The sequence below is a fragment of the Petromyzon marinus genome, unplaced genomic scaffold (genome assembly GCF_048934315.1).
Source record: "Petromyzon marinus isolate PM22_M1 ecotype Great Lakes invasive population unplaced genomic scaffold, UKy_Petmar_22M1.pri1.0 PM_G_Scaffold_1, whole genome shotgun sequence".
Lineage (NCBI taxonomy): Eukaryota > Metazoa > Chordata > Hyperoartia > Petromyzontiformes > Petromyzontidae > Petromyzon > Petromyzon marinus.
In genome coordinates this window covers 1,301,973-1,374,061 of record NW_027422650.1, presented here as the reverse complement: position 1 = coordinate 1,374,061, position 72,089 = coordinate 1,301,973, and positions in this window count along the sequence as shown.

Below are 72,089 nucleotides of genomic sequence, written 5' to 3'. Positions count from 1 at the left end.
TGCATGGGGGACATTGTGCTGGTTGCCATGTTGTATAGGTGACTTCCAAGTCAGCCATATTGCATGGGGGACATTGTGCTGGTGGCCATGTTCTATAGGTGACTTCCAAGTCAGCCATATTGCATTTGGGACATTGTGCTGGTTGTATTGTATAGGTGACTTCCAAGTCAGCCATATTGCATGGGGGACATTGTGCTGGTTGTATTGTATAGGTGACTTCCAAGTGAGCCATATTGCTTGGGGGACATTGTGCTGGTGGTCATGTTCTATAGGTGACTTCCAAGTCAGCCATATTGCATGGGGGACATTGTGCTGGTTGCCATGTCCTATAGGTGACTTCCAAGTCAGCCATATTGCATGGGGGACATTGTGCTGGTTGCCATGTTCTATAGGTGACTTCCAAGTCAGCCATATTGCTTGGGGGGCATTGTGCTGGTGGCCATGTTCTATAGGTGACTTCCAAGTCAGCCATATTGCTTGGGGGACATTGTGTTGGTTGCCATGTTGTATAGGTGACTTCCAAGTCAGCCATATTGCATGGGGGACATTGTGCTGGTGGCCATGTTCTATAGGTGACTTCCAAGTCAGCCATATTGCATGGGGGACATTGTGCTGGTTGCCATGTTGTATAGGTGACTTCCAAGTCAGCCATATTGCATGGGGGACATTGTGCTGGTGGCCATGTTCTATAGGTGACTTCCAAGTCAGCCATATTGCATGGGGGACATTGTGCTGGTTGTCTTGTATAGGTGACTTCCAAGTCAGCCATATTGCATGGGGGACATTGTGCTGGTTGTGTTGTATAGGTGACTTCCAAATCAGCCATATTGCATGGGGGACATTGTGCTGGTTGTATTGTATAGGTGACTTACAAGTCAGCCATATTGCATGGGGGACATTGTGCTGGTTGTATTGTATAGGTGACTTCCAAGTCAGCCATATTGCATGGGGGACATTGTGCTGGTGGCCATGTCCTATAGGTGACTTCCAAGTCAGCCATATTGCATGGGGGACATTGTGCTGGTTGTCTTGTATAGGTGACTTCCAAGTCAGCCATATTGCATGGGGGAAATTGTGCTGGTTGCCATGTTGTATAGGTGACTTCCAAGTCAGCCATATTGCATGGGGGACATTGTGCTGGTGGCCATGTTCTATAGGTGACTTCCAAGTCAGCCATATTGCATTTGGGACATTGTGCTGGTTGTATTGTATAGGTGACTTCCAAGTCAGCCATATTGCATGGGGGACATTGTGCTGGTTGTATTGTATAGGTGACTTCCAAGTGAGCCATATTGCTTGGGGGACATTGTGCTGGTGGCCATGTTCTATAGGTGACTTCCAAGTCAGCCATATTGCATGGGGGACATTGTGCTGGTTGCCATGTCCTATAGGTGACTTCCAAGTCAGCCATATTGCATGGGGGACATTGTGCTGGTTGTCTTGTATAGGTGACTTCCAAGTCAGCCATATTGCTTGGGGGACATTGTGCTGGTTGCCATGTTCTATAGGTGACTTCCAAGTCAGCCATATTGCTTGGGGGACATTGTGATGGTGGCCATGTTCTATAGGTGACTTCCAAGTCAGCCATATTGCTTGGGGGACATTGTGCTGGTTGCCATGTTGTATAGGTGACTTCCAAGTCAGCCATATTGCATGGGGGACATTGTGCTGGTGGCCATGTTCTATAGGTGACTTCCAAGTCAGCCATATTGCATGGGGGACATTGTGCTGGTTGCCATGTTGTATAGGTGACTTCCAAGTCAGCCATATTGCATGGGGGACATTGTGCTGGTTGTATTGTATAGGTGACTTCCAAGTCAGCCATATTGCATGGGGGACATTGTGCTGGTTGTATTGTATAGGTGACTTCCAAGTCATCCATATTGCATGGGGGACATTGTGCTGGTGGCCATGTCCTATAGGTGACTTCCAAGTCAGCCATATTGCATGGGGGACATTGTGCTGGTTGTCTTGTATAGGTGACTTCCAAGTCAGCCATTTTGCTTGGGGGACATTGTGCTGGTTGTATTGTATAGCTGACTTCCAAGTCAGCCATATTGCATAGGGGACATTGTGCTGGTTGCCATGTTGTATAGGTGACTTCCAAGTCAGCCATATTGCATGTGGGACATTGTGCTGGTGGCCATGTTCTATAGGTGACTTCCAAGTCAGCCACATTGCATGGGGGACATTGTGCTGGTTTCTTGTATAGGTGACTTCGAAGTCAGCCATATTGCATGGGGGACATTGTGCTGGTTGCCATGTTGTATAGGTGACTTCCAAGTCAGCCATATTGCATGGGGGACATTGTGTTGGTTGCCATGTTGTATAGGTGACTTCCAAGTCAGCCATATTGCATGGGGGACATTGTGCTGGATGCCATGTTGTATAGGTGACTTCCAAGTGAGCCATATTGCATGGGGGACATTGTGCTGGTTGTGTTGTATAGGTGACTTCCAAGTCAGCCATATTGCATGGGGGACATTGTGCAGGTTGTGTTGTATATGTGACTTCCAAGTCAGCCATATTGCATGGGGGACATTGTGCTGGTTGTATTGTATAGGTGACTTCCAAGTCAGCCATATTGCATGGGGGACATTGTGCTGGTTGTATTGTATAGGTGACTTCCAAGTGAGCCATATTGCTTGGGGGACATTGTGCTGGTGGCCATGTTCTATAGATGACTTCCAAGTCAGCCATATTGCATGGGGGACATTGTGCTGGTTGCCATGTCCTATAGGTGACTTCCAAGTCAGCCATATTGCATGGGGGACATTGTGCTGGTGGCCATGTTGTAAAGGTGACTTCCAAGTCAGCCATATTGCATGGGGGACATTGTGCTGGTTGCCATGTTGTATAGGTGACTTACAAGTCAGCCATATTGCATGGGGGACATTGTGCTTGTTGCCATGTCCTATAGGTGACGTCCAAGTCAGCCATATTGCATGGGGGACATTGTGCTGGTTGTATTGTATAGGTGACTTCCAAGTCAGCCATATTGCATGGGGGACATTGTGCTGGTTGTATTGTATAGGTGACTTCCAAGTGAGCCATATTGCTTGGGGGACATTGTGCTGGTGGCCATGTTCTATAGGTGACTTCCAAGTCAGCCATATTGCATGGGGGACATTGTGCTGGTTGCCATGTCCTATAGGTGACTTCCAAGTCAGCCATATTGCATGGGGGACATTGTGCTGGTGGCCATGTTGTAAAGGTGACTTCCAAGTCAGCCATATTGCATGAGGGACATTGTGCTGGTTGCCATGTTGTATAGGTGACTTCCAAGTCAGCCATATTGCATGGGGGACATTGTGCTGGTTGCCATGTTGTATAGGTGACTTACAAGTCAGCCATATTGCATGGGGGACATTGTGCTTGTTGCCATGTCCTATAGGTGACGTCCAAGTCAGCCATATTGCATGGGGGAAATTGTGCTGGTTGTCTTGTATAGGTGACTTTTAAGTCAGCCATATTGCTTGGGGGACATTGTGCTGGTTGCCATGTTCTATAGGTGACTTCCAAGTCAGCCATATTGCTTGGAGGACATTGTGCTGGTTGCCATGTTGTATAGGTGACTTCCAAGTCAGCCATATTGCTTGGGGGACATTGTGTTGGTTGCCATGTTGTATAGGTGACTTCCAAGTCAGCCATATTGCATGGGGGACATTGTGCTGGTGGCCATGTTCTATAGGTGACTTCCAAGTCAGCCATATTGCATGGGGGACATTGTGCTGGTTGTCTTGTATAGGTGACTTCCAAGTCAGCCATATTGCATGGGGGACATTGTGCTGGTTGTGTTATATAGGTGACTTCCAAATCAGCCATATTGCATGGGGGACATTGTGCTGGTTGTATTGTAGAGGTGACTTTCAAGTCAGCCATATTGCATGGGGGACATTGTGCTGGTTGTATTGTATAGGTGAATTCCAAGTCAGCCATATTGCATGGGGGACATTGTGCTGGTGGCCATGTCCTATAGGTGACTTCCAAGTCAGCCATATTGCATGGGGGACATTGTGCTGGTTGTCTTGTATAGGTGACTTCCAAGTCAGCCATATTGCTTGGGGGACATTGTGCTGGTTGTATTGTATAGGTGACTTCCAAGTCAGCCATATTGCATGGGGGACATTGTGCTGGTTACCATGTTGTATAGGTGACTTCCAAGTCAGTCATATTGCATTGGGGACATTGTGCTGGTGGCCATGTTCTATAGGTGACTTCCAAGTCAGCCATATTGCATTTGGGACATTGTGATGGTTGTCTTGTATAGGTGATTTCCAAGTCAGCCATATTGCATGGGGGACATTGTGCTGGTTGTGTTGTATAGGTGACTTCCAAATCAGCCATATTGCTTGGGGGACATTGTGCTGGTGGCCATGTTCTATAGGTGACTTCCAAGTCAGCCATATTGCATGGGGGACATTGTGCTGGTTGCCATGTCCTATAGGTGACTTCCAAGTCAGCCATATTGCATGGGGGACATTGTGCTGGTTGTCTTGTATAGGTAACTTCCAAGTCAGCCATATTGCTTGGGGGACATTGTGCTGGTTGCCATGTTCTATAGGTGACTTCCAAGTCAGCCATATTGCATGGGGGACATTGTGCTGGTTGCCATGTCCTATAGGTGACTTCCAAGTCAGCCATATTGCATGGGGGACATTGTGCTGGTTGTCTTGTATAGGTGACTTCCAAGTCAGCCATATTGCATGGGGGACATTGTGCTGGTGGCCATGTCCTATAGGTGACTTCCAAGTCAGCCATATTGCATGGGGGACATTGTGCTGGTTGTCTTGTATAGGTGACTTCCAAGTCAGCCATATTGCTTGGGGGACATTGTGCTGGTTGTATTGTATAGCTGACTTCCAAGTCAGCCATATTGCATGGGGGACATTGTGCTGGTTGCCATGTTGTATAGGTGACTTCCAAGTCAGCCATATTGCATGGGGGACATTGTGCTGGTTTCTTGTATAGGTGACTTCGAAGTCAGCCATATTGCATGGGGGACATTGTGCTGGTTGCCATGTTGTATAGGTGACTTCCAAGTCAGCCATATTGCATGGGGGACATTGTGCTGGTTGCCATGTTGTATAGGTGACTTCCAAGTCAGCCATATTGCATGGGGGACATTGTGTTGGTTGCCATGTTGTATAGGTGACTTCCAAGTCAGCCATATTGCATGGGGGACATTGTGCTGGATGCCATGTTGTATAGGTGACTTCCAAGTGAGCCATATTGCATGGGGGACATTGTGCTGGTTGTGTTGTATAGGTGACTTCCAAGTCAGCCATATTGCATGGGGGACATTGTGCAGGTTGTGTTGTATATGTGACTTCCAAGTCAGCCATATTGCATGGGGGACATTGTGCTGGTTGTATTGTATAGGTGACTTCCAAGTCAGCCATATTGCATGGGGGACATTGTGCTGGTTGTATTGTATAGGTGACTTCCAAGTGAGCCATATTGCTTGGGGGACATTGTGCTGGTGGCCATGTTCTATAGATGACTTCCAAGTCAGCCATATTGCATGGGGGACATTGTGCTGGTTGCCATGTCCTATAGGTGACTTCCAAGTCAGCCATATTGCATGGGGGACATTGTGCTGGTGGCCATGTTGTAAAGGTGACTTCCAAGTCAGCCATATTGCATGGGGGACATTGTGCTGGTTGCCATGTTGTATAGGTGACTTACAAGTCAGCCATATTGCATGGGGGACATTGTGCTTGTTGCCATGTCCTATAGGTGACGTCCAAGTCAGCCATATTGCATGGGGGACATTGTGCTGGTTGTATTGTATAGGTGACTTCCAAGTCAGCCATATTGCATGGGGGACATTGTGCTGGTTGTATTGTATAGGTGACTTCCAAGTGAGCCATATTGCTTGGGGGACATTGTGCTGGTGGCCATGTTCTATAGGTGACTTCCAAGTCAGCCATATTGCATGGGGGACATTGTGCTGGTTGCCATGTCCTATAGGTGACTTCCAAGTCAGCCATATTGCATGGGGGACATTGTGCTGGTGGCCATGTTGTAAAGGTGACTTCCAAGTCAGCCATATTGCATGAGGGACATTGTGCTGGTTGCCATGTTGTATAGGTGACTTCCAAGTCAGCCATATTGCATGGGGGACATTGTGCTGGTTGCCATGTTGTATAGGTGACTTACAAGTCAGCCATATTGCATGGGGGACATTGTGCTTGTTGCCATGTCCTATAGGTGACGTCCAAGTCAGCCATATTGCATGGGGGAAATTGTGCTGGTTGTCTTGTATAGGTGACTTTTAAGTCAGCCATATTGCTTGGGGGACATTGTGCTGGTTGCCATGTTGTATAGGTGACTTCCAAGTCAGCCATATTGCATGGGGGACATTGTGCTGGTTGCCATGTTGTATAGGTGACTTACAAGTCAGCCATATTGCATGGGGGACATTGTGCTTGTTGCCATGTCCTATAGGTGACGTCCAAGTCAGCCATATTGCATGGGGGAAATTGTGCTGGTTGTCTTGTATAGGTGACTTTTAAGTCAGCCATATTGCTTGGGGGACATTGTGCTGGTTGCCATGTTCTATAGGTGACTTCCAAGTCAGCCATATTGCTTGGAGGACAATGTGCTGGTTGCCATGTTGTATAGGTGACTTCCAAGTCAGCCATATTGCTTGGGGGACATTGTGTTGGTTGCCATGTTGTATAGGTGACTTCCAAGTCAGCCATATTGCATGGGGGACATTGTGCTGGTGGCCATGTTCTATAGGTGACTTCCAAGTCAGCCATATTGCATGGGGGACATTGTGCTGGTTGTCTTGTATAGGTGACTTCCAAGTCAGCCATATTGCATGGGGGACATTGTGCTGGTTGTGTTATATAGGTGACTTCCAAATCAGCCATATTGCATGGGGGACATTGTGCTGGTTGTATTGTAGAGGTGACTTTCAAGTCAGCCATATTGCATGGGGGACATTGTGCTGGTTGTATTGTATAGGTGAATTCCAAGTCAGCCATATTGCATGGGGGACATTGTGCTGGTGGCCATGTCCTATAGGTGACTTCCAAGTCAGCCATATTGCATGGGGGACATTGTGCTGGTTGTCTTGTATAGGTGACTTCCAAGTCAGCCATATTGCTTGGGGGACATTGTGCTGGTTGTATTGTATAGGTGACTTCCAAGTCAGCCATATTGCATGGGGGACATTGTGCTGGTTACCATGTTGTATAGGTGACTTCCAAGTCAGTCATATTGCATTGGGGACATTGTGCTGGTGGCCATGTTCTATAGGTGACTTCCAAGTCAGCCATATTGCATTTGGGACATTGTGATGGTTGTCTTGTATAGGTGATTTCCAAGTCAGCCATATTGCATGGGGGACATTGTGCTGGTTGTGTTGTATAGGTGACTTCCAAATCAGCCATATTGCTTGGGGGACATTGTGCTGGTGGCCATGTTCTATAGGTGACTTCCAAGTCAGCCATATTGCATGGGGGACATTGTGCTGGTTGCCATGTCCTATAGGTGACTTCCAAGTCAGCCATATTGCATGGGGGACATTGTGCTGGTTGTCTTGTATAGGTAACTTCCAAGTCAGCCATATTGCTTGGGGGACATTGTGCTGGTTGCCATGTTCTATAGGTGACTTCCAAGTCAGCCATATTGCATGGGGGACATTGTGCTGGTTGCCATGTCCTATAGGTGACTTCCAAGTCAGCCATATTGCATGGGGGACATTGTGCTGGTTGTCTTGTATAGGTGACTTCCAAGTCAGCCATATTGCATGGGGGACATTGTGCTGGTGGCCATGTCCTATAGGTGACTTCCAAGTCAGCCATATTGCATGGGGGACATTGTGCTGGTTGTCTTGTATAGGTGACTTCCAAGTCAGCCATATTGCTTGGGGGACATTGTGCTGGTTGTATTGTATAGCTGACTTCCAAGTCAGCCATATTGCATGGGGGACATTGTGCTGGTTGCCATGTTGTATAGGTGACTTCCAAGTCAGCCATATTGCATGGGGGACATTGTGCTGGTGGCCATGTTCTATAGGTGACTTCCAAGTCAGCCACATTGCATGGGGGACATTGTGCTGGTTTCTTGTATAGGTGACTTCGAAGTCAGCCATATTGCATGGGGGACATTGTGCTGGTTGCCATGTTGTATAGGTGACTTCCAAGTCAGCCATATTGCATGGGGGACATTGTGTTGGTTGCCATGTTGTATAGGTGACTTCCAAGTCAGCCATATTGCATGGGGGACATTGTGCTGGATGCCATGTTGTATAGGTGACTTCCAAGTGAGCCATATTGCATGGGGGACATTGTGCTGGTTGTCTTGTATAGGTGACTTCCAAGTCAGCCATATTGCATGGGGGACATTGTGCAGGTTGTGTTGTATAGGTGACTTCCAAGTCAGCCATATTGCATGGGGGACATTGTGCTGGTTGTATTGTATAGGTGACTTCCAAGTCAGCCATATTGCATGGGGGACATTGTGCTGGTGGCCATGTCCTATAGGTGACTTCCAAGTCAGCCATATTGCATGGGGGACATTGTGCTGGTTGTCTTGTATAGGTGACTTCCAAGTCAGCCATATTGCTTGGGGGACATTGTGCTGGTTGTATTGTATAGGTGACTTCCAAGTCAGCCATATTGCATGGGGGACATTGTGCTGGTTACCATGTTGTATAGGTGACTTCCAAGTCAGCCATATTGCATTGGGGACATTGTGCTGGTGGCCATGTTCTATTGGTGACTTCCAAGTCAGCCATATTGCATTTGGGACATTGTGATGGTTGTCTTGTATAGGTGATTTCCAAGTCAGCCATATTGCATGGGGGACATTGTGCTGGTTGTGTTGTATAGGTGACTTCCAAATCAGCCATATTGCTTGGGGGACATTGTGCTGGTGGCCATGTTCTATAGGTGACTTCCAAGTCAGCCATATTGCATGGGGGACATTGTGCTGGTTGCCATGTCCTATAGGTGACTTCCAAGTCAGCCATATTGCATGGGGGACATTGTGCTGGTTGTCTTGCATAGGTAACTTCCAAGTCAGCCATATTGCTTGGGGGACATTGTGCTGGTTGCCATGTTCTATAAGTGACTTCCAAGTCAGCCATATTGCATGGGGGACATTGTGCTGGTTGCCATGTCCTATAGGTGACTTCCAAGTCAGCCATATTGCATGGGGGACATTGTGCTGGTTGTCTTGTATAGGTGACTTCCAAGTCAGCCATATTGCATGGGGGACATTGTGCTGGTGGCCATGTCCTATAGGTGACTTCCAAGTCAGCCATATTGCATGGGGGACATTGTGCTGGTTGTCTTGTATAGGTGACTTCCAAGTCAGCCATATTGCTTGGGGGACATTGTGCTGGTTGTATTGTATAGCTGACTTCCAAGTCAGCCATATTGCATGGGGGACATTGTGCTGGTTGCCATGTTGTATAGGTGGCTTCCAAGTCAGCCATATTGCATGGGGGACATTGTGCTGGTGGCCATGTTCTATAGGTGACTTCCAAGTCAGCCACATTGCATGGGGGACATTGTGCTGGTTTCTTGTATAGGTGACTTCGAAGTCAGCCATATTGCATGGGGGACATTGTGCTGGTTGCCATGTTGTATAGGTGACTTCCAAGTCAGCCATATTGCATGGGGGACATTGTGTTGGTTGCCATGTTGTATAGGTGACTTCCAAGTCAGCCATATTGCATGGGGGACATTGTGCTGGATGCCATGTTGTATAGGTGACTTCCAAGTGAGCCATATTGCATGGGGGACATTGTGCTGGTTGCCATGTTGTATAGGTGACTTCCAAGTCAGCCATATTGCATGGGGGACATTGTGCTGGTGGCCATGTTCTATAGGTGACTTCCAAGTCAGCCACATTGCATGGGGGACATTGTGCTGGTTTCTTGTATAGGTGACTTCGAAGTCAGCCATATTGCATGGGGGACATTGTGCTGGTTGCCATGTTGTATAGGTGACTTCCAAGTCAGCCATATTGCATGGGGGACATTGTGTTGGTTGCCATGTTGTATAGGTGACTTCCAAGTCAGCCATATTGCATGGGGGACATTGTGCTGGATGCCATGTTGTATAGGTGACTTCCAAGTGAGCCATATTGCATGGGGGACATTGTGCTGGTTGTCTTGTATAGGTGACTTCCAAGTCAGCCATATTGCATGGGGGACATTGTGCAGGTTGTGTTGTATAGGTGACTTCCAAGTCAGCCATATTGCATGGGGGACATTGTGCTGGTTGTATTGTATAGGTGACTTCCAAGTCAGCCATATTGCATGGGGGACATTGTGCTGGTTGTATTGTATAGGTGACTTCCAAGTGAGCCATATTGCTTGGGGGACATTGTGCTGGTGGCCATGTTCTATAGATGACTTCCAAGTCAGCCATATTGCATGGGGGAGATTGTGCTGGTTGCCATGTCCTATAGGTGACTTCCAAGTCAGCCATATTGCATGGGGGACATTGTGCTGGTGGCCATGTTGTAAAGGTGACTTCCAAGTCAGCCATATTGCATGAGGGACATTGTGCTGGTTGCCATGTTGTATAGGTGACTTCCAAGTCAGCCATATTGCATGGGGGACATTGTGCTGGTTGCCATGTTGTATAGGTGACTTACAAGTCAGCCATATTGCATGGGGGACATTGTGCTTGTTGCCATGTCCTATAGGTGACGTCCAAGTCAGCCATATTGCATGGGGGACATTGTGCTGGTTGTATTGTATAGGTGACTTCCAAGTCAGCCATATTGCATGGGGGACATTGTGCTGGTTTCTTGTATAGGTGACTTCGAAGTCAGCCATATTGCATGGGGGACATTGTGCTGGTTGCCATGTTGTATAGGTGACTTCCAAGTCAGCCATATTGCATGGGGGACATTGTGTTGGATGCCATGTTGTATAGGTGACTTCCAAGTGAGCCATATTGCATGGGGGACATTGTGCTGGTTGCCATGTTGTATAGGTGACTTCCAAGTCAGCCATATTGCATGGGGGACATTGTGCTGGTGGCCATGTTCTATAGGTGACTTCCAAGTCAGCCACATTGCATGGGGGACATTGTGCTGGTTTCTTGTATAGGTGACTTCGAAGTCAGCCATATTGCATGGGGGACATTGTGCTGGTTGCCATGTTGTATAGGTGACTTCCAAGTCAGCCATATTGCATGGGGGACATTGTGTTGGTTGCCATGTTGTATAGGTGACTTCCAAGTCAGCCATATTGCATGGGGGACATTGTGCTGGATGCCATGTTGTATAGGTGACTTCCAAGTGAGCCATATTGCATGGGGGACATTGTGCTGGTTGTCTTGTATAGGTGACTTCCAAGTCAGCCATATTGCATGGGGGACATTGTGCAGGTTGTGTTGTATAGGTGACTTCCAAGTCAGCCATATTGCATGGGGGACATTGTGCTGGTTGTATTGTATAGGTGACTTCCAAGTCAGCCTTATTGCATGGGGGACATTGTGCTGGTTGTATTGTATAGGTGACTTCCAAGTGAGCCATATTGCTTGGGGGACATTGTGCTGGTGGCCATGTTCTATAGATGACTTCCAAGTCAGCCATATTGCATGGGGGACATTGTGCTGGTTGCCATGTCCTATAGGTGACTTCCAAGTCAGCCATATTGCATGGGGGACATTGTGCTGGTGGCCATGTTGTAAAGGTGACTTCCAAGTCAGCCATATTGCATGAGGGACATTGTGCTGGTTGCCATGTTGTATAGGTGACTTCCAAGTGAGCCATATTGCATGGGGGACATTGTGCTGGTTGCCATGTTGTATAGGTGACTTCCAAGTCAGCCATATTGCATGGGGGACATTGTGCTGGTGGCCATGTTCTATAGGTGACTTCCAAGTCAGCCACATTGCATGGGGGACATTGTGCTGGTTTCTTGTATAGGTGACTTCGAAGTCAGCCATATTGCATGGGGGACATTGTGCTGGTTGCCATGTTGTATAGGTGACTTCCAAGTCAGCCATATTGCATGGGGGACATTGTGTTGGTTGCCATGTTGTATAGGTGACTTCCAAGTCAGCCATATTGCATGGGGGACATTGTGCTGGATGCCATGTTGTATAGGTGACTTCCAAGTGAGCCATATTGCATGGGGGACATTGTGCTGGTTGTCTTGTATAGGTGACTTCCAAGTCAGCCATATTGCATGGGGGACATTGTGCAGGTTGTGTTGTATAGGTGACTTCCAAGTCAGCCATATTGCATGGGGGACATTGTGCTGGTTGTATTGTATAGGTGACTTCCAAGTCAGCCATATTGCATGGGGGACATTGTGCTGGTTGTATTGTATAGGTGACTTCCAAGTGAGCCATATTGCTTGGGGGACATTGTGCTGGTGGCCATGTTCTATAGATGACTTCCAAGTCAGCCATATTGCATGGGGGACATTGTGCTGGTTGCCATGTCCTATAGGTGACTTCCAAGTCAGCCATATTGCATGGGGGACATTGTGCTGGTGGCCATGTTGTAAAGGTGACTTCCAAGTCAGCCATATTGCATGAGGGACATTGTGCTGGTTGCCATGTTGTATAGGTGACTTCCAAGTCAGCCATATTGCATGGGGGTCATTGTGCTGGTTGCCATGTTGTATAGGTGACTTACAAGTCAGCCATATTGCATGGGGGACATTGTGCTTGTTGCCATGTCCTATAGGTGACGTCCAAGTCAGCCATATTGCATGGGGGACATTGTGCTGGTTGTATTGTATAGGTGACTTCCAAGTCAGCCATATTGCATGGGGGACATTGTGCTGGTTGTATTGTATAGGTGACTTCCAAGTGAGCCATATTGCTTGGGGGACATTGTGCTGGTGGCCATGTTCTATAGGTGACTTCCAAGTCAGCCATATTGCATGGGGGACATTGTGCTGGTTGCCATGTCCTATAGGTGACTTCCAAGTCAGCCATATTGCATGGGGGACATTGTGCTGGTGGCCATGTTGTAAAGGTGACTTCCAAGTCAGCCATATTGCATGAGGGACATTGTGCTGGTTGCCATGTTCTATAGGTGACTTCCAAGTCAGCCATATTGCATGGGGGACGTTGTGCTGGTTGCCATGTTGTATAGGTGACTTACAAGTCAGCCATATTGCATGGGGGACATTGTGCTTGTTGCCATGTCCTATAGGTGACGTCCAAGTCAGCCATATTGCATGGGGGAGATTGTGCTGGTTGTCTTGTATAGGTGACTTTTAAGTCAGCCATATTGCTTGGGGGACATTGTGCTGGTTGCCATGTTCTATAGGTGACTTCCAAGTCAGCCATATTGCTTGGGGGACATTGTGCTGGTTGCCATGTTGTATAGGTGACTTCCAAGTCAGCCATATTGCTTGGGGGACATTGTGTTGGTTGCCATGTTGTATAGGTGACTTCCAAGTCAGCCATATTGCATGGCGGACATTGTGCTGGTGGCCATGTTCTATAGGTGACTTCCAAGTCAGCCATATTGCATGGGGGACATTGTGCTGGTTGTCTTGTATAGGTGACTTCCAAGTCAGCCATATTGCATGGGGGACATTGTGCTGGTTGTGTTATATAGGTGACTTCCAAATCAGCCATATTGCATGGGGGACATTGTGCTGGTTGTATTGTATAGGTGACTTCCAAGTCAGCCATATTGCATGGGGGACATTGTGCTGGTTGTATTGTATAGGTGACTTCCAAGTCAGCCATATTGCATGGGGGACATTGTGCTGGTGGCCATGTCCTATAGGTGACTTCCAAGTCAGCCATATTGCATGGGGGACATTGTGCTGGTTTTCTTGTATAGGTGACTTCCAAGTCAGCCATATTGCTTGGGGGACATTGTGCTGGTTGTATTGTATAGGTGACTTCCAAGTCAGCCATATTGCATGGGGGACATTGTGCTGGTTACCATGTTGTATAGGTGACTTCCAAGTCAGCCATATTGCATGGGGGACATTGTGCTGGTGGCCATGTTCTATAGGTGACTTGCAAGTCAGCCATATTGCATTTGGGACATTGTGATGGTTGTCTTGTATAGGTGATTTCCAAGTCAGCCATATTGCATGGGGGACATTGTGCTGGTTGTGTTGTATAGGTGACTTCCAAATCAGCCATATTGCTTGGGGAACATTGTGCTGGTGGCCATGTTCTATAGGTGACTTCCAAGTCAGCCATATTGCATGGGGGACATTGTGCTGGTTGCCATGTCCTATAGGTGACTTCCAAGTCAGCCATATTGCATGGGGGACATTGTGCTGGTTGTCTTGTATAGGTAACTTCCAAGTCAGCCATATTGCTTGGGGGACATTGTGCTGGTTGCTATGTTCTATAGGTGACTTCCAAGTCAGCCATATTGCATGGGGGACATTGTGCTGGTTGCCATGTCCTATAGGTGACTTCCAAGTCAGCCATATTGCATGGGGGACATTGTGCTGGTTGTCTTGTATAGGTGACTTCCAAGTCAGCCATATTGCTTGGGGGACATTGTGCTGGTTGCCATGTTCTATAGGTGACTTCCAAGTCAGCCATATTGCTTGGGGGACATTGTGCTGGTGGCCATGTTCTATAGGTGACTTCCAAGTCAGCCATATTGCTTGGGGGACATTGTGCTGGTTGCCATGTTGTATAGGTGACTTCCAAGTCAGCCATATTGCATGGGGGACATTGTGCTGGTGGCCATGTTCTATAGGTGACTTCCAAGTCAGCCATATTGCATGGGGGACATTGTGCTGGTTGCCATGTTGTATAGGTGACTTCCAAGTCAGCCATATTGCATGGGGGACATTGTGCTGGTGGCCATGTTCTATAGGTGACTTCCAAGTCAGCCATATTGCATGGGGGACATTGTGCTGGTTGTCTTGTATAGGTGACTTCCAAGTCAGCCATATTGCATGGGGGACATTGTGCTGGTTGTGTTGTATAGGTGACTTCCAAATCAGCCATATTGCATGGGGGACATTGTGCTGGTTGTATTGTATAGGTGACTTCCAAGTCAGCCATATTGCATGGGGGACATTGTGCTGGTTGTATTGTATAGGTGACTTCCAAGTCAGCCATATTGCATGGGGGACATTGTGCTGGTGGCCATGTCCTATAGGTGACTTCCAAGTCAGCCATATTGCATGGGGGACATTGTGCTGGTTGTCTTGTATAGGTGACTTCCAAGTCAGCCATATTGCTTGGGGGACATTGTGCTGGTTGTATTGTATAGCTGACTTCCAAGTCAGCCATATTGCATGGGGGACATTGTGCTGGTTGCCATGTTGTATAGGTGACTTCCAAGTCAGCCATATTGCATGGGGGACATTGTGCTGGTGGCCATGTTCTATAGGTGACTTCCAAGTCAGCCACATTGCATGGGGGACATTGTGCTGGTTTCTTGTATAGGTGACTTCGAAGTCAGCCATATTGCATGGGGGACATTGTGCTGGTTGCCATGTTGTATAGGTGACTTCCAAGTCAGCCATATTGCATGGGGGACATTGTGCTGGTTGCCATGTTGTATAGGTGACTTCCAAGTCAGCCATATTGCATGGGGGACATTGTGCTGGATGCCATGTTGTATAGGTGACTTCCAAGTGAGCCATATTGCATGGGGGACATTGTGCTGGTTGTGTTGTATAGGTGACTTCCAAGTCAGCCATATTGCATGGGGGACATTGTGCAGGTTGTGTTGTAAAGGTGACTTCCAAGTCAGCCATATTGCATGGGGGACATTGTGCTGGTTGTATTGTATAGGTGACTTCCAAGTCAGCCATATTGCATGGGGGACATTGTGCTGGTTGTATTGTATAGGTGACTTCCAAGTGAGACATATTGCTTGGGGGACATTGTGCTGGTGGCCATGTTCTATAGGTGACTTCCAAGTCAGCCATATTGCATGGGGGACATTGTGCTGGTTGCCATGTCCTATAGGTGACTTCCAAGTCAGCCATATTGCATGGGGGACATTGTGCTGGTGGCCATGTTGTAAAGGTGACTTCCAAGTCAGCCATATTGCATGAGGGACATTGTGCTGGTTGCCATGTTGTATAGGTGACTTCCAAGTCAGCCATATTGCATGGGGGACATTGTGCTGGTTGCCATGTTGTATAGGTGACTTACAAGTCAGCCATATTGCCTGGGGGACATTGTGCTTATTGCCATGTCCTATAGGTGACGTCCAAGTCAGCCATATTGCATGGGGGACATTGTGCTGGTTGTGTTATATAGGTGACTTCCAAATCAGCCATATTGCATGGGGGACATTGTGCTGGTTGTATTGTATAGGTGACTTCCAAGTCAGCCATATTGCATGGGGGACATTGTGCTGGTTGTATTGTATAGGTGACTTCCAAGTCAGCCATATTGCACGGGGGACATTGTGCTGGTGGCCATGTCCTATAGGTGACTTCCAAGTCAGCCATATTGCATGGGGGACATTGTGCTGGTTGACTTGTATAGGTGACTTCCAAGTCAGCCATATTGCTTGGGGGACATTGTGCTGGTTGTATTGTATAGGTGACTTCCAAGTCAGCCATATTGCATGGGGGACATTGTGCTGGTTACCATGTTGTATAGGTGACTTCCAAGTCAGCCATATTGCATGGGGGACATTGTGCTGGTGGCCATGTTCTATAGGTGACTTCCAAGTCAGCCATATTGCATTTGGGACATTGTGATGGTTGTCTTGTATAGGTGATTTCCAAGTCAGCCATATTGCATGGGGGACATTGTGCTGGTTGTGTTGTATAGGTGACTTCCAAATCAGCCATATTGCTTGGGGGACATTGTGCTGGTGGCCATGTTCTATAGGTGACTTCCAAGTCAGCCATATTGCATGGGGGACATTGTGCTGGTTGCCATGTCCTATAGGTGACTTCCAAGTCAGCCATATTGCATGGGGGACATTGTGCTGGTTGTCTTGTATAGGTAACTTCCAAGTCAGCCATATTGCTTGGGGGACATTGTGCTGGTTGCCATGTTCTATAGGTGACTTCCAAGTCAGCCATATTGCATGGGGGACATTGTGCTGGTTGCCATGTCCTATAGGTGACTTCCAAGTCAGCCATATTGCATGGGGGACATTGTGCTGGTTGTCTTGTATAGGTGACTTCCAAGTCAGCCATATTGCTTGGGGGACATTGTGCTGGTTGCCATGTTCTATAGGTGACTTCCAAGTCAGCCATATTGCTTGGGGGACATTGTGCTGGTGGCCATGTTCTATAGGTGACTTCCAAGTCAGCCATATTGCTTGGGGGACATTGTGCTGGTTGCCATGTTGTATAGGTGACTTCCAAGTCAGCCATATTGCATGGGGGACATTGTGCTGGTGGCCATGTTCTATAGGTGACTTCCAAATCAGCCATATTGCATGGGGGACATTGTGCTGGTAGCCATGTTGTATAGGTGACTTCCAAGTCAGCCATATTGCATGGGGGACATTGTGCTGGTGGCCATGTTCTATAGGTGACTTCCAAGTCAGCCATATTGCATGGGGGACATTGTGCTGGTTGTCTTGTATAGGTGACTTCCAAGTCAGCCATATTGCATGGGGGACATTGTGCTGGTTGTGTTGTATAGGTGACTTCCAAATCAGCCATATTGCATGGGGGACATTGTGCTGGTTGTATTGTATAGGTGACTTCCAAGTCAGCCATATTGCATGGGGGACATTGTGCTGGTTGTATTGTATAGGTGACTTCCAAGTCAGCCATATTGCATGGGGGACATTGTGCTGGTGGCCATGTCCTATAGGTGACTTCCAAGTCAGCCATATTGCATGGGGGACATTGTGCTGGTTGTCTTGTATAGGTGACTTCCAAGTCAGCCATATTGCTTGGGGGACATTGTGCTGGTTGTATTGTATAGCTGACTTCCAAGTCAGCCATATTGCATGGGGGACATTGTGCTGGTTGCCATGTTGTATAGGTGACTTCCAAGTCAGCCATATTGCATGGGGGACATTGTGCTGGTGGCCATGTTCTATAGGTGACTTCCAAGTCAGCCACATTGCATGGGGGACATTGTGCTGGTTTCTTGTATAGGTGACTTCGAAGTCAGCCATATTGCATGGGGGACATTGTGCTGGTTGCCATGTTGTATAGGTGACTTCCAAGTCAGCCATATTGCATGGGGGACATTGTGCTGGTTGCCATGTTCTATAGGTGACTTCCAAGTCAGCCATATTGCTTGGGGGACATTGTGCTGGTGGCCATGTTCTATAGGTGACTTCCAAGTCAGCCATATTGCTTGGGGGACATTGTGCTGGTTGCCATGTTGTATAGGTGACTTCCAAGTCAGCCATATTGCATGGGGGACATTGTGCTGGTGGCCATGTTCTATAGGTGACTTCCAAGTCAGCCATATTGCATGGGGGACATTGTGCTGGTTGCCATGTTGTATAGGTGACTTCCAAGTCAGCCATATTGCATGGGGGACATTGTGCTGGTGGCCATGTTCTATAGGTGACTTCCAAGTCAGCCATATTGCATGGGGGACATTGTGCTGGTTGTCTTGTATAGGTGACTTCCAAGTCAGCCATATTGCATGGGGGACATTGTGCTGGTTGTGTTGTATAGGTGACTTCCAAATCAGCCATATTGCATGGGGGACATTGTGCTGGTTGTATTGTATAGGTGACTTCCAAGTCAGCCATATTGCATGGGGGACATTGTGCTGGTTGTATTGTATAGGTGACTTCCAAGTCAGCCATATTGCATGGGGGACATTGTGCTGGTGGCCATGTCCTATAGGTGACTTCCAAGTCAGCCATATTGCATGGGGGACATTGTGCTGGTTGTCTTGTATAGGTGACTTCCAAGTCAGCCATATTGCTTGGGGGACATTGTGCTGGTTGTATTGTATAGCTGACTTCCATGTCAGCCATATTGCATGGGGGACATTGTGCTGGTTGCCATGTTGTATAGGTGACTTCCAAGTCAGCCATATTGCATGGGGGACATTGTGCTGGTGGCCATGTTCTATAGGTGACTTCCAAGTCAGCCACATTGCATGGGGGACATTGTGCTGGTTTCTTGTATAGGTGACTTCGAAGTCAGCCATATTGCATGGGGGACATTGTGCTGGTTGCCATGTTGTATAGGTGACTTCCAAGTCAGCCATATTGCATGGGGGACATTGTGCTGGTTGCCATGTTGTATAGGTGACTTCCAAGTCAGCCATATTGCATGGGGGACATTGTGCTGGATGCCATGTTGTATAGGTGACTTCCAAGTGAGCCATATTGCATGGGGGACATTGTGCTGGTTGTGTTGTATAGGTGACTTCCAAGTCAGCCATATTGCATGGGGGACATTGTGCAGGTTGTGTTGTATAGGTGACTTCCAAGTCAGCCATATTGCATGGGGGACATTGTGCTGGTTGTATTGTATAGGTGACTTCCAAGTCAGCCATATTGCATGGGGGACATTGTGCTGGTTGTATTGTATAGGTGACTTCCAAGTGAGCCATATTGCTTGGGGGACATTGTGCTGGTGGCCATGTTCTATAGGTGACTTCCAAGTCAGCCATATTGCATGGGGGACATTGTGCTGGTTGCCATGTCCTATAGGTGAATTCCAAGTCAGCCATATTGCATGGGGGACATTGTGCTGGTGGCCATGTTGTAAAGGTGACTTCCAAGTCAGCCATTTTGCATGAGGGACATTGTGCTGGTTGCCATGTTGTATAGGTGACTTCCAAGTCAGCCATATTGCATGGGGGACATTGTGCTGGTTGCCATGTTGTATAGGTGACTTACAAGTCAGCCATATTGCCTGGGGGACATTGTGCTTATTGCTATGTCCTATAGGTGACGTCCAAGTCAGCCATATTGCATGGGGGAAATTGTGCTGGTTGTCTTGTATAGGTGACTTTTAAGTCAGCCATATTGCTTGGGGGACATTGTGCTGGTTGCCATGTTCTATAGGTGACTTCCAAGTCAGCCATATTGCTTGGGGGACATTGTGCTGGTTGCCATGTTGTATAGGTGACTTCCAAGTCAGCCATATTGCTTGGGGGACATTGTGTTAGTTGCCATGTTGTATAGGTGACTTCCAAGTCAGCCATATTGCATGGGGGACATTGTGCTGGTGGCCATGTTCTATACGTGACTTCCAAGTCAGCCATATTGCATGGGGGACATTGTGCTGGTTGTCTTGTATAGGTGACTTCCAAGTCAGCCATATTGCATGGGAGACATTGTGCTGGTTGTGTTATATAGGTGACTTCCAAATCAGCCATATTGCATGGGGGACATTGTGCTGGTTGTATTGTATAGGTGACTTCCAAGTCAGCCATATTGCATGGGGGACATTGTGCTGGTTGTATTGTATAGGTGACTTCCAAGTCAGCCATATTGCATGGGGGACATTGTGCTGGTGGCCATGTCCTATAGGTGACTTCCAAGTCAGCCATATTGCATGGGGGACATTGTGCTGGTTGTCTTGTATAGGTGACTTCCAAGTCAGCCATATTGCTTGGGGGACATTGTGCTGGTTGTATTGTATAGGTGACTTCCAAGTCAGCCATATTGCATGGAGGACATTGTGCTGGTTGCCATGTTGTTTAGGTGACTTCCAAGTCAGCCATATTTGCATGGGGGACATTGTGCTGGTGGCCATGTTCTATAGGTGACTTCCAAGTCAGCTATATTGCATTTGGGACATTGTGATGGTTGTCTTGTATAGGTGATTTCCAAGTCAGCCATATTGCATGGGGGACATTGTGCTGGTTGTGTTGTATAGGTGACTTCAAAATCAGCCATATTGCATGGGGGACATTGTGCTGGTTGTCTTGTATAGGTGACTTCCAAGTCAGCCATATTGCTTGGGGGACATTGTGCTGGTTGTATTGTATAGGTGACTTCCAAGTCAGCAATATTGCATGGGGGACATTGTGCTGGTTGCCATGTTGTATAGGTGCATTCCAAGTCAGCCATATTTCATGGGGGACATTGTGCTGGTGGCCATGTTCTATAGGTGACTTCCAAGTCAGCCATATTGCATTTGGGACATTGTGCTGGTTGTATTGTATAGGTGACTTCCAAGTCAGCCATATTGCATGGGGGACATTGTGCTGGTTGTATTGTATAGGTGACTTCCAAGTGAGCCATATTGCTTGGGGGACATTGTGCTGGTGGCCATGTTCTATAGGTTACTTCCAAGTCAGCCATATTGCATGGGGGACATTGTGCTGGTTGCCATGTTCTATAGGTGACTTCCAAGTCAGCCATATTGCATGGGGGACATTGTGCTGGTTGTTTTGTATAGGTGACTTCCAAGTCAGCCATATTGCTTGGGGGACATTGTGCTGGTTGCCATGTTCTATAGGTGACTTCCAAGTCAGCCATATTGCTTGGGGGACATTGTGCTGGTGGCCATGTTCTATAGGTGACTTCCAAGTCAGCCATATTGCTTGGGGGACATTGTGCTGGTTGCCATGTTGTATAGGTGACTTCCAAGTCAGCCATATTGCATGGGTTACATTGTGCTGGTGGCCATGTTCTATAGGTGACTTCCAAGTCAGCCATATTGCATGGGGGACATTGTGCTGGTGGCCATGTTCTATAGGTGACTTCCAAGTCAGCCATATTGCATGGGGGACATTGTGCTGGTTGTCTTGTATAGGTGACTTCCAAGTCAGCCATATTGCATGGGGGACATTGTGCTGGTTGTGTTGTATAGGTGACTTCCAAATCAGCCATATTGCATGGGGGACATTGTGCTGGTTGTATTGTATAGGTGACTTCCAAATCAGCCATATTGCATGGGGGACATTGTGCTGGTTGTATTGTATAGGTGACTTCCAAGTCAGCCATATTGCATGGGGGACATTGTGCTGGTTGTCTTGTATAGGTGACTTCCAAGTCAGCCATATTGCTTGGGGGACATTGTGCTGGTTGTATTGTATAGTTTACTTCCAAGTCAGCCATATTGCATGGGGGACATTGTGCTGGTTGCCATGTTGTATAGGTGGCTTCAAAGTCAGCCATATTGCATGGGGGACATTGTTCTGGTGGCCATGTTCTATAGGTGACTTCCAAGTCAGCCATATTGCATTTGGGACATTGTGCTGATTGTATTGTATAGGTGACTTCCAAGTGAGCCATATTGCTTGGGGGACATTGTGCTGGTGGCCATGTTCTATAGGTGACTTCCAAGTCAGCCATATTGCATGGGGGACATTGTGCTGGTTGCCATGTTCTATAGGTGACTTCCAAGTCAGCCATATTGCATGGGGGACATTGTGCTGGTTGTCTTGTATAGGTGACTTCCAAGTCAGCCATATTGCTTGGGGGACATTGTGCTGGTTGCCATGTTCTATAGGTGACTTCCAAGTCAGCCATATTGCTTGGGGGACATTGTGCTGGTGGCCATGTTCTATAGGTGACTTCCAAGTCAGCCATATTGCTTGGGGGACATTGTGCTGGTTGCCATGTTGTATAGGTGACTTCCAAGTCAGCCATATTGCATGGGTTACATTGTGCTGGTGGCCATGTTCTATAGGTGACTTCCAAGTCAGCCATATTGCATGGGGGACATTGTGCTGGTTGCCATGTTCTATAGGTGACTTCCAAGTCAGCCATATTGCATGGGGGACATTGTGCTGGTTGTCTTGTATAGGTGACTTCCAAGTCAGCCATATTGCTTGGGGGACATTGTGCTGGTTGCCATGTTCTATAGGTGACTTCCAAGTCAGCCATATTGCTTGGGGGACATTGTGCTGGTGGCCATGTTCTATAGGTGACTTCCAAGTCAGCCATATTGCTTGGGGGACATTGTGCTGGTTGCCATGTTGTATAGGTGACTTCCAAGTCAGCCATATTGCATGGGTTACATTGTGCTGGTGGCCATGTTCTATAGGTGACTTCCAAGTCAGCCATATTGCATGGGGGACATTGTGCTGGTGGCCATGTTCTATAGGTGACTTCCAAGTCAGCCATATTGCATGGGGGACATTGTGCTGGTTGTCTTGTATAGGTGACTTCCAAGTCAGCCATATTGCATGGGGGACATTGTGCTGGTTGTGTTGTATAGGTGACAACCAAATCAGCCATATTGCATGGGGGACATTGTGCTGGTTGTATTGTATAGGTGACTTCCAAGTCAACCATATTGCATTGGGGACATTGTGCTGGTTGTATTTTATAGGTGACTTCCAAGTCAGCCATATTGCATAGGGGACATTGTGCTGGTGGCCATGTCCTATAGGTGACTTCCAAGTCAGCCATATTGCATGGGGGACATTGTGCTGGTTGTCTTGTATAGGTGACTTCCAAGTCAGCCATATTGCTTGGGGGACATTGTGCTGGTTGTATTGTATAGGTGACTTCCAAGTCAGCCAAATTGCATAGGGGACATTGTGCTGGTTGCCATGTTGTATAGGTGACTTCCAAGTCAGCCATATTGCATGGGGGACATTGTGCTGGTGGCCATGTTCTATAGGTGACTTCCAAGTCAGCCATATTGCAGTTGGGACATTGTGCTGGTTGTCTTGTATAGGTGACTTCCAAGTCAGCCATATTGCTTGGGGGACATTGTGCTGGTTGCCATGTTCTATAGGTGACTTCCAAGTCAGCCATATTGCTTGGGGGACATTGTGCTGGTGGCCATGTTCTATAGGTGACTTCCAAGTCAGCCATATTGCTTGGGGGACATTGTGCTGGTTGCCATGTTGTATAGGTGACTTCCAAGTCAGCCATATTGCATGGGTTACATTGTGCTGGTGGCCATGTTCTATAGGTGACTTCCAAGTCAGCCATATTGCATGGGGGACATTGTGCTGGTGGCCATGTTCTATAGGTGACTTCCAAGTCAGCCATATTGCATGGGGGACATTGTGCTGGTTGTCTTGTATAGGTGACTTCCAAGTCAGCCATATTGCATGGGGGACATTGTGCTGGTTGTGTTGTATAGGTGACAACCAAATCAGCCATATTGCATGGGGGACATTGTGCTGGTTGTATTGTATAGGTGACTTCCAAGTCAACCATATTGCATTGGGGACATTGTGCTGGTTGTATTTTATAGGTGACTTCCAAGTCAGCCATATTGCATGGGGGACATTGTGCTGGTGGCCATGTCCTATAGGTGACTTCCAAGTCAGCCATATTGCATGGGGGACATTGTGCTGGTTGTCTTGTATAGGTGACTTCCAAGTCAGCCATATTGCTTGGGGGACATTGTGCTGGTTGTATTGTATAGGTGACTTCCAAGTCAGCCAAATTGCATAGGGGACATTGTGCTGGTTGCCATGTTGTATAGGTGACTTCCAAGTCAGCCATATTGCATGGGGGACATTGTGCTGGTGGCCATGTTCTATAGGTGACTTCCAAGTCAGCCATATTGCAGTTGGGACATTGTGCTGGTTGTCTTGTATAGGTGACTTCCAAGTCAGCCATATTGCATGGGGGACATTGTGCTGGTTGTGTTGTATAGGCGACTTCCAAATCAGCCATATTGCATGGGGGACATTGTGCTGGTTGTATTGTATAGGTGACTTCCAAGTCAGCCATATTGCATGGGGGACATTGTGCTGGTTGTGTTGTATAGGTGACTTCCAAGTGAGCCATATTGCTTGGTGGACATTGTGCTGGTGGCCATGTTCTATAGGTGACTTCCAAGTCAGCCATATTGCATGGGGGACATTGTGCTGGTTGCCATGTCCTATAGGTGACTTCCAAGTCAGCCATATTGCATGGGGGACATTGTGCTGGTTGTCTTGTATAGGTGACTTCCAAGTCAGCCATATTGCTTGGGGGACATTGTGCTGGTTGCCATGTTCTATAGGTGACTTCCAAGTCAGCCATATTGCTTGGGGGACATTGTGCTGGTGGCCATGTTCTATAGGTGACTTCCAAGTCAGCCATATTGCTTGGGGGACATTGTGCTGGTTGCCATGTTGTATAGGTGACTTCCAAGTCAGCCATATTGCATGGGGGACATTGTGCTGGTGGCCATGTTCTATAGGTGACTTCCAAGTCAGCTATATTGCATGGGGGACATTGTGCTGGTTGCCATGTTGTATAGGTGACTTCCAAGTCAGCCAAATTGCATGGGGGACATTGTGCTGGTTGTATTGTATAGGTGACTTCCAAGTCAGCCATATTGCATGGGGGACATTGTGCTGGTTGCCATGTCCTATAGGTGACTTCCAAGTCAGCCATATTGCATGGGGGAAATTGTGCTGGTTGTCTTGTATAGGTGACTTCCAAGTCAGCCATATTGCTTGGGGGACATTGTGCTGGTTGCCATGTTCTATAGGTGACTTCCAAGTCAGCCATATTGCATGGGGGACATTGTGCTGGTGGCCATGTTCTATAGGTGACTTCCAAGTCAGCCATATTGCATGGGGGACATTGTGCTGGTTGTCTTGTATAGGTGACTTCCAAGTCAGCCATATTGCATGGGGGACATTGTGCTGGTTGTATTGTATAGGTGACTTCCAAGTCAGCCATATTGCATGGGGGACATTGTGCTGGTTGTCTTGTATAGGTGACTTCCAAGTCAGCCATATTGCATGGGGGACATTGTGCTGGTTGTGTTGTATAGGTGACTTCCAAATCAGCCATATTGCATGGGGGACATTGTGCTGGTTGTATTGTATAGGTGACTTCCAAGTCAGCCATATTGCATGGGGGACATTGTGCTGGTTGTGTTGTATAGGTGACTTCCAAGTCAGCCATATTGCTTGGGGGACATTGTGCTGGTTGTATTGTATAGGTGACTTCCAAGTCAGCCATATTGCATGGGGGACATTGTGCTGGTTGCCATGTTGTATAGGTGACTTCCAAGTCATCCATATTGCATGGGGGACATTGTGCTGGTGGCCATGTTCTATAGGTGACTTCCAAGTCAGCCATATTGCATTTGGGACATTGTGCTGGTTGTATTGTATAGGTGACTTCCAAGTCAGCCATATTGCATGGGGGACATTGTGCTGGTTGTATTGTATAGGTGACTTCCAAGTGAGCCATATTGCTTGGCGGACATTGTGCTGGTGGCCATGTTCTATAGGTGACTTCCAAGTCAGCCATATTGCATGGGGGACATTGTGCTGGTTGTATTGTATAGGTGACTTCCAAGTCAGCCATATTGCATGGGGGACATTGTGCTGGTTGTATTGTATAGGTGACTTCTAAGTCAGCCATATTGCATGGGGGACATTGTGCTGGTTGTATTGTATAGGTGACTTCCAAGTCAGCCATATTGAATGGGGGACATTGTGCTGGTGGCCATGTCCTATAGGTGACTTCCAAGTCAGCCATATTGCATGGGGGACATTGTGCTGGTTGTCTTGTATAGGTGACTTCCAAGTCAGCCATATTGCTTGGGGGACATTGTGCTGGTTGTATTGTATAGGTGACTTCCAAGTCAGCCAAATTGCATAGGGGACATTGTGCTGGTTGCCATGTTGTATAGGTGACTTCCAAGTCAGCCATATTGCATGGGGGACATTGTGCTGGTGGCCATGTTCTATAGGTGACTTCCAAGTCAGCCATATTGCATTTGGGACATTGTGCTGGTTGTCTTGTATAGGTGACTTCCAAGTCAGCCATATTGCATGGGGGACATTGTGCTGGTTGTGTTGTATAGGCGACTTCCAAATCAGTCATATTGCATGGGGGACAATGTGCTGGTTGTATTGTATAGGTGACTTCCAAGTCAGCCATATTGCATGGGGGACATTGTGCTGGTTGTCTTGTATAGGTGACTTCCAAGTCAGCCATATTGCTTGGGGGACATTGTGCTGGTTGTATTGTATAGGTGACTTCCATGTCAGCCATATTGCATGGGGGACATTGTGCTGGTTGCCATGTTGTATAGGTGACTTCCAAGTCAGCCATATTGCATGGGGGACATTGTGCTGGTGGCCATGTTCTATAGGTGACTTCCAAGTCAGCCATATTGCATTTGGGACATTGTGCTGGTTGTATTGTATAGGTGACTTCCAAGTCAGCCATATTGCATGGGGGACATTGTGCTGGTTGTATTGTATAGGTGACTTCCAAGTGAGCCATATTGCTTGGCGGACATTGTGCTGGTGGCCATGTTCTATAGGTGACTTCCAAGTCAGCCATATTGCATGGGGGACATTGTGCTGGTTGCCATGTCCTATAGGTGACTTCCAAGTCAGCCATATTGCATGGGGGACATTGTGCTGGTTGTCTTGTATAGGTGACTTCCAAGTCAGCCATATTGCTTGGGGGACATTGTGCTGGTTGCCATGTTCTATAGGTGACTTCCAAGTCAGCCATATTGCATGGGGGACATTGTGCTGGTTGCCATGTTGTATAGGTGACTTCCAAGTCAGCCATATTGCATGGGGGACATTGTGCTGGTGGCCATGTTCTATAGGTGACTTCCAAGTCAGCCATATTGCATGGGGGACATTGTGCTGGTTGCCATGTTGTATAGGTGACTTCCAAGTCAGCCAAATTGCATGGGTGACATTGTGCTGGTTGTATTGTATAGGTGACTTCCAAGTCAGCCATATTGCATGGGGGACATTGTGCTGGTTGCCATGTCCTATAGGTGACTTCCAAGTCAGCCATATTGCATGGGGGAAATTGTGCTGGTTGTCTTGTATAGGTGACTTCCAAGTCAGCCATATTGCTTGGGGGACATTGTGCTGGTTGCCATGTTCTATAGGTGACTTCCAAGTCAGCCATATTGCATGGGGGACATTGTGCTGGTGGCCATGTTCTATAGGTGACTTCCAAGTCAGCCATATTGCATGGGGGACATTGTGCTGGTTGTCTTGTATAGGTGACTTCCAAGTCAGCCATATTGCATGGGGGACATTGTGCTGGTTGTATTGTATAGGTGACTTCCAAGTCAGCCATATTGCATGGGGGACATTGTGCTGGTGGCCATGTCCTATAGGTGACTTCCAAGTCAGCCATATTGCATGGGGGACATTGTGCTGGTTGTCTTGTATAGGTGACTTCCAAGTCAGCCATATTGCATGGGGGACATTGTGCTGGTTGTGTTGTATAGGTGACTTCCAAATCAGCCATATTGCATGGGGGACATTGTGCTGGTTGTATTGTATAGGTGACTTCCAAGTCAGCCATATTGCATGGGGGACATTGTGCTGGTTGTCTTGTATAGGTGACTTCCAAGTCAGCCATATTGCTTGGGGGACATTGTGCTGGTTGTATTGTATAGGTGACTTCCAAGTCAGCCATATTGCATGGGGGACATTGTGCTGGTTGCCATGTTGTATAGGTGACTTCCAATTCAGCCATATTGCATGGGGGACATTGTGCTGGTGGCCATGTTCTATAGATGACTTCCAAGTCAGCCATATTGGACTTGGGACATTGTGCTGGTTGTATTGTATAGGTGACTTCCAAGTCAGCCATATTGCATGGGGGACATTGTGCTGGTTGTATTGTATAGGTGACTTCCAAGTGAGCCATATTGCTTGGCGGACATTGTGCTGGTGGCCATGTTCCATAGGTGACTTCCAAGTCAGCCATATTGCATGGGGGACATTGTGCTGGTTGCCATGTCCTATAGGTGACTTCCAAGTCAGCCATATTGCTTGGGGGACATTGTGCTGGTGGCCATGTTCTATAGGTGACTTCCAAGTCAGCCATATTGCTTGGGGGACATTGTGCTGGTTGCCATGTTGTATAGGTGACTTCCAAGTCAGCCATATTGCATGGGTTACATTGTGCTGGTGGCCATGTTCTATAGGTGACTTCCAAGTCAGCCATATTGCATGGGGGACATTGTGCTGGTGGCCATGTTCTATAGGTGACTTCCAAGTCAGCCATATTGCATGGGGGACATTGTGCTGGTTGTCTTGTATAGGTGACTTCCAAGTCAGCCATATTGCATGGGGGACATTGTGCTGGTTGTGTTGTATAGGTGACTTCCAAATCAGCCATATTGCATGCGGGACATTGTGCTGGTTGCCATGTTGTATAGGTGACTTCCAAGTCAGCCATATTGCATGGGGGACATTGTGCTGGTTGTATTGTATAGGTGACTTCCAAGTCAGCCGTATTGCATGGGGGACATTGTGCTGGTTGTATTGTATAGGTGACTTCCAAGTCAGCCATATTGCATGGGGGACATTGTGCTGGTGGCCATGTCCTATAGGTGACTTCCAAGTCAGCCATATTGCATGGGGGACATTGTGCTGGTTGTCTTGTATAGGTGACTTCCAAGTCAGCCATATTGCTTGGGGGACATTGTGCTGGTTGTATTGTATAGGTGACTTCCAAGTCAGCCATATTGCATAGGGGACATTGTGCTGGTTGCCATGTTGTATAGGTGACTTCCAAGTCAGCCATATTGCATGGGGGACATTGTGCTGGTGGCCATGTTCTATAGGTGACTTCCAAGTCAGCCATATTGCATGGGGGACATTGTGCTGGTTGTCTTGTATAGGTGACTTCCAAGTCAGCCATATTGCATGGGGGACATTGTGCTGGTTGTGTTGTATAGGTGACTTCCAAATCAGCCATATTGCATGCGGGACATTGTGCTGGTTGCCATGTTGTATAGGTGACTTCCAAGTCAGCCATATTGCATGGGGGACATTGTGCTGGTTGTATTGTATAGGTGACTTCCAAGTCAGCCATATTGCATGGGGGACATTGTGCTGGTTGTATTGTATAGGTGACTTCCAAGTCAGCCATATTGCATGGGGGACATTGTGCTGGTGGCCATGTCCTATAGGTGACTTCCAAGTCAGCCATATTGCATGGGGGACATTGTGCTGGTTGTCTTGTATAGGTGACTTCCAAGTCAGCCATATTGCTTGGGGGACATTGTGCTGGTTGTATTGTATAGGTGACTTCCAAGTCAGCCATATTGCATAGGGGACATTGTGCTGGTTGCCATGTTGTATAGGTGACTTCCAAGTCAGCCATATTGCATGGGGGACATTGTGCTGGTGGCCATGTTCTATAGGTGACTTCCAAGTCAGCCATATTGCATGGGGGACATTGTGCTGGTTGTCTTGTATAGGTGACTTCCAAGTCAGCCATATTGCATGGGGGACATTGTGCTGGTTGTGTTGTATAGGTGACTTCCAAATCAGCCATATTGCATGGGGGACATTGTGCTGGTTGTATTGTATAGTTGACTTCCAAGTCAGCCATATTGCATGGGGGACATTGTGCTGGTTGTCTTGTATAGGTGACTTCCAAGTCAGCCATATTGCTTGGGGGACATTGTGCTGGTTGTATTGTATAGGTGACTTCCATGTCAGCCATATTGCATGGGGGACATTGTGCTGGTTGCCATGTTGTATAGGTGACTTCCAAGTCAGCCATATTGCATGGGGGACATTGTGCTGGTGGCCATGTTCTATAGGTGACTTCCAAGTCAGCCATATTGCATTTGGGACATTGTGCTGGTTGTATTGTATAGGTGACTTCCAAGTCAGCCATATTGCAAGGGGGACATTGTGCTGGTTGTATTGTATAGGTGACTTCCAAGTGAGCCATATTGCTTGGCGGACATTGTGCTGGTGGCCATGTTCTATAGGTGACTTCCAAGTCAGCCATATTGCATGGGGGACATTGTGCTGGATGCCATGTCCTATAGGTGACTTCCAAGTCAGCCATATTGCATGGGGGACATTGTGCTGGTTGTCTTGTATAGGTGACTTCCAAGTCAGCCATATTGCTTGGGGGACATTGTGCTGGTTGCCATGTTCTATAGGTGACTTCCAAGTCAGCCATATTGCTTGGGGGACATTGTGCTGGTGGCCATGTTCTATAGGTGACTTCCAAGTCAGCCATATTGCTTGGGGGACATTGTGCTGGTTGCCATGTTGTATAGGTGACTTCCAAGTCAGCCATATTGCATGGGGGACATTGTGCTGGTGGCCATGTTCTAGAGGTGACTTCCAAGCCAGCCATATTGCATGGGGGACATTGTGCTGGTTGCCATGTTGTATAGGTGACTTCCAAGTCAGCCAAATTGCATGGGGGACATTGTGCTGGTTGTATTGTATAGGTGACTTCCAAGTCAGCCATATTGCATGGGGGACATTGTGCTGGTTGCCATGTCCTATAGGTGACTTCCAATTCAGCCATATTGCATGGGGGACATTGTGCTGGTGGCCATGTTCTATAGGTGACTTTCAAGTCAGCCATATTGCATTTGGGACATTGTGCTGGTTGTATTGTATAGGTGACTTCCAAGTCAGCCATATTGCATGGGGGACATTGTGCTGGTTGTATTGTATAGGTGACTTCCAAGTGAGCCATATTGCTTGGCGGACATTGTGCTGGTGGCCATGTTCTATAGGTGACTTCCAAGTCAGCCATATTGCATGGGGGACATTGTGCTGGTTGCCATGTCCTATAGGTGACTTCCAAGTCAGCCATATTGCTTGGGGGACATTGTGCTGGTGGCCATGTTCTATAGGTGACTTCCAAGTCAGCCATATTGCTTGGGGGACATTGTGCTGGTTGCCATGTTGTATAGGTGACTTCCAAGTCAGCCATATTGCATGGGTTACATTGTGCTGGTGGCCATGTTCTATAGGTGACTTCCAAGTCAGCCATATTGCATGGGGGACATTGTGCTGGTGGCCATGTTCTATAGGTGACTTCCAAGTCAGCCATATTGCATGGGGGACATTGTGCTGGTTGTCTTGTATAGGTGACTTCCAAGTCAGCCATATTGCATGGGGGACATTGTGCTGGTTGTGTTGTATAGGTGACTTCCAAATCAGCCATATTGCATGGGGGACATTGTGCTGGTTGCCATGTTGTATAGGTGACTTCCAAGTCAGCCATATTGCATGGGGGACATTGTGCTGGTGGCCATGTCCTTTAGGTGACTTCCAAGTCAGCCATATTGCATGGGGGACATTGTGCTGGTTGTCTTGTATAGGTGACTTCCAAGTGAGCCATATTGCTTGGCGGACATTGTGCTGGTTGTGTTGTATAGGTGACTTCCAAGTCAGCCATATTGCATGGGGGACATTGTGCTGGTTGTCTTGTATAGGTGACTTCCAAGTCAGCCATATTGCTTGGGGGACATTGTGCTGGTTGTATTGTATAGTTTACTTCCAAGTCAGCCATATTGCATGGGGGACATTGTGCTGGTTGCCATGTTGTATAGGTGGCTTCCAAGTCAGCCATATTGCATGGGGGACATTGTGCTGGTGGCCATGTTCTATAGGTGACTTCCAAGTCAGCCATATTGCATTTGGCACATTGTGCTGATTGTATTGTATAGGTGACTTCCAAGTGAGCCATATTGCTTGGGGGACATTGTGCTGGTGGCCATGTTCTATAGGTGACTTCCAAGTCAGCCATATTGCATGGGGGACATTGTGCTGGTTGCCATGTTCTATAGGTGACTTCCAAGTCAGCCATATTGCATTGGGGACATTGTGCTGGTTGTCTTGTATAGGTGACTTCCAAGTCAGCCATATTGCTTGGGGGACATTGTGCTGGTTGCCATGTTCTATAGGTGACTTCCAAGTCAGCCATATTGCTTGGGGGACATTGTGCTGGTGGCCATGTTCTATAGGTGACTTCCAAGTCAGCCATATTGCTTGGGGGACATTGTGCTGGTGGCCATGTTCTATAGGTGACTTCCAAGTCAGCCATATTGCATGGGGGACATTGTGCTGGTTGTCTTGTATAGGTGACTTCCAAGTCACCATATTGCATGGGGGACATTGTGCTGGTTGTGTTGTATAGGTGACAACCAAATCAGCCATATTGCATGGGGGACATTGTGCTGGTTGTATTGTATAGGTGACTTCCAAGTCAACCATATTGCTGGTTGTCTTGTATAGGTGACTTCCAAGTCAGCCATATTGCATGGGGGACATTGTGCTGGTTGTGTTGGATAGGTGACTTCCAAATCAGCCATATTGCATGGGGGACATTGTGCTGGTTGTATTGTATAGGTGACTTCCAAATCAGCCATATTGCATGGGGGACATTGTGCTGGTTGTATTGTATAGGTGACTTCCAAGTCAGCCATATTGCATGGGGGACATTGTGCTGGTAGTCTTGTATAGGTGACTTCCAAGTCAGCCATATTGCTTGGGGGACATTGTGCTGGTTGTATTGTATAGGTGACTTCCAAGTCAGCCATATTGCATGGGGGACATTGTGCTGGTAGTCTTGTATAGGTGACTTCCAAGTCAGCCATATTGCATGGGGGACATTGTGCTGGTTGCCATGTTGTATAGGTGGCTTCCAAGTCAGCCATATTGCATGGGGGACATTGTGCTGGTGGCCATGTTCTATAGGTGACTTCCAAGTCAGCCATATTGCATTTGGGACATTGTGCTGATTGTATTGTATAGGTGACTTCCAAGTGAGCCATATTGCTTGGGGGACATTGTGCTGGTGGCCATGTTCTATAGGTGACTTCCAAGTCAGCCATATTGCATGGGGGACATTGTGCTGGTTGCCATGTTCTATAGGTAACTTCCAAGTCAGCCATATTGCATGGGGGACATTGTGCTGGTTGTCTTGTATAGGTGACTTCCAAGTCAGCCATATTGCTTGGGGGACATTGTGCTGGTTGCCATGTTCTATAGGTGACTTCCAAGTCAGCCATATTGCTTGGGGGACATTGTGCTGGTGGCCATGTTCTATAGGTGACTTCCAAGTCAGCCATATTGCTTGGGGGACATTGTGCTGGTTGCCATGTTGTATAGGTGACTTCCAAGTCAGCCATATTGCATGGGTTACATTGTGCTGGTGGCCATGTTCTATAGGTGACTTCCAAGTCAGCCATATTGCATGGGGGACATTGTGCTGGTGGCCATGTTCTATAGGTGACTTCCAAGTCAGCCATATTGCATGGGGGACATTGTGCTGGTTGTCTTGTATAGGTGACTTCCAAGTCAGCCATATTGCATGGGGGACATTGTGCTGGTTGTGTTGTATAGGTGACAACCAAATCAGCCATATTGCATGGGGGACATTGTGCTGGTTGTATTGTATAGGTGACTTCCAAGTCAACCATATTGCATGGGGGACATTGTGCTGGTTGTATTGTATAGGTGACTTCCAAGTCAGCCATATTGCATGGGGGACATTGTGCTGGTGGCCATGTCCTATAGGTGACTTCCAAGTCAGCCATATTGCATGGGGGACATTGTGCTGGTTGTCTTGTATAGGTGACTTCCAAGTCAGCCATATTGCTTGGGGGACATTGTGCTGGTTGTATTGTATAGGTGACTTCCAAGTCAGCCAAATTGCATAGGGGACATTGTGCTGGTTGCCATGTTGTATAGGTGACTTCCAAGTCAGCCATATTGCATGGGGGACATTGTGCTGGTGGCCATGTTCTATAGGTGACTTCCAAGTCAGCCATATTGCAGTTGGGACATTGTGCTGGTTATCTTGTATAGGTGACTTCCAAGTCAGCCATATTGCATGGGGGACATTGTGCTGGTTGTGTTGTATAGGCGACTTCCAAATCAGCCATATTGCATGGGGGACATTGTGCTGGTTGTATTGTATAGGTGACTTCCAAGTCAGCCATATTGCATGGGGGACATTGTGCTGGTTGTCTTGTATAGGTGACTTCCAAGTCAGCCATATTGCTTGGGGGACATTGTGCTGGTTGTATTGTATAGGTGACTTCCATGTCAGCCATATTGCATGGGGGACATTGTGCTGGTTGCCATGTTGTATAGGTGACTTCCAAGTCAGCCATATTGCATGGGGGACATTGTGCCGGTGGCCATGTTCTATAGGTGACTTCCAAGTCAGCCATATTGCATTTGGGACATTGTGCTGGTTGTATTGTATAGGTGACTTCCAAGTCAGCCATATTGCATGGGGGACATTGTGCTGGTTGTATTGTATAGGTGACTTCCAAGTGAGCCATATTGCTTGGTGGACATTGTGCTGGTGGCCATGTTCTATAGGTGACTTCCAAGTCAGCCATATTGCATGGGGGACATTGTGCTGGTTGCCATGTCCTATAGGTGACTTCCAAGTCAGCCATATTGCATGGGGGACATTGTGCTGGTTGTCTTGTATAGGTGACTTCCAAGTCAGCCATATTGCTTGGGGGACATTGTGCTGGTTGCCATGTTCTATAGGTGACTTCCAAGTCAGCCATATTGCTTGGGGGACATTGTGCTGGTGGCCATGTTCTATAGGTGACTTCCAAGTCAGCCATATTGCTTGGGGGACATTGTGCTGGTTGCCATGTTGTATAGGTGACTTCCAAGTCAGCCATATTGCATGGGGGACATTGTGCTGGTGGCCATGTTCTATAGGTGACTTCCAAGTCAGCCATATTGCATGGGGGACATTGTGCTGGTTGCCATGTTGTATAGGTGACTTCCAAGTCAGCCAAATTGCATGGGGGACATTGTGCTGGTTGTATTGTATAGGTGACTTCCAAGTCAGCCATATTGCATGGGGGACATTGTGCTGGTTGCCATGTCCTATAGGTGACTTCCAAGTCAGCCATATTGCATGGGGGAAATTGTGCTGGTTGTCTTGTATAGGTGACTTCCAAGTCAGCCATATTGCTTGGGGGACATTGTGCTGGTTGCCATGTTCTATAGGTGACTTCCAAGTCAGCCATATTGCATGGGGGACATTGTGCTGGTGGCCATGTTCTATAGGTGACTTCCAAGTCAGCCATATTGCATGGGGGACATTGTGCTGGTTGTCTTGTATAGGTGACTTCCAAGTCAGCCATATTGCATGGGGGACATTGTGCTGGTTGTATTGTATAGGTGACTTCCAAGTCAGCCATATTGCATGGGGGACATTGTGCTGGTTGTCTTGTATAGGTGACTTCCAAGTCAGCCATATTGCATGGGGGACATTGTGCTGGTTGTGTTGTATAGGTGACTTCCAAATCAGCCATATTGCATGGGGGACATTGTGCTGGTTGTATTGTATAGGTGACTTCCAAGTCAGCCATATTGCATGGGGGACATTGTGCTGGTTGTCTTGTATAGGTGACTTCCAAGTCAGCCATATTGCTTGGGGGACATTGTGCTGGTTGTATTGTATAGGTGACTTCCAAGTCAGCCATATTGCATGGGGGACATTGTGCTGGTTGCCATGTTGTATAGGTGACTTCCAAGTCAGCCATATTGCATGGGGGACATTGTGCTGGTGGCCATGTTCTATAGGTGACTTCCAAGTCAGCCATATTGCATTTGGGACATTGTGCTGGTTGTATTGTATAGGTGACTTCCAAGTCAGCCATATTGCATGGGGGACATTGTGCTGGTTGTATTGTATAGGTGACTTCCAAGTGAGCCATATTGCTTGGCGGACATTGGGCTGGTGGCCATGTTCTATAGGTGACTTCCAAGTCAGCCATATTGCATTGGGGACATTGTGCTGGTTGTATTGTATAGGTGACTTCCAAGTCAGCCATATTGCATGGGGGACATTGTGCTGGTTGTATTGTATAGGTGACTTCCAAGTCAGCCATATTGCATGGGGGACATTGTGCTGGTTGTATTGTATAGGTGACTTCCAAGTCAGCCATATTGCATGGGGGACATTGTGCTGGTGGCCATGTCCTATAGGTGACTTCCAAGTCAGCCATATTGCATGGGGGACATTGTGCTGGTTGTCTTGTATAGGTGACTTCCAAGTCAGCCATATTGCTTGGGGGACATTGTGCTGGTTGTATTGTATAGGTGAGTTCCAAGTCAGCCAAATTGCATAGGGGACATTGTGCTGGTTGCCATGTTGTATAGGTGACTTCCAAGTCAGCCATATTGCATGGGGGACATTGTGCTGGTGGCCATGTTCTATAGGTGACTTCCAAGTCAGCCATATTGCATTTGGGACATTGTGCTGGTTGTCTTGTATAGGTGACTTCCAAGTCAGCCATATTGCATGGGGGAGATTGTGCTGGTTGTGTTGTATAGGCGACTTCCAAATCAGTCATATTGCATGGGGGACATTGTGCTGGTTGTATTGTATAGGTGACTTCCAAGTCAGCCATATTGCATGGGGGACATTGTGCTGGTTGTCTTGTATAGGTGACTTCCAAGTCAGCCATATTGCTTGGGGGACATTGTGCTGGTTGTATTGTATAGGTGACTTCCATGTCAGCCATATTGCATGGGGGACATTGTGCTGGTTGCCATGTCGTATAGGTGACTTCCAAGTCAGCCATATTGCATGGGGGACATTGTGCTGGTGGCCATGTTCTATAGGTAACTTCCAAGTCAGCCATATTGCATTTGGGACATTGTGCTGGTTGTATTGTATAGGTGACTTCCAAGTCAGCCATAGTGCATGGGGGACATTGTGCTGGTTGTATTGTATAGGTGACTTCCAAGTGAGCCATATTGCTTGGCGGACATTGTGCTGGTGGCCATGTTCTATAGGTGACTTCCAAGTCAGCCATATTGCATGGGGGACATTGTGCTGGTTGCCATGTCCTATAGGTGACTTCCAAGTCAGCCATATTGCATGGGGGACATTGTGCTGGTTGTCTTGTATAGGTGACTTCCAAGTCAGCCATATTGCTTGGGGGACATTGTGCTGGTTGCCATGTTCTATAGGTGACTTCCAAGTCAGCCATATTGCTTGGGGGACATTGTGCTGGTGGCCATGTTCTATAGGTGACTTCCAAGTCAGCCATATTGCTTGGGGGACATTGTGCTGGTTGCCATGTTGTATAGGTGACTTCCAAGTCAGCCATATTGCATGGGGGACATTGTGCTGGTGGCCATGTTCTATAGGTGACTTCCAAGTCAGCCATATTGCATGGGGGATATTGTGCTGGTTGCCATGTTGTATAGGTGACTTCCAAGTCAGCCAAATTGCATGGGGGACATTGTGCTGGTTGTATTGTATAGGTGACTTCCAAGTCAGCCATATTGCATGGGGGACATTGTGCTGGTTGCCAAGTCCTATAGGTGACTTCCAATTCAGCCATATTGCATGGGGGACATTGTGCTGGTGGCCATGTTCTATAGGTGACTTTCAAGTCAGCCATATTGCATTTGGGACATTGTGCTGGTTGTATTGTATAGGTGACTTCCAAGTCAGCCATATTGCATGGGGGACATTGTGCTGGTTGTATTGTATAGGTGACTTCCAAGTGAGCCATATTGCTTGGCGGACATTGTGCTGGTGGCCATGTTCTATAGGTGACTTCCAAGTCAGCCATATTGCATGGGGGACATTGTGCTGGTAGCCATGTCCTATAGGTGACTTCCAAGTCAGCCATATTGCTTGGGGGACATTGTGCTGGTGGCCATGTTCTATAGGTGACTTCCAAGTCAGCCATATTGCTTGGGGGACATTGTGCTGGTTGCCATGTTGTATAGGTGACTTCCAAGTCAGCCATATTGCATGGGTTACATTGTGCTGGTGGCCATGTTCTATAGGTGACTTCCAAGTCAGCCATATTGCATGGGGGACATTGTGCTGGTGGCCATGTTCTATAGGTGACTTCCAAGTCAGCCATATTGCATGGGGGACATTGTGCTGGTTGTCTTGTATAGGTGACTTCCAAGTCAGCCATATTGCATGGGGGACATTGTGCTGGTTGTGTTGTATAGGTGACTTCAAAATCAGCCATATTGCATGGGGGACATTGTGCTGGTTGCCATGTTGTATAGGTGACTTCCAAGTCAGCCATATTGCATGGGGGACGTTGTGCTGGTTGTATTGTATATGTGACTTCCAAGTCAGCCATATTGCATGGGGGACATTGTGCTGGTGGCCATGTCCTTTAGGTGACTTTCAAGTCAGCCATATTGCATGGGGGACATTGTGCTGGTTGTCTTGTATAGGTGACTTCCAAGTGAGCCATATTGCTTGGCGGACATTGTGCTGGTTGTGTTGTATAGGTGACTTCCAAGTCAGCCATATTGCATGGGGGACATTGTGCTGGTTGTCTTGTATAGGTGACTTCCAAGTCAGCCATATTGCTTGGGGGACATTGTGCTGGTTGTATTGTATAGTTTACTTCCAAGTCAGCCATATTGCATGGGGGACATTGTGCTGGTTGCCATGTTGTATAGGTGGCTTCCAAGTCAGCCATATTGCATGGGGGACATTGTGCTGGTGGCCATGTTCTATAGGTGACTTCCAAGTCAGCCATATTGCATTTGGGACATTGTGCTGATTGTATTGTATAGGTGACTTCCAAGTGAGCCATATTGCTTGGGGGACATTGTGCTGGTGGCCATGTTCTATAGGTGACTTCCAAGTCAGCCATATTGCATGGGGGACATTGTGCTGGTTGCCATGTTCTATAGGTGACTTCCAAGTCAGCCATATTGCATGGGGGACATTGTGCTGGTTGTCTTGTATAGGTGACTTCCAAGTCAGCCATATTGCTTGGGGGACATTGTGCTGGTTGCCATGTTCTATAGGTGACTTCCAAGTCAGCCATATTGCTTGGGGGACATTGTGCTGGTGGCCATGTTCTATAGGTGACTTCCAAGTCAGCCATATTGCTTGGGGGACATTGTGCTGGTTGCCATGTTGTATAGGTGACTTACAAGTCAGCCATATTGCATGGGTTACATTGTGCTGGTGGCCATGTTCTATAGGTGACTTCCAAGTCAGCCATATTGCATGGGGGACATTGTGCTGGTGGCCATGTTCTATAGGTGACTTCCAAGCCAGCCATATTGCATTGGGGACATTGTGCTGGTTGTCTTGTATAGGTGACTTCCAATTCAGCCATATTGCATGGGGGACATTGTGCTGGTTGTGTTGTATAGGTGACAACCAAATCAGCCATATTGCATGGGGGACATTGTGCTGGTTGTATTGTATAGGTGACTTCCAAGTCAACCATATTGCATGGGGGACATTGTGCTGGTTGTATTGTATAGGTGACTTCCAAGTCAGCCATATTGCATGGGGGACATTGTGCTGGTGGCCATGTCCTATAGGTGACTTCCAAGTCAGCCATATTGCATGGGGGACATTGTGCTGGTTGTATTGTATAGGTGACTTCCAAGTCAACCATATTGCATGGGGGACATTGTGCTGGTTGTATTGTATAGGTGACTTCCAAGTCAGCCATATTGCATGGGGGGCATTGTGCTGGTGGCCATGTCCTATAGGTGACTTCCAAGTCAGCCATATTGCATGGGGGACATTGTGCTGGTTGTCTTGTATAGGTGACTTCCAAGTCAGCCATATTGCTTGGGGGACATTGTGCTGGTTGTATTGTATAGGTGACTTCCAAGTCAGCCAAATTGCAAAGGGGACATTGTGCTGGTTGCCATGTTGTATAGGTGACTTCCAAGTCAGCCATATTGCATGGGGGACATTGTGCTGGTGGCCATGTTCTATAGGTGACTTCCAAGTCAGCCATATTGCAGTTGGGACATTGTGCTGGTTGTCTTGTATAGGTGACTTCCAAGTCAGCCATATTGCATGGGGGACATTGTGCTGGTTGTGTTGTATAGGCGACTTCCAAATCAGCCATATTGCATGGGGGACATTGTGCTGGTTGTATTGTATAGGTGACTTCCAAGTCAGCCATATTGCATGGGGGACATTGTGCTGGTTGTCTTGTATAGGTGACTTCCAAGTCAGCCATATTGCTTGGGGGACATTGTGCTGGTTGTATTGTATAGGTGACTTCCATGTCAGCCATATTGCATGGGGGACATTGTGCTGGTTGCCATGTTGTATAGGTGACTTCCAAGTCAGCCATATTGCATGGGGGACATTGTGCCGGTGGCCATGTTCTATAGGTGACTTCCAAGTCAGCCATATTGCATTTGGGACATTGTGCTGGTTGTATTGTATAGGTGACTTCCAAGTCAGCCATATTGCATGGGGGACATTGTGCTGGTTGTATTGTATAGGTGACTTCCAAGTGAGCCATATTGCTTGGTGGACATTGTGCTGGTGGCCATGTTCTATAGGTGACTTCCAAGTCAGCCATATTGCATGGGGGACATTGTGCTGGTTGCCATGTCCTATAGGTGACTTCCAAGTCAGCCATATTGCATGGGGGACATTGTGCTGGTTGTCTTGTATAGGTGACTTCCAAGTCAGCCATATTGCTTGGGGGACATTGTGCTGGTTGCCATGTTCTATAGGTGACTTCCAAGTCTGCCATATTGCTTGGGGGACATTGTGCTGGTGGCCATGTTCTATAGGTGACTTCCAAGTCAGCCATATTGCTTGGGGGACATTGTGCTGGTTGCCATGTTGTATAGGTGACTTCCAAGTCAGCCATATTGCATGGGGGACATTGTGCTGGTGGCCATGTTCTATAGGTGACTTCCAAGTCAGCCATATTGCATGGGGGACATTGTGCTGGTTGCCATGTTGTATAGGTGACTTCCAAGTCAGCCAAATTGCATGGGGGACATTGTGCTGGTAGTATTGTATAGGTGACTTCCAAGTCAGCCATATTGCATGGGGGACATTGTGCTGGTTGTATTGTATAGGTGACTTCCAAGTCAGCCATATTGCATGGGGGACATTGTGCTGGTTGTCTTGTATAGGTGACTTCCAAGTCAGCCATATTGCATGGGGGACATTGTGCTGGTTGTGTTGTATAGGTGACTTCCAAATCAGCCATATTGCATGGGGGACATTGTGCTGGTTGTATTGTATAGGTGACTTCCAAGTCAGCCATATTGCATGGGGGACATTGTGCTGGTTGTCTTGTATAGGTGACTTCCAAGTCAGCCATATTGCTTGGGGGACATTGTGCTGGTTGTATTGTATAGGTGACTTCCAAGTCAGCCATATTGCATGGGGGACATTGTGCTGGTTGCCATGTTGTATAGGTGACTTCCAAGTCAGCCATATTGCATGGGGGACATTGTGCTGGTGGCCATGTTCTATAGGTGACTTCCAAGTCAGCCATATTGCATTTGGGACATTGTGCTGGTTGTATTGTATAGGTGACTTCCAAGTCAGCCATATTGCATGGGGGACATTGTGCTGGTTGTATTGTATAGGTGACTTCCAAGTGAGCCATATTGCTTGGCGGACATTGTGCTGGTGGCCATGTTCTATAGGTGACTTCCAAGTCAGCCATATTGCATGGGGGACATTGTGCTGGTTGTATTGTATAGGTGACTTCCAAGTCAGCCATATTGCATGGGGGACATTGTGCTGGTTGTATTGTATAGGTGACTTCCAAGTCAGCCATATTGCATGGGGGACATTGTGCTGGTTGTCTTGTATAGGTGACTTCCAAGTCAGCCATATTGCTTGGGGGACATTGTGCTGGTTGTATTGTATAGGTGACTTCCAAGTCAGCCATATTGCATGGGGGACATTGTGCTGGTTGCCATGTTGTATAGGTGACTTCCAAGTCAGCCATATTGCATGGGGGACATTGTGCTGGTGGCCATGTTCTGTAGGTGACTTCCAAGTCAGCCATATTGCATTTGGGACATTGTGCTGGTTGTATTGTATAGGTGACTTCCAAGTCAGCCATATTGCATGGGGGACATTGTGCTGGTTGTATTGTATAGGTGACTTCCAAGTGAGCCATATTGCTTGGCGGACATTGTGCTGGTGGCCATGTTCTATAGGTGACTTCCAAGTCAGCCATATTGCATGGGGGACATTGTGCTGGTTGTATTGTATAGGTGACTTCCAAGTCAGCCATATTGCATGGGGGACATTGTGCTGGTTGTATTGTATAGGTGACTTCCAAGTCAGCCATATTGCATGGGGGACATTGTGCTGGTGGCCATGTCCTATAGGTGACTTCCAAGTCAGCCATATTGCATGGGGGACATTGTGCTGGTTGTCTTGTATAGGTGACTTCCAAGTCAGCCATATTGCTTGGGGGACATTGTGCTGGTTGTATTGTATAGGTGACTTCCAAGTCAGCCAAATTGCATAGGGGACATTGTGCTGGTTGCCATGTTGTATAGGTGACTTCCAAGTCAGCCATATTGCATGGGGGACATTGTGCTGGTGGCCATGTTCTATAGGTGACTTCCAAGTCAGCCATATTGCATTTGGGACATTGTGCTGGTTGTCTTGTATAGGTGACTTCCAAGTCAGCCATATTGCATGGGGGACATTGTGCTGGTTGTGTTGTATAGGCGACTTCCAAATCAGTCATATTGCATGGGGGACATTGTGCTGGTTGTATTGTATAGGTGACTTCCAAGTCAGCCATATTGCATGGGGGACATTGTGCTGGTTGTCTTGTATAGGTGACTTCCAAATCAGCCATATTGCTTGGGGGACATTGTGCTGGTTGTATTGTATAGGTGACTTCCATGTCAGCCATATTGCATGGGGGACATTGTGCTGGTTGCCATGTTGTATAGGTGACTTCCAAGTCAGCCATATTGCATGGGGGACATTGTGCTGGTGGCCATGTTCTATATGTGACTTCCAAGTGAGCCATATTGCTTGGCGGACATTGTGCTGGTGGCCATGTTCTATAGTTGACTTCCAAGTCAGCCATATTGCATGGGGGACATTCTGCTGGTTGCCATGTCCTATAGGTGACTTCCAAGTCAGCCATATTGCATGGGGGACATTGTGCTGGTTGTCTTGTATAGGTGACTTCCAAGTCAGCCATATTGCTTGGGGGACATTGTGCTGGTTGCCATGTTCTATAGGTGACTTCCAAGTCAGCCATATTGCTTGGGGGACAATGTGCTGGTGGCCATGTTCTATAGGTGACTTCCAAGTCAGCCATATTGCTTGGGGGACATTGTGCTGGTTGCCATGTTGTATAGGTGACTTCCAAGTCAGCCATATTGCATGGGGGACATTGTGCTGGTGGCCATGTTCTATAGGTGACTTCCAAGTCAGCCATATTGCATGGGGGACATTGTGCTGGTTGCCATGTTGTATAGGTGACTTCCAAGTCAGCCAAATTTGCATGGGTGACATTGTGCTGGTTGTATTGTATAGGTGACTTCCAAGTCAGCCATATTGCATGGGGGACATTGTGCTGGTTGCCATGTCCTATAGGTGACTTCCAAGTCAGCCATATTGCATGGGGGAAATTGTGCTGGTTGTCTTGTATAGGTGACTTCCAAGTAAGCCATATTGCTTGGGGGACATTGTGCTGGTTGCCATGTTCTATAGGTGACTTCCAAGTCAGCCATATTGCATGGGGGACATTGTGCTGGTGGCCATGTTCTATAAGTGACTTCCAAGTCAGCCATATTGCATGGGGGACATTGTGCTGGTTGTCTTGTATAGGTGACTTCCAAGTCAGCCATATTGCATGGGGGACATTGTGCTGGTTGTATTGTATAGGTGACTTCCAAGTCAGCCATATTGCATGGGGGACATTGTGCTGGTGGCCATGTCCTATAGGTGACTTCCAAGTCAGCCATATTGCATGGGGGACATTGTGCTGGTTGTCTTGTATAGGTGACTTCCAAGTCAGCCCTATTGCATGGGGGACATTGTGCTGGTTGTGTTGTATAGGTGACTTCCAAATCAGCCATATTGCATGGGGGACATTGTGCTGGTTGTATTGTATAGGTGACTTCCAAGTCAGCCATATTGCATGGGGGACATTGTGCTGGTTGTCTTGTATAGGTGACTTCCAAGTCAGCCATATTGCTTGGGGGAAATTGTGCTGGTTGTATTGTATAGGTGACTTCCAAGTCAGCCATATTGCATGGGGGACATTGTGCTGGTTGCCATGTTGTATAGGTGACTTCCAATTCAGCCATATTGCATGGGGGACATTGTGCTGGTGGCCATGTTCTATAGATGACTTCCAGGTCAGCCATATTGCATTTGGGACATTGTGCTGGTTGTATTGTATAGGTGACTTCCAAGTCAGCCATATTGCTTGGGGGACATTGTGCTGGTGGCCATGTTCTATAGGTGACTTCCAAGTCAGCCATATTGCTTGGGGGACATTGTGCTGGTTGCCATGTTGTATAGGTGACTTCCAAGTCAGCCATATTGCATGGGGGACATTGTGCTGGTGGCCATGTTCTATAGGTGACTTCCAAGTCAGCCATATTGCATGGGGGACATTGTGCTGGTTGCCATGTTGTATAGGTGACTTCCAAGTCAGCCAAATTGCATGGGTGACATTGTGCTGGTTGTATTGTATAGGTGACTTCCAAGTCAGCCATATTGCATGGGGGACATTGTGCTGGTTGCCATGTCCTATAGGTGACTTCCAAGTCAGCCATATTGCATGGGGGAAATTGTGCTGGTTGTCTTGTATAGGTGACTTCCAAGTCAGCCATATTGCTTGGGGGACATTGTGCTGGTTGCCATGTTCTATAGGTGACTTCCAAGTCAGCCATATTGCATGGGGGACATTGTGCTGGTGGCCATGTTCTATAGGTGACTTCCAAGTCAGCCATATTGCATGGGGGACATTGTGCTGGTTGTCTTGTATAGGTGACTTCCAAGTCAGCCATATTGCATGGGGGACATTGTGCTGGTTGTATTGTATAGGTGACTTCCAAGTCAGCCATATTGCATGGGGGACATTGTGCTGGTGGCCATGTCCTATAGGTGACTTCCAAGTCAGCCATATTGCATGGGGGACATTGTGCCGGTTGTCTTGTATAGGTGACTTCCAAGTCAGCCATATTGCATGGGGGACATTGTGCTGGTTGTGTTGTATAGGTGACTTCCAAATCAGCCATATTGCATGAGGGACATTGTGCTGGTTGTATTGTATAGGTGACTTCCAAGTCAGCCATATTGCATGGGGGACATTGTGCTGGTTGTCTTGTATAGGTGACTTCCAAGTCAGCCATATTGCTTGGGGGACATTGTGCTGGTTGTATTGTATAGGTGACTTCCAAGTCAGCCATATTGCATGGGGGACATTGTGCTGGTTGCCATGTTGTATAGGTGACTTCCAATTCAGCCATATTGCATGGGGGACATTGTGCTGGTGGCCATGTTCTATAGATGACTTCCAAGTCAGCCATATTGCATTTGGGACATTGTGCTGGTTGTATTGTATAGGTGACTTCCAAGTCAGCCATATTGCATGGGGGACATTGTGCTGGTTGTATTGTATAGGTGACTTCCAAGTGAGCCATATTGCTTGGCGGACATTGTGCTGGTGGCCATGTTCTATAGGTGACTTCCAAGTCAGCCATATTGCATGAGGGACATTGTGCTGGTTGTATTGTATAGGTGACTTCCAAGTCAGCCATATTGCATGGGGGACATTGTGCTGGTTGTCTTGTATAGGTGACGTCCAAGTCAGCCATATTGCTTGGGGGACATTGTGCTGGTTGTATTGTATAGGTGACTTCCAAGTCAGCCATATTGCATGGGGGACATTGTGCTGGTTGCCATGTTGTATAGGTGACTTCCAATTCAGCCATATTGCATGGGGGACATTGTGCTGGTGGCCATGTTCTATAGATGACTTCCAAGTCAGCCATATTGCATTTGGGACATTGTGCTGGTTGTATTGTATAGGTGACTTCCAAGTCAGCCATATTGCATGGGGGACATTGTGCTGGTTGTATTGTATAGGTGACTTCCAAGTGAGCCATATTGCTTGGCGGACATTGTGCTGGTGGCCATGTTCTATAGGTGACTTCCAAGTCAGCCATATTGCATGGGGGACTTTGTGCTGGTTGCCATGTCCTATAGGTGACTTCCAAGTCAGCCATATTGCTTGGGGGACATTGTGCTGGTGGCCATGTTCTATAGGTGACTTCCAAGTCAGCCATATTGCTTGGGGGACATTGTGCTGGTTGCCATGTTGTATAGGTGACTTCCAAGTCAGCCATATTGCATGGGTTACATTGTGCTGGTGGCCATGTTCTATAGGTGACTTCCAAGTCAGCCATATTGCATGGGGGACATTGTGCTGGTGGCCATGTTCTATAGGTGACTTCCAAGTCAGCCATATTGCATGGGGGACATTGTGCTGGTTGTCTTGTATAGGTGACTTCCAAGTCAGCCATATTGCATGGGGGACATTGTGCTGGTTGTATTGTATAGGTGACTTCCAAGTCAGCCATATTGCATGGGGGACATTGTGCTGGTGGCCATGTCCTATAGGTGACTTCCAAGTCAGCCATATTGCATGGGGGACATTGTGCTGGTTGTCTTGTATAGGTGACTTCCAAGTCAGCCATATTGCTTGGGGGACATTGTGCTGGTTGTATTGTATAGGTGACTTCCAAGTCAGCCATATTGCATAGGGGACATTGTGCTGGTTGCCATGTTGTATAGGTGACTTCCAAGTCAGCCATATTGCATGGGGGACATTGTGCTGGTGGCCATGTTCTATAGGTGACTTCCAAGTCAGCCATATTGCATGGGGGACATTGTGCTGGTTGTCTTGTATAGGTGACTTCCAAGTCAGCCATATTGCATGGGGGACATTGTGCTGGTTGTGTTGTATAGGTGACTTCCAAATCAGCCATATTGCATGGGGGACATTGTGCTGGTTGTATTGTATAGGTGACTTCAAAGTCAGCCATATTGCATGGGGGACATTGTGCTGGTTGTCTTGTATAGGTGACTTCCAAATCAGCCATATTGCTTGGGGGACATTGTGCTGGTTGTATTGTATAGGTGACTTCCATGTCAGCCATATTGCATGGGGGACATTGTGCTGGTTGCCATGTTGTATAGGTGACTTCCAAGTCAGCCATATTGCATGGGGGACATTGTGCTGGTGGCCATGTTCTATATGTGACTTCCAAGTGAGCCATATTGCTTGGCGGACATTGTGCTGGTGGCCATGTTCTATAGTTGACTTCCAAGTCAGCCATATTGCATGGGGGACATTCTGCTGGTTGCCATGTCCTATAGGTGACTTCCAAGTCAGCCATATTGCATGGGGGACATTGTGCTGGTTGTCTTGTATAGGTGACTTCCAAGTCAGCCATATTGCTTGGGGGACATTGTGCTGGTTGCCATGTTCTATAGGTGACTTCCAAGTCAGCCATATTGCTTGGGGGACAATGTGCTGGTGGCCATGTTCTATAGGTGACTTCCAAGTCAGCCATATTGCTTGGGGGACATTGTGCTGGTTGCCATGTTGTATAGGTGACTTCCAAGTCAGCCATATTGCATGGGGGACATTGTGCTGGTGGCCATGTTCTATAGGTGACTTCCAAGTCAGCCATATTGCATGGGGGACATTGTGCTGGTTGCCATGTTGTATAGGTGACTTCCAAGTCAGCCAAATTGCATGGGTGACATTGTGCTGGTTGTATTGTATAGGTGACTTCCAAGTCAGCCATATTGCATGGGGGACATTGTGCTGGTTGCCATGTCCTATAGGTGACTTCCAAGTCAGCCATATTGCATGGGGGAAATTGTGCTGGTTGTCTTGTATAGGTGACTTCCAAGTAAGCCATATTGCTTGGGGGACATTGTGCTGGTTGCCATGTTCTATAGGTGACTTCCAAGTCAGCCATATTGCATGGGGGACATTGTGCTGGTGGCCATGTTCTATAAGTGACTTCCAAGTCAGCCATATTGCATGGGGGACATTGTGCTGGTTGTCTTGTATAGGTGACTTCCAAGTCAGCCATATTGCATGGGGGACATTGTGCTGGTTGTATTGTATAGGTGACTTCCAAGTCAGCCATATTGCATGGGGGACATTGTGCTGGTGGCCATGTCCTATAGGTGACTTCCAAGTCAGCCATATTGCATGGGGGACATTGTGCTGGTTGTCTTGTATAGGTGACTTCCAAGTCAGCCCTATTGCATGGGGGACATTGTGCTGGTTGTGTTGTATAGGTGACTTCCAAATCAGCCATATTGCATGGGGGACATTGTGCTGGTTGTATTGTATAGGTGACTTCCAAGTCAGCCATATTGCATGGGGGACATTGTGCTGGTTGTCTTGTATAGGTGACTTCCAAGTCAGCCATATTGCTTGGGGGAAATTGTGCTGGTTGTATTGTATAGGTGACTTCCAAGTCAGCCATATTGCATGGGGGACATTGTGCTGGTTGCCATGTTGTATAGGTGACTTCCAATTCAGCCATATTGCATGGGGGACATTGTGCTGGTGGCCATGTTCTATAGATGACTTCCAGGTCAGCCATATTGCATTTGGGACATTGTGCTGGTTGTATTGTATAGGTGACTTCCAAGTCAGCCATATTGCTTGGGGGACATTGTGCTGGTGGCCATGTTCTATAGGTGACTTCCAAGTCAGCCATATTGCTTGGGGGACATTGTGCTGGTTGCCATGTTGTATAGGTGACTTCCAAGTCAGCCATATTGCATGGGGGACATTGTGCTGGTGGCCATGTTCTATAGGTGACTTCCAAGTCAGCCATATTGCATGGGGGACATTGTGCTGGTTGCCATGTTGTATAGGTGACTTCCAAGTCAGCCAAATTGCATGGGTGACATTGTGCTGGTTGTATTGTATAGGTGACTTCCAAGTCAGCCATATTGCATGGGGGACATTGTGCTGGTTGCCATGTCCTATAGGTGACTTCCAAGTCAGCCATATTGCATGGGGGAAATTGTGCTGGTTGTCTTGTATAGGTGACTTCCAAGTCAGCCATATTGCTTGGGGGACATTGTGCTGGTTGCCATGTTCTATAGGTGACTTCCAAGTCAGCCATATTGCATGGGGGACATTGTGCTGGTGGCCATGTTCTATAGGTGACTTCCAAGTCAGCCATATTGCATGGGGGACATTGTGCTGGTTGTCTTGTATAGGTGACTTCCAAGTCAGCCATATTGCATGGGGGACATTGTGCTGGTTGTATTGTATAGGTGACTTCCAAGTCAGCCATATTGCATGGGGGACATTGTGCTGGTGGCCATGTCCTATAGGTGACTTCCAAGTCAGCCATATTGCATGGGGGACATTGTGCCGGTTGTCTTGTATAGGTGACTTCCAAGTCAGCCATATTGCATGGGGGACATTGTGCTGGTTGTGTTGTATAGGTGACTTCCAAATCAGCCATATTGCATGAGGGACATTGTGCTGGTTGTATTGTATAGGTGACTTCCAAGTCAGCCATATTGCATGGGGGACATTGTGCTGGTTGTCTTGTATAGGTGACTTCCAAGTCAGCCATATTGCTTGGGGGACATTGTGCTGGTTGTATTGTATAGGTGACTTCCAAGTCAGCCATATTGCATGGGGGACATTGTGCTGGTTGCCATGTTGTATAGGTGACTTCCAATTCAGCCATATTGCATGGGGGACATTGTGCTGGTGGCCATGTTCTATAGATGACTTCCAAGTCAGCCATATTGCATTTGGGACATTGTGCTGGTTGTATTGTATAGGTGACTTCCAAGTCAGCCATATTGCATGGGGGACATTGTGCTGGTTGTATTGTATAGGTGACTTCCAAGTGAGCCATATTGCTTGGCGGACATTGTGCTGGTGGCCATGTTCTATAGGTGACTTCCAAGTCAGCCATATTGCATGAGGGACATTGTGCTGGTTGTATTGTATAGGTGACTTCCAAGTCAGCCATATTGCATGGGGGACATTGTGCTGGTTGTCTTGTATAGGTGACGTCCAAGTCAGCCATATTGCTTGGGGGACATTGTGCTGGTTGTATTGTATAGGTGACTTCCAAGTCAGCCATATTGCATGGGGGACATTGTGCTGGTTGCCATGTTGTATAGGTGACTTCCAATTCAGCCATATTGCATGGGGGACATTGTGCTGGTGGCCATGTTCTATAGATGACTTCCAAGTCAGCCATATTGCATTTGGGACATTGTGCTGGTTGTATTGTATAGGTGACTTCCAAGTCAGCCATATTGCATGGGGGACATTGTGCTGGTTGTATTGTATAGGTGACTTCCAAGTGAGCCATATTGCTTGGCGGACATTGTGCTGGTGGCCATGTTCTATAGGTGACTTCCAAGTCAGCCATATTGCATGGGGGACTTTGTGCTGGTTGCCATGTCCTATAGGTGACTTCCAAGTCAGCCATATTGCTTGGGGGACATTGTGCTGGTGGCCATGTTCTATAGGTGACTTCCAAGTCAGCCATATTGCTTGGGGGACATTGTGCTGGTTGCCATGTTGTATAGGTGACTTCCAAGTCAGCCATATTGCATGGGTTACATTGTGCTGGTGGCCATGTTCTATAGGTGACTTCCAAGTCAGCCATATTGCATGGGGGACATTGTGCTGGTGGCCATGTTCTATAGGTGACTTCCAAGTCAGCCATATTGCATGGGGGACATTGTGCTGGTTGTCTTGTATAGGTGACTTCCAAGTCAGCCATATTGCATGGGGGACATTGTGCTGGTTGTATTGTATAGGTGACTTCCAAGTCAGCCATATTGCATGGGGGACATTGTGCTGGTGGCCATGTCCTATAGGTGACTTCCAAGTCAGCCATATTGCATGGGGGACATTGTGCTGGTTGTCTTGTATAGGTGACTTCCAAGTCAGCCATATTGCTTGGGGGACATTGTGCTGGTTGTATTGTATAGGTGACTTCCAAGTCAGCCATATTGCATAGGGGACATTGTGCTGGTTGCCATGTTGTATAGGTGACTTCCAAGTCAGCCATATTGCATGGGGGACATTGTGCTGGTGGCCATGTTCTATAGGTGACTTCCAAGTCAGCCATATTGCATGGGGGACATTGTGCTGGTTGTCTTGTATAGGTGACTTCCAAGTCAGCCATATTGCATGGGGGACATTGTGCTGGTTGTGTTGTATAGGTGACTTCCAAATCAGCCATATTGCATGGGGGACATTGTGCTGGTTGTATTGTATAGGTGACTTCAAAGTCAGCCATATTGCATGGGGGACATTGTGCTGGTTGTCTTGTATAGGTGACTTCCAAGTCAGCCATATTGCTTGGGGGACATTGTGCTGGTTGTATTGTATAGGTGACTTCCATGTCAGCCATATTGCATGGGGGACATTGTGCCGGTTGTCTTGTATAGGTGACTTCCAAGTCAGCCATATTGCATGGGGGACATTGTGCTGGTTGTGTTGTATAGGTGACTTCCAAATCAGCCATATTGCATGAGGGACATTGTGCTGGTTGTATTGTATAGGTGACTTCCAAGTCAGCCATATTGCATGGGGGACATTGTGCTGGTTGTCTTGTATAGGTGACGTCCAAGTCAGCCATATTGCTTGGGGGACATTGTGCTGGTTGTATTGTATAGGTGACTTCCAAGTCAGCCATATTGCATGGGGGACATTGTGCTGGTTGCCATGTTGTATAGGTGACTTCCAATTCAGCCATATTGCATGGGGGACATTGTGCTGGTGGCCATGTTCTATAGATGACTTCCAAGTCAGCCATATTGCATTTGGGACATTGTGCTGGTTGTATTGTATAGGTGACTTCCAAGTCAGCCATATTGCATGGGGGACATTGTGCTGGTTGTATTGTATAGGTGACTTCCAAGTGAGCCATATTGCTTGGCGGACATTGTGCTGGTGGCCATGTTCTATAGGTGACTTCCAAGTCAGCCATATTGCATGGGGGACTTTGTGCTGGTTGCCATGTCCTATAGGTGACTTCCAAGTCAGCCATATTGCTTGGGGGACATTGTGCTGGTGGCCATGTTCTATAGGTGACTTCCAAGTCAGCCATATTGCTTGGGGGACATTGTGCTGGTTGCCATGTTGTATAGGTGACTTCCAAGTCAGCCATATTGCATGGGTTACATTGTGCTGGTGGCCATGTTCTATAGGTGACTTCCAAGTCAGCCATATTGCATGGGGGACATTGTGCTGGTGGCCATGTTCTATAGGTGACTTCCAAGTCAGCCATATTGCATGGGGGACATTGTGCTGGTTGTCTTGTATAGGTGACTTCCAAGTCAGCCATATTGCATGGGGGACATTGTGCTGGTTGTATTGTATAGGTGACTTCCAAGTCAGCCATATTGCATGGGGGACATTGTGCTGGTGGCCATGTCCTATAGGTGACTTCCAAGTCAGCCATATTGCATGGGGGACATTGTGCTGGTTGTCTTGTATAGGTGACTTCCAAGTCAGCCATATTGCTTGGGGGACATTGTGCTGGTTGTATTGTATAGGTGACTTCCAAGTCAGCCATATTGCATAGGGGACATTGTGCTGGTTGCCATGTTGTATAGGTGACTTCCAAGTCAGCCATATTGCATGGGGGACATTGTGCTGGTGGCCATGTTCTATAGGTGACTTCCAAGTCAGCCATATTGCATGGGGGACATTGTGCTGGTTGTCTTGTATAGGTGACTTCCAAGTCAGCCATATTGCATGGGGGACATTGTGCTGGTTGTGTTGTATAGGTGACTTCCAAATCAGCCATATTGCATGGGGGACATTGTGCTGGTTGTATTGTATAGGTGACTTCAAAGTCAGCCATATTGCATGGGGGACATTGTGCTGGTTGTCTTGTATAGGTGACTTCCAAGTCAGCCATATTGCTTGGGGGACATTGTGCTGGTTGTATTGTATAGGTGACTTCCATGTCAGCCATATTGCATGGGGGACATTGTGCTGGTTGCCATGTTGTATAGGTGACTTCCAAGTCAGCCATATTGCATGGGGGACATTGTGCTGGTGGCCATGTTCTATAGGTGACTTCCAAGTCAGCCATATTGCATTTGGGACATTGTGCTGGTTGTATTGTATAGGTGACTTCCAAGTCAGCCATATTGCATGGGGGACATTGTGCTGGTTGTATTGTATAGGTGACTTCCAAGTGAGCCATATTGCTTGGCGGACATTGTGCTGGTGGCCATGTTCTATAGGTGACTTCCAAGTCAGCCATATTGCATGGGGGACATTGTGCTGGTTGCCATGTCCTATAGGTGACTTCCAAGTCAGCCATATTGCATGGGGGACATTGTGCTGGTTGTCTTGTATAGGTGACTTCCAAGTCAGCCATATTGCTTGGGGGACATTGTGCTGGTGGCCATGTTCTATAGGTGACTTCCAAGTCAGCCATATTGCTTGGCGGACATTGTGCTGGTTGCCATGTTGTATAGGTGACTTCCAAGTCAGCCATATTGCATAGGGGACATTGTGCTGGTGGCCATGTTCTATAGGTGACTTCCAAGTCAGCCATATTGCATGGGGGACATTGTGCTGGTTGCCATGTTGTATAGGTGACTTCCAAGTCAGCCAAATTGCATGGGGGACATTGTGCTGGTTGTATTGTATAGGTGACTTCCAAGTCAGCCATATTGCATGTGGGACATTGTGCTGGTTGCCATGTCCTATAGGTGACTTCCAATTCAGCCATATTGCATGGGGGACATTGTGCTGGTGGCCATGTTCTATAGGTGACTTTCAAGTCAGCCATATTGCATTTGGGACATTGTGCTGGTTGTATTGTATAGGTGACTTCCAAGTCAGCCATATTGCATGGGGAACATTGTGCTGGTTGTATTGTATAGGTGACTTCCAAGTGAGCCATATTGCTTGGCGGACATTGTGCTGGTGGCCATGTTCTATAGGTGACTTCCAAGTCAGCCATATTGCATGGGGGACATTGTGCTGGTTGCCATGTCCTATAGGTGACTTCCAAGTCAGCCATATTGCTTGGGGGACATTGTGCTGGTGGCCATGTTCTATAGGTGACTTCCAAGTCAGCCATATTGCTTGGGGGACATTGTGCTGGTTGCCATGTTGTATAGGTGACTTCCAAGTCAGCCATATTGCATGGGTTACATTGTGCTGGTGGCCATGTTCTATAGGTGACTTCCAAGTCAGCCATATTGCATGGGGGACATTGTGCTGGTGGCCATGTTCTATAGGTGACTTCCAAGTCAGCCATATTGCATGGGGGACATTGTGCTGGTTGTCTTGTATAGGTGACTTCCAAGTCAGCCATATTGCATGGGGGACATTGTGCTGGTTGTGTTGTATAGGTGACTTCCAAATCAGCCATATTGAATGGGGGACATTGTGCTGGTTGCCATGTTGTATAGGTGACTTCCAAGTCAGCCATATTGCATGGGGGACGTTGTGCTGGTTGTATTGTATATGTGACTTCCAAGTCAGCCATATTGCATGGGGGACATTGTGCTGGTGGCCATGTCCTTTAGGTGACTTCCAAGTCAGGGGGACATTGTGCTGGTTGTTTTGTATAGGTGACTTCCAAATGAGCCATATTGCTTGGCAGACATTGTGCTGGTTGTGTTGTATAGGTGACTTCCAAATCAGCCATATTGCATGGGGGACATTGTGCTGGTTGTATTGTATAGGTGACTTCCAAGTCAGCCATATTGCATGGGGGACATTGTGCTGGTTGTATTGTATAGGTGACTTCCAAGTCAGCCATATTGCATGGGGGACATTGTGCTGGTGGCCATGTCCTATAGGTGACTTCCAAGTCAGCCATATTGCATGGGGGACATTGTGCTGGTTGTCTTGTATAGGTGACTTCCAAGTCAGCCATATTGCTTGGGGGACATTGTGCTGGTTGTATTGTATAGGTGACTTCCAAGGCAGCCATATTGCATAGGGGACATTGTGCTGGTTGCCATGTTGTATAGGTGACTTCCAAGTCAGCCATATTGCATGGGGGACGTTGTGCTGGTTGTATTGTATATGTGACTTCCAAGTCAGCCATATTGCATGGGGGACATTGTGCTGGTGGCCATGTCCTTTAGGTGACTTCCAAGTCAGCCATATTGCATGGGGGACATTGTGCTGGTTGTCTTGTATAGGTGACTTCCAAGTGAGCCATATTGCTTGGCAGACATTGTGCTGGTTGTGTTGTATAGGTGACTTCCAAATCAGCCATATTGCATGGGGGACATTGTGCTGGTTGTATTGTATAGGTGACTTCCAAGTCAGCCATATTGCATGGGGGACATTGTGCTGGTTGTATTGTATAGGTGACTTCCAAGTCAGCCATATTGCATGGGGGACATTGTGCTGGTGGCCATGTCCTATAGGTGACTTCCAAGTCAGCCATATTGCATGGGGGACATTGTGCTGGTTGTCTTGTATAGGTGACTTCCAAGTCAGCCATATTGCTTGGGGGACATTGTGCTGGTTGTATTGTATAGGTGACTTCCAAGTCAGCCATATTGCATAGGGGACATTGTGCTGGTTGCCATGTTGTATAGGTGACTTCCAAGTCAGCCATATTGCATGGGGGACATTGTGCTGGTGGCCAAGTTCTATAGGTGACTTCCAAGTCAGCCATATTGCATGGGGGACATTGTGCTGGTTGTCTTGTATAGGTGACTTCCAAGTCAGCCATATTGCATGGGGGACATTGTGCTGGTTGTGTTGTATAGGTGACTTCCAAATCAGCCATATTGCATGGGGGACATTGTGCTGGTTGCCATGTTGTATAGGTGACTTCCAAGTCAGCCATATTGCATGGGGGACATTGTGCTGGTTGTATTGTATATGTAACTTCCAAGTCAGCCATATTGCATGGGGGACATTGTGCTGGTGGCCATGTCCTTTAGGTGACTTCCAAGTCAGCCATATTGCATGGGGGACATTGTGCTGGTTGTCTTGTATAGGTGACTTCCAAGTGAGCCATATTGCTTGGCGGACATTGTGCTGGTTGTGTTGTATAGGTGACTTCCAAATCAGCCATATTGCATGGGGGACATTGTGCTGGTTGTATTGTATAGGTGACTTCCAAGTCAGCCATATTGCATGGGGGACATTGTGCTGGTGGCCATGTCCTATAGGTGACTTCCAAGTCAGCCATATTGCATGGGGGACATTGTGCTGGTTGTCTTGTATAGGTGACTTCCAAGTCAGCCATATTGCTTGGGGGACATTGTGCTGGTTGTATTGTATAGGTGACTTCCAAGTCAGCCATATTGCATGGGGGACATTGTGCTGGTTGCCATGTCCTATAGGTGACTTCCAAGTAAGCCATATTGCATGGGGGACATTGTGCTGGTTGTCTTGTATAGGTGACTTCCAAGTCAGCCATATTGCTTGGGGGACATTGTGCTGGTTGCCATGTTCTATAGGTGACTTCCAAGTCAGCCATATTGCTTGGGGGACATTGTGCTGGTGGCCATGTTCTATAGGTGACTTCCAAGTCAGCCATATTGCTTGGGGGACATTGTGCTGGTTGCCATGTTGTATAGGTGACTTCCAAGTCAGCCATATTGCATGGGGGACATTGTGCTGGTGGCCATGTTCTATAGGTGACTTCCAAGTCAGCCATATTGCATGGGGGACATTGTGCTGGTTGCCATGTTGTATAGGTGACTTCCAAGTCAGCCAAATTGCATGGGGGACATTGTGCTGGTTGTATTGTATAGGTGACTTCCAAGTCAGCCATATTGCATGGGGGACATTGTGCTGGTTGCCATGTCCTATAGGTGACTTCCAAGTCAGCCATATTGCATGGGGGAAATTGTGCTGGTTGTCTTGTATAGGTGACTTCCAAGTCAGCCATATTGCTTGGGGGACATTGTGCTGGTTGCCATGTTCTATAGGTGACTTCCAAGTCAGCCATATTGCATGGGGGACATTGTGCTGGTGGCCATGTTCTATAGGTGACTTCCAAGTCAGCAATATTGCATGGGGGACATTGTGCTGGTTGTCTTGTATAGGTGACTTCCAAGTCAGCCATATTGCATGGGGGACATTGTGCTGGTTGTATTGTATAGGTGACTTCCAAGTCAGCCATATTGCATGGGGGACATTGTGCTGGTGGCCATGTCCTATAGGTGACTTCCAAGTCAGCCATATTGCATGGGGGACATTGTGCTGGTTGTCTTGTATAGGTGACTTCCAAGTCAGCCATATTGCTTGGGGGACATTGTGCTGGTTGTATTGTATAGGTGACTTCCAAGTCAGCCATATTGCATGGGGGACATTGTGCTGGTTGCCATGTTGTATAGGTGACTTCCAAGTCAGCCATATTGCATGGGGGACATTGTGCTGGTGGCCATGTTCTATAGGTGACTTCCAAGTCAGCCATATTACATTTGGGACATTGTGCTGGTTGTATTGTATAGGTGACTTCCAAGTCAGCCATATTGCATGGGGGACATTGTGCTGGTTGTATTGTATAGGTGACTTCCAAGTGAGCCATATTGCTTGGCGGACATTGTGCTGGTGGCCATGTTCTATAGTTGACTTCCAAGTCAGCCATATTGCATGGGGGACATTGTGCTGGTTGCCATGTCCTATAGGTGACTTCCAAGTCAGCCATATTGCATGGGGGACATTGTGCTGGTTGTCTTGTATAGGTGACTTCCAAGTCAGCCATATTGCTTGGGGGACATTGTGCTGGTTGCCATGTTCTATAGGTGACTTCCAAGTCAGCCATATTGCTTGGGGGACATTGTGCTGGTGGCCATGTTCTATAGGTGACTTCCAAGTCAGCCATATTGCTTGGGGGACATTGTGCTGGTTGCCATGTTGTATAGGTGACTTCCAAGTCAGCCAAATTGCATGGGGGACATTGTGCTGGTTGTATTGTATAGGTGACTTCCAAGTCAGCCATATTGCATGGGGGACATTGTGCTGGTTGCCATGTTGTATAGGTGACTTCCAAGTCAGCCATATTGCATGGGGGACATTGTGCTGGTTGCCATGTTGTATAGGTGACTTCCAAGTCAGCCAAATTGCATGGGGGACATTGTGCTGGTTGTATTGTATAGGTGACTTCCAAGTCAGCCATATTGCATGGGGGACATTGTGCTGGTTGCCATGTCCTATAGGTGACTTCCAAGTCAGCCATATTGCATGGGGGAAATTGTGCTGGTTGTCTTGTATAGGTGACTTCCAAGTCAGCCATATTGCTTGGGGGACATTGTGCTGGTTGCCATGTTCTATAGGTGACTTCCAAGTCAGCCATATTGCATGGGGGACATTGTGCTGGTGGCCATGTTCTATAGGTGACTTCCAAGTCAGCAATATTGCATGGGGGACATTGTGCTGGTTGTCTTGTATAGGTGACTTCCAAGTCAGCCATATTGCATGGGGGACATTGTGCTGGTTGCCATGTTGTATAGGTGACTTCCAATTCAGCCATATTGCATGGGGGACATTGTGCTGGTGGCCATGTTCTATAGATGACTTCCAGGTCAGCCATATTGCATTTGGGACATTGTGCTGGTTGTATTGTATAGGTGACTTCCAAGTCAGCCATATTGCTTGGGGGACATTGTGCTGGTGGCCATGTTCTATAGGTGACTTCCAAGTCAGCCATATTGCTTGGGGGACATTGTGCTGGTTGCCATGTTGTATAGGTGACTTCCAAGTCAGCCATATTGCATGGGGGACATTGTGCTGGTGGCCATGTTCTATAGGTGACTTCCAAGTCAGCCATATTGCATGGGGGACATTGTGCTGGTTGCCATGTTGTATAGGTGACTTCCAAGTCAGCCAAATTGCATGGGTGACATTGTGCTGGTTGTATTGTATAGGTGACTTCCAAGTCAGCCATATTGCATGGGGGACATTGTGCTGGTTGCCATGTCCTATAGGTGACTTCCAAGTCAGCCATATTGCATGGGGGAAATTGTGCTGGTTGTCTTGTATAGGTGACTTCCAAGTCAGCCATATTGCTTGGGGGACATTGTGCTGGTTGCCATGTTCTATAGGTGACTTCCAAGTCAGCCATATTGCATGGGGGACATTGTGCTGGTGGCCATGTTCTATAGGTGACTTCCAAGTCAGCCATATTGCATGGGGGACATTGTGCTGGTTGTCTTGTATAGGTGACTTCCAAGTCAGCCATATTGCATGGGGGACATTGTGCTGGTTGTATTGTATAGGTGACTTCCAAGTCAGCCATATTGCATGGGGGACATTGTGCTGGTGGCCATGTCCTATAGGTGACTTCCAAGTCAGCCATATTGCATGGGGGACATTGTGCTGGTTGTCTTGTATAGGTGACTTCCAAGTCAGCCATATTGCATGGGGGACATTGTGCTGGTTGTGTTGTATAGGTGACTTCCAAATCAGCCATATTGCATGAGGGACATTGTGCTGGTTGTATTGTATAGGTGACTTCCAAGTCAGCCATATTGCATGGGGGACATTGTGCTGGTTGTCTTGTATAGGTGACTTCCAAGTCAGCCATATTGCTTGGGGGACATTGTGCTGGTTGTATTGTATAGGTGACTTCCAAGTCAGCCATATTGCATGGGGGACATTGTGCTGGTTGCCATGTTGTATAGGTGACTTCCAATTCAGCCATATTGCATGGGGGACATTGTGCTGGTGGCCATGTTCTATAGATGACTTCCAAGTCAGCCATATTTCATTTGGGACATTGTGCTGGTTGTATTGTATAGGTGACTTCCAAGTCAGCCATATTGCATGGGGGACATTGTGCTGGTTGTATTGTATAGGTGACTTCCAAGTGAGCCATATTGCTTGGCGGACATTGTGCTGGTGGCCATGTTCTATAGGTGACTTCCAAGTCAGCCATATTGCATGGGGGACTTTGTGCTGGTTGCCATGTCCTATAGGTGACTTCCAAGTCAGCCATATTGCTTGGGGGACATTGTGCTGGTGGCCATGTTCTATAGGTGACTTCCAAGTCAGCCATATTGCTTGGGGGACATTGTGCTGGTTGCCATGTTGTATAGGTGACTTCCAAGTCAGCCATATTGCATGGGTTACATTGTGCTGGTGGCCATGTTCTATAGGTGACTTCCAAGTCAGCCATATTGCATGGGGGACATTGTGCTGGTGGCCATGTTCTATAGGTGACTTCCAAGTCAGCCATATTGCATGGGGGACATTGTGCTGGTTGTCTTGTATAGGTGACTTCCAAGTCAGCCATATTGCATGGGGGACATTGTGCTGGTTGTATTGTATAGGTGACTTCCAAGTCAGCCATATTGCATGGGGGACATTGTGCTGGTGGCCATGTCCTATAGGTGACTTCCAAGTCAGCCATATTGCATGGGGGACATTGTGCTGGTTGTCTTGTATAGGTGACTTCCAAGTCAGCCATATTGCTTGGGGGACATTGTGCTGGTTGTATTGTATAGGTGACTTCCAAGTCAGCCATATTGCATAGGGGACATTGTGCTGGTTGCCATGTTGTATAGGTGACTTCCAAGTCAGCCATATTGCATGGGGGACATTGTGCTGGTGGCCATGTTCTATAGGTGACTTCCAAGTCAGCCATATTGCATGGGGGACATTGTGCTGGTTGTCTTGTATAGGTGACTTCCAAGTCAGCCATATTGCATGGGGGACATTGTGCTGGTTGTGTTGTATAGGTGACTTCCAAATCAGCCATATTGCATGGGGGACATTGTGCTGGTTGTATTGTATAGGTGACTTCAAAGTCAGCCATATTGCATGGGGGACATTGTGCTGGTTGTCTTGTATAGGTGACTTCCAAGTCAGCCATATTGCTTGGGGGACATTGTGCTGGTTGTATTGTATAGGTGACTTCCATGTCAGCCATATTGCATGGGGGACATTGTGCTGGTTGCCATGTTGTATAGGTGACTTCCAAGTCAGCCATATTGCATGGGGGACATTGTGCTGGTGGCCATGTTCTATAGGTGACTTCCAAGTCAGCCATATTGCATTTGGGACATTGTGCTGGTTGTATTGTATAGGTGACTTCCAAGTCAGCCATATTGCATGGGGGACATTGTGCTGGTTGTATTGTATAGGTGACTTCCAAGTGAGCCATATTGCTTGGCGGACATTGTGCTGGTGGCCATGTTCTATAGGTGACTTCCAAGTCAGCCATATTGCATGGGGGACATTGTGCTGGTTGCCATGTCCTATAGGTGACTTCCAAGTCAGCCATATTGCATGGGGGACATTGTGCTGGTTGTCTTGTATAGGTGACTTCCAAGTCAGCCATATTGCTTGGGGGACATTGTGCTGGTGGCCATGTTCTATAGGTGACTTCCAAGTCAGCCATATTGCTTGGCGGACATTGTGCTGGTTGCCATGTTGTATAGGTGACTTCCAAGTCAGCCATATTGCAAAGGGGACATTGTGCTGGTGGCCATGTTCTATAGGTGACTTCCAAGTCAGCCATATTGCATGGGGGACATTGTGCTGGTTGCCATGTTGTATAGGTGACTTCCAAGTCAGCCAAATTGCATGGGGGACATTGTGCTGGTTGTATTGTATAGGTGACTTCCAAGTCAGCCATATTGCATGGGGGACATTGTGCTGGTTGCCATGTCCTATAGGTGACTTCCAATTCAGCCATATTGCATGGGGGACATTGTGCTGGTGGCCATGTTCTATAGGTGACTTTCAAGTCAGCCATATTGCATTTGGGACATTGTGCTGGTTGTATTGTATAGGTGACTTCCAAGTCAGCCATATTGCATGGGGAACATTGTGCTGGTTGTATTGTATAGGTGACTTCCAAGTGAGCCATATTGCTTGGCGGACATTGTGCTGGTGGCCATGTTCTATAGGTGACTTCCAAGTCAGCCATATTGCATGGGGGACATTGTGCTGGTTGCCATGTCCTATAGGTGACTTCCAAGTCAGCCATATTGCTTGGGGGACATTGTGCTGGTGGCCATGTTCTATAGGTGACTTCCAAGTCAGCCATATTGCTTGGGGGACATTGTGCTGGTTGCCATGTTGTATAGGTGACTTCCAAGTCAGCCATATTGCATGGGTTACATTGTGCTGGTGGCCATGTTCTATAGGTGACTTCCAAGTCAGCAATATTGCATGGGGGACATTGTGCTGGTGGCCATGTTCTATAGGTGACTTCCAAGTCAGCCATATTGCATGGGGGACATTGTGCTGGTTGTCTTGTATAGGTGACTTCCAAGTCAGCCATATTGCATGGGGGACATTGTGCTGGTTGTGTTGTATAGGTGACTTCCAAATCAGCCATATTGAATGGGGGACATTGTGCTGGTTGCCATGTTGTATAGGTGACTTCCAAGTCAGCCATATTGCATGGGGGACGTTGTGCTGGTTGTATTGTATATGTGACTTCCAAGTCAGCCATATTGCATGGGGGACATTGTGCTGGTGGCCATGTCCTTTAGGTGACTTCCAAGTCAGCCATATTGCATGGGGGACATTGTGCTGGTTGTTTTGTATAGGTGACTTCCAAGTGAGCCATATTGCTTGGCAGACATTGTGCTGGTTGTGTTGTATAGGTGACTTCCAAATCAGCCATATTGCATGGGGGACATTGTGCTGGTTGTATTGTATAGGTGACTTCCAAGTCAGCCATATTGCATGGGGGACATTGTGCTGGTTGTATTGTATAGGTGACTTCCAAGTCAGCCATATTGCATGGGGGACATTGTGCTGGTGGCCATGTCCTATAGGTGACTTCCAAGTCAGCCATATTGCATGGGGGACATTGTGCTGGTTGTCTTGTATAGGTGACTTCCAAGTCAGCCATATTGCTTGGGGGACATTGTGCTGGTTGTATTGTATAGGTGACTTCCAAGGCAGCCATATTGCATAGGGGACATTGTGCTGGTTGCCATGTTGTATAGGTGACTTCCAAGTCAGCCATATTGCATGGGGGACGTTGTGCTGGTTGTATTCTATATGTGACTTCCAAGTCAGCCATATTGCATGGGGGACATTGTGCTGGTGGCCATGTCCTTTAGGTGACTTCCAAGTCAGCCATATTGCATGGGGGACATTGTGCTGGTTGTCTTGTATAGGTGACTTCCAAGTGAGCCATATTGCTTGGCAGACATTGTGCTGGTTGTGTTGTATAGGTGACTTCCAAATCAGCCATATTGCATGGGGGACATTGTGCTGGTTGTATTGTATAGGTGACTTCCAAGTCAGCCATATTGCATGGGGGACATTGTGCTGGTTGTATTGTATAGGTGACTTCCAAGTCAGCCATATTGCATGGGGGACATTGTGCTGGTGGCCATGTCCTATAGGTGACTTCCAAGTCAGCCATATTGCATGGGGGACATTGTGCTGGTTGTCTTGTATAGGTGACTTCCAAGTCAGCCATATTGCTTGGGGGACATTGTGCTGGTTGTATTGTATAGGTGACTTCCAAGTCAGCCATATTGCATAGGGGACATTGTGCTGGTTGCCATGTTGTATAGGTGACTTCCAAGTCAGCCATATTGCATGGGGGACATTGTGCTGGTGGCCAAGTTCTATAGGTGACTTCCAAGTCAGCCATATTGCATGGGGGACATTGTGCTGGTTGTCTTGTATAGGTGACTTCCAAGTCAGCCATATTGCATGGGGGACATTGTGCTGGTTGTGTTGTATAGGTGACTTCCAAATCAGCCATATTGCATGGGGGACATTGTGCTGGTTGCCATGTTGTATAGGTGACTTCCAAGTCAGCCATATTGCATGGGGGACATTGTGCTGGTTGTATTGTATATGTGACTTCCAAGTCAGCCATATTGCATGGGGGACATTGTGCTGGTGGCCATGTCCTTTAGGTGACTTCCAAGTCAGCCATATTGCATGGGGGACATTGTGCTGGTTGTCTTGTATAGGTGACTTCCAAGTGAGCCATATTGCTTGGCGGACATTGTGCTGGTTGTGTTGTATAGGTGACTTCCAAATCAGCCATATTGCATGGGGGACATTGTGCTGGTTGTATTGTATAGGTGACTTCCAAGTCAGCCATATTGCATGGGGGACATTGTGCTGGTGGCCATGTCCTATAGGTGACTTCCAAGTCAGCCATATTGCATGGGGGACATTGTGCTGGTTGTCTTGTATAGGTGACTTCCAAGTCAGCCATATTGCTTGGGGGACATTGTGCTGGTTGTATTGTATAGGTGACTTCCAAGTCAGCCATATTGCATGGGGGACATTGTGCTGGTTGCCATGTCCTATAGGTGACTTCCAAGTAAGCCATATTGCATGGGGGACATTGTGCTGGTTGTCTTGTATAGGTGACTTCCAAGTCAGCCATATTGCTTGGGGGACATTGTGCTGGTTGCCATGTTCTATAGGTGACTTCCAAGTCAGCCATATTGCTTGGGGGACATTGTGCTGGTGGCCATGTTCTATAGGTGACTTCCAAGTCAGCCATATTGCTTGGGGGACATTGTGCTGGTTGCCATGTTGTATAGGTGACTTCCAAGTCAGCCATATTGCATGTGGGACATTGTGCTGGTGGCCATGTTCTATAGGTGACTTCCAAGTCAGCCATATTGCATGGGGGACATTGTGCTGGTTGCCATGTTGTATAGGTGACTTCCAAGTCAGCCAAATTGCATGGGGGACATTGTGCTGGTTGTATTGTATAGGTGACTTCCAAGTCAGCCATATTGCATGGGGGACATTGTGCTGGTTGCCATGTCCTATAGGTGACTTCCAAGTCAGCCATATTGCATGGGGGAAATTGTGCTGGTTGTCTTGTATAGGTGACTTCCAAGTCAGCCATATTGCTTGGGGGACATTGTGCTGGTTGCCATGTTCTATAGGTGACTTCCAAGTCAGCCATATTGCATGGGGGACATTGTGCTGGTGGCCATGTTCTATAGGTGACTTCCAAGTCAGCAATATTGCATGGGGGACATTGTGCTGGTTGTCTTGTATAGGTGACTTCCAAGTCAGCCATATTGCATGGGGGACATTGTGCTGGTTGTATTGTATAGGTGACTTCCAAGTCAGCCATATTGCATGGGGGACATTGTGCTGGTGGCCATGTCCTATAGGTGACTTCCAAGTCAGCCATATTGCATGGGGGACATTGTGCTGGTTGTCTTGTATAGGTGACTTCCAAGTCAGCCATATTGCTTGGGGGACATTGTGCTGGTTGTATTGTATAGGTGACTTCCAAGTCAGCCATATTGCATGGGGGACATTGTGCTGGTTGCCATGTTGTATAGGTGACTTCCAAGTCAGCCATATTGCATGGGGGACATTGTGCTGGTGGCCATGTTCTATAGGTGACTTCCAAGTCAGCCATATTACATTTGGGACATTGTGCTGGTTGTATTGTATAGGTGACTTCCAAGTCAGCCATATTGCATGGGGGACATTGTGCTGGTTGTATTGTATAGGTGACTTCCAAGTGAGCCATATTGCTTGGCGGACATTGTGCTGGTGGCCATGTTCTATAGTTGACTTCCAAGTCAGCCATATTGCATTGGGGACATTGTGCTGGTTGCCATGTCCTATAGGTGACTTCCAAGTCAGCCATATTGCATGGGGGACATTGTGCTGGTTGTCTTGTATAGGTGACTTCCAAGTCAGCCATATTGCTTGGGGGACATTGTGCTGGTTGCCATGTTCTATAGGTGACTTCCAAGTCAGCCATATTGCTTGGGGGACATTGTGCTGGTGGCCATGTTCTATAGGTGACTTCCAAGTCAGCCATATTGCTTGGGGGACATTGTGCTGGTTGCCATGTTGTATAGGTGACTTCCAAGTCAGCCAAATTGCATGGGGGACATTGTGCTGGTTGTATTGTATAGGTGACTTCCAAGTCAGCCATATTGCATGGGGGACATTGTGCTGGTTGCCATGTTGTATAGGTGACTTCCAAGTCAGCCATATTGCATGGGGGACATTGTGCTGGTTGCCATGTTGTATAGGTGACTTCCAAGTCAGCCAAATTGCATGGGGGACATTGTGCTGGTTGTATTGTATAGGTGACTTCCAAGTCAGCCATATTGCATGGGGGACATTGTGCTGGTTGCCATGTCCTATAGGTGACTTCCAAGTCAGCCATATTGCATGGGGGAAATTGTGCTGGTTGTCTTGTATAGGTGACTTCCAAGTCAGCCATATTGCTTGGGGGACATTGTGCTGGTTGCCATGTTCTATAGGTGACTTCCAAGTCAGCCATATTGCATGGGGGACATTGTGCTGGTGGCCATGTTCTATAGGTGACTTCCAAGTCAGCAATATTGCATGGGGGACATTGTGCTGGTTGAATTGTATAGGTGACTTCCAAGTCAGCCATATTGCTTGGCGGACATTGTGCTGGTGGCCATGTTCTATAGGTGACTTCCAAGTCAGCCATATTGCATGGGGGACATTGTGCTGGTGGCCATGTCCTATAGGTGACTTCCAAGTCAGCCATATTGCATGGGGGACATTGTGCTGGTTGTCTTGTATAGGTGACTTCCAAGTCAGCCATATTGCTTGGGGGACATTGTGCTGGTTGTATTGTATAGGTGACTTCCAAGTCAGCCATATTGCATGGGGGACATTGTGCTGGTTGCCATGTTGTATAGGTGACTTCCAAGTCAGCCATATTGCATGGGGGACATTGTGCTGGTGGCTTTGTTCTATAGGTGACTTCCAAGTCAGCCATATTACATTTGGGACATTGTGCTGGTTGTATTGTATAGGTGACTTCCAAGTCAGCCATATTGCATGGGGGACATTGTGCTGGTTGTATTGTATAGGTGACTTCCAAGTGAGCCATATTGCTTGGCGGACATTGTGCTGGTGGCCATGTTCTATAGTTGACTTCCAAGTCAGCCATATTGCATGGGGGACATTGTGCTGGTTGCCATGTCCTATAGGGACTTCCAAGTCAGCCATATTGCATGGGGGACATTGTGCTGGTTGTCTTGTATAGGTGACTTCCAAGTCAGCCATATTGCTTGGGGGACATTGTGCTGGTTGCCATGTTCTATAGGTGACTTCCAAGTCAGCCATATTGCTTGGGGGACATTGTGCTGGTGGCCATGTTCTATAGGTGACTTCCAAGTCAGCCATATTGCTTGGGGGACATTGTGCTGGTTGCCATGTTGTATAGGTGACTTCCAAGTCAGCCAAATTGCATGGGGGACATTGTGCTGGTTGTATTGTATAGGTGACTTCCAAGTCAGCCATATTGCATGGGGGACATTGTGCTGGTTGCCATGTTGTATAGGTGACTTCCAAGTCAGCCATATTGCATGGGGGACATTGTGCTGGTGGCTATGTTCTATAGGTGACTTCCAAGTCAGCCATATTGCATTTGGGACATTGTGCTGGTTGTATTGTATAGGTGACTTCCAAGTCAGCCATATTGCATGGGGGACATTGTGCTGGTTGAATTGTATAGGTGACTTCCAAGTGAGCCATATTGCTTGGCGGACATTGTGCTGGTGGCCATGTTCTATAGGTGACTTCCAAGTCAGCCATATTGCATGGGGGACATTGTGCTGGTTGCCATGTCCTATAGGTGACTTCCAAGTCAGCCATATTGCATGGGGGACATTGTGCTGGTTGTCTTGTATAGGTGACTTCCAAGTCAGCCATATTGCTTGGGGGACATTGTGCTGGTTGCCATGTTCTATATGTGACTTCCAAGTCAGCCATATTGCTTGGGGGACATTGTGCTGGTGGCCATGTTCTATAGGTGACTTCCAAGTCAGCCATATTGCTTGGGGGACATTGTGCTGGTTGCCATGTTGTATAGGTGACTTCCAAGTCAGCCATATTGCATGGGGGACATTGTGCTGGTGGCCATGTTCTATAGGTGACTTCCAAGTCAACCATATTGCATGGGGGACATTGTGCTGGTTGCCATGTTGTATAGGTGACTTCCAAGTCAGCCAAATTGCATGGGGGACATTGTGCTTGTTGTATTGTATAGGTGACTTCCAAGTCAGCCATATTGCATGGGGGACATTGTGCTGGTGGCCATGTCCTATAGGTGACTTCCAAGTCAGCCATATTGCTTGGGGGACATTGTGCTGGTTGCCATGTTGTATAGGTGACTTCCAAGTCAGCCATATTGCATGGGGGACATTGTGCTGGTGGCCATGTTCTATAGGTGACTTCCAAGTCAGCCATATTGCATCGGGGACATTGTGCTGGTTGTCTTGTATAGGTGACTTCCAAGTCAGCCATATTGCATGGGGGACATTGTGCTGGTGGCCATGTCCTATAGGTGACTTCCAAGTCAGCCATATTGCATGGGGGACATTGTGCTGGTTGTCTTGTATAGGTGACTTCCAAGTCAGCCATATTGCTTGGGGGACATTGTGCTGGTTGTATTGTATAGGTGACTTCCAAGTCAGCCATATTGCATGGGGGACATTGTGCTGGTTGCCATGTTGTATAGGTGACTTCCAAGTCAGCCATATTGCATGGGGGACATTGTGCTGGTGGCCATGTTCTATAGGTGACTACCAAGTCAGCCATATTGCATTTGGGACATTGTGATGATTATCTTGTATAGGTGACTTCCAAGTCAGCCATATTGCATGAGGTACATTGTGCTGGTTGTGTTGTATAGGTGACTTCCAAATCAGCCATATTGCATGGGGGACATTGTGCTGGTTGTATTGTATAGGTGACTTCCAAGTCAGCCATATTGCATGGGGGACATTGTGCTGGTTGTCTTGTATAGGTGACTTCCAAGTCAGCCATATTGCTTGGGGGACATTGTGCTGGTTGTATTGTGTAGGTGACTTCCAAGTCAGCCATATTGCATGGGGGACATTGTGCTGGTTGCCATGTTGTATAGGTGACTTCCAAGTCAGCCAAATTGCATGGGGGACATTGTGCTGGTGGCCATGTTCTATAGGTGACTTCCAAGTCAGCCATATTGCATTTGGGACATTGTGCTGGTTGTATTGTATAGGTGACTTCCAAGTCAGCCATATTGCATGGGGGACATTGTGCTGGTTGTATTGTATAGGTGACTTCCAAGTGAGCCATATTGCTTGGGGGACATTGTGCTGGTGGCCATGTTCTATAGGTGACTTCCAAGTCAGCCATATTGCATGGGGGACATTGTGCTGGTTGCCATGTTCTATAGGTGACTTCCAAGTCAGCCATATTGCATGGGGGACATTGTGCTGGTTGTCTTGTATAGGTGACTTCCAAGTCAGCCATATTGCTTGGGGGACATTGTGCTGGTTGCCATGTTCTATAGGTGACTTCCAAGTCAGCCATATTGCTTGGGGGACATTGTGCTGGTGGCCATGTTCTATAGGTGACTTTCAAGTCAGCCATATTGCTTGGGGGACATTGTGCTGGTTGCCATGTTGTATAGGTGACTTCCAAGTCAGCCATATTGCATGGGTTACATTGTGCTGGTGGCCATGTTCTATAGGTGACTTCCAAGTCAGCCATATTGCATGGGGGACATTGTGCTGGTTGCCATGTTGTATAGGTGACTTCCAAGTCAGCCATATTGCATGGGGGACATTGGGCTGGTGGCCATGTTCTATAGGTGACTTCCAAGTCAGCCATATTGCATGGGGGACATTGTGCTGGTTGTCTTGTATAGGTGACTTCCAAATCAGCCATATTGCATAGGGGACATTGTGCTGGTTGTGTTGTATAGGTGACTTCCAAATCAGCCATATTGCATGGGGGACATTGTGCTGGTTGTATTGTATAGGTGACTTCCAAGTCAGCCATATTGCATGGGGGACATTGTGCTGGTTGTATTGTATAGGTGACTTCCAAGTCAGCCATATTGCATGGGGGACATTGTGCTGGTGGCCATGTCCTATAGGTGACTTCCAAGTCAGCCATATTGCTTGGGGGACATTGTGCTGGTTGCCATGTTGTATAGGTGACTTCCAAGTCAGCCATATTGCATGGGGGACATTGTGCTGGTGGCCATGTTCTATAGGTGACTTCCAAGTCAGCCATATTGCATGGGGGACATTGTGCTGGTTGCCATGTTGTATAGGTGACTTCCAAGTCAGCCAAATTGCATGGGGGACATTGTGCTGGTTGTATTGTATAGGTGACTTCCAAGTCAGCCATATTGCATGGGGGACATTGTGCTGGTTGCCATGTCCTATAGGTGACTTCCAAGTCAGCCATATTGCATGAGGGAAATTGTGCTGGTTGTCTTGTATAGGTGACTTCCAAGTCAGCCATATTGCTTGGGGGACATTGTGCTGGTTGCCATGTTCTATAGGTGACTTCCAAGTCAGCCATATTGCATGGGGGACATTGTGCTGGTGGCCATGTTCTATAGGTGACTTCCAAGTCAGCCATATTGCATGGGGGACATTGTGCTGGTTGTCTTGTTTAGGTGACTTCCAAGTCAGCCATATTGCATGGGGGACATTGTGCTGGTTGTATTGTATAGGTGACTTCCAAGTCAGCCATATTGCATGGGGGACATTGTGCTGGTGGCCATGTCCTATAGGTGACTTCCAAGTCAGCCATATTGCATGGGGGACATTGTGCTGGTTGTCTTGTATAGGTGACTTCCAAGTCAGCCATATTGCATGGGGGACATTGTGCTGGTTGTGTTGTATAGGTGACTTCCAAATCAGCCATATTGCATGGGGGACATTGTGCTGGTTGTATTGTATAGGTGACTTCCAAGTCAGCCATATTGCATGGGGGACATTGTGCTGGTTGTCTTGTATAGGTGACTTCCAAGTCAGCCATATTGCTTGGGGGACATTGTGCTGGTTGTATTGTATAGGTGACTTCCAAGTCAGCCATATTGCATGGGGGACATTGTGCTGGTTGCCATGTTGTATAGGTGACTTCCAAGTCAGCCATATTGCATGGGGGACATTGTGCTGGTGGCCATGTTCTATAGGTGACTTCCAAGTCAGCCATATTGCATGGGGGACATTGTGCTGGTTGTCTTGTTTAGGTGACTTCCAAGTCAGCCATATTGCATGGGGGACATTGTGCTGGTTGTATTGTATAGGTGACTTCCAAGTGAGCCATATTGCTTGGCGGACATTGTGCTGGTGGCCATGTTCTATAGGTGACTTCCAAGTCAGCCATATTGCATGGGGGAAATTGTGCTGGTTGTCTTGTATAGGTGACTTCCAAGTCAGCCATATTGCTTGGGGGACATTGTGCTGGTTGCCATGTTCTATAGGTGACTTCCAAGTCAGCCATATTGCATGGGGGACATTGTGCTGGTGGCCATGTTCTATAGGTGACTTCCAAGTCAGCCATATTGCATGGGGGACATTGTGCTGGTTGTCTTGTTTAGGTGACTTCCAAGTCAGCCATATTGCATGGGGGACATTGTGCTGGTTGTATTGTATAGGTGACTTCCAAGTCAGCCATATTGCATGGGGGACATTGTGCTGGTGGCCATGTCCTATAGGTGACTTCCAAGTCAGCCATATTGCATGGGGGACATTGTGCTGGTTGTCTTGTATAGGTGACTTGCAAGTCAGCCATATTGCATGGGGGACATTGTGCTGGTTGTGTTGTATAGGTGACTTCCAAATCAGCCATATTGCATGGGGGACATTGTGCTGGTTGTATTGTATAGGTGACTTCCAAGTCAGCCATATTGCATGGGGGACATTGTGCTGGTTGTCTTGTATAGGTGACTTCCAAGTCAGCCATATTGCTTGGGGGACATTGTGCTGGTTGTATTGTATAGGTGACTTCCAAGTCAGCCATATTGCATGGGGGACATTGTGCTGGTTGCCATGTTGTATAGGTGACTTCCAAGTCAGCCATATTGCATGGGGGACATTGTGCTGGTGGC